Source organism: Rhinichthys klamathensis, unplaced genomic scaffold, assembly GCF_029890125.1.
Source record: "Rhinichthys klamathensis goyatoka isolate OS25496 unplaced genomic scaffold, OSU_Roscu_1.1 h1tg001019l_1, whole genome shotgun sequence".
Taxonomy (NCBI): Eukaryota; Metazoa; Chordata; class Actinopteri; order Cypriniformes; family Leuciscidae; genus Rhinichthys; species Rhinichthys klamathensis.
This window is the reverse complement of record NW_026607307.1, coordinates 1-71,938: the sequence shown is the minus strand read 5'-3', so window position 1 is coordinate 71,938 and position 71,938 is coordinate 1. Positions and strand designations below refer to the sequence as shown.

Below are 71,938 nucleotides of genomic sequence, written 5' to 3'. Positions count from 1 at the left end.
CCTGTTGAACACGCAAAGGCAGCTCTCTCTCAAACCACCTGTTATGTGGAGCTGCAATGTCCAATTTAAGTTTTACCAAAATAATTTGCAAAGAAAAATAAAAACAGCCTGGTACATTTGATTGGTTCAAGGGCAGCTGGAGATCTCTTGCCCTCTGCAGTTGGATGAAGGCAGATGTTGTCAGTGTTCTCATTGAGGTCCTCTGCCAGCACCTGCAGCTGCTCTGTATGCAGAGTGTGCTTTCTTCTTTCCAGAGAAAACAGCTGGTGGCCATGAGGAATATTTCACATTCTCTATCTCCTAACTCGATCAATTAGGAGCAGTTAAGAAAGAGAACGGTGTGATTTGTTTCGTGGATTCTGCAGCTAAACACAGCACTAATCCCCAACATCACAGCAGAGAGATGAGAAGAGAGAGACAGATTGCCTTCTAGACTGCATTCTTTAGAGCTTTACACTAACAACTTAATCTCATTACTTTTAAAGAGTAAGTTAACAAATGCAAAAAGATAAAGGTGGCAATTTCAAGAAGTGTCAGATACCCTGTCTACAATAAATATTTTTACTACTACATAAATACTGCTACAGTGATAAATTACACACAAAAATGCTTTCTCCGCTCATGAAAAAAAAAAAATGCGGACTACCAAAGTTTGGGGTTAGCTTGTTTTTGAAAAAAAGTTTTCCCTGCATTTAAAACTTGCCAAAATTAACACTGATTTAATCAAATACAGTAAACACTGTAATATTGTGAAATATTACAATTCAAAATACCATTTTCTATTCACATATATTTTAAAATGTAATTTCTTCCTGTGACGGCAAAGCTTTTCGGCATCATTACATAGAAAAATAAAAGAAAAACAGCATGTCTCTAAAATGGAACTCTTCTGTAACACATTATAAATGTCTTCTTTACTGTCACTTTTGATCAATGTAATGCATCTATGCTGAATAAAAGTATTAAAGTCTTGATGTTGAACTAGATGATCTTTATAATATGTCAATCCTAACCACGCCATCCAATATTTTTGCATACAATAAATAGTGCCACAGTAATGCAAGTTACACTCGTTCTCCACTGCTTTTATAATCCTCAAAAATACTCACAAACAAAATAAATCTGTCTGGACTGTCACAGTTTCCATAATGTGGCCCACTCACCCAAAGGCAGTGCTGGATTTTCAGCAGGTGTGAGTGCAGACAGACAGCAGCACTGAAAGCGTGGCCAAGCTGGGGGACACATACACACATCCTAACAACTCAACAACAAGCACAACCAGCTTTACCAGACTAAACCTCAATGTGTCCAAAGCCATGAAACACCTAATGAGTTCTAAAGATCCTTGGGAATCTCACTCAGTTATTAAGACCCTCAGCATGCCAGCAACAACACAGCGTGGAGCAGTGCTGAAACAGATCTTTTATGAATTTATGGTCAGTGGTCACTAGGGAATTCAGACTCCAATGTGCCAGGCGCAGCACCCCACTGATCAGTACTGTGGTCTGCATCCATCTAGACATCTCTTCCAGGTTAAATAGAATGTGTTTTGTGCAATAATAACGTGCACAAGAACTACACAAATCATGAGAATTCTGCAGTGTTGTTTGGTTTGGGTAGGAGATCAGGGGTGGTTGGAATCTGAAGTAGCGATTTGACTTGAGTCACTTTCTCTGAGAGAGCTGAAGAGCACCTGACTAAAGTAAAAGACCCCACAGTGAGTCTACAAGTGTGTATGTGTGTGCAGTGAGGGCAGACTTTACAAAGTGAAGAGCACTCAAGCAGGTCCTCCTCATTCCCTCCCTCTTGTCTTGCTGCTGACAGTCCTTTTTGGTTGTTAGATTATCACACGCTCTTTTGTTTCATCTTATATTGTATCGGCAGCCTGCTCTGCAAACTCTGAGCCACCCTACATATTCAACAACCCTTTTCACCATCCATTTCTCACACACATTCCCTCTTTCTTCCTCACGGTCTCTCATGTTCCATGCATGCATAGATCCTATAACATACCACACGGCATATGTTTAAATGGGCACTTTACTGGCAAAATGGGCTTTCAATAAAACTAGGCTGAAAAAAAAATCTAATCAGTGCTACCTGACTAGAGAAAACATAAAAAAGGCTGTAGTATTTCCTTTTGCCAAATCAGTAGGAAACCTTCAGCACCTATAATGCACTGGGCATGTTGCCGTCCAAGGCCATCACACCAGCCCGCTATGTATACGCTTACCAGAGTCAAATATTGCCTTGCTTAGTAGCTTTAGTAGGAAACACTTCTTAGCAAACTTTTAGTTATAATGGTGTCAACTCGTATTGTTCCAGGGTGCAAGTAAACGTCTAGCGAGAGTTACTTTCAGTTTCCAGTGAAGAATCCAGCGCGTTGTGGGCAGTGGCTAAAGGCAGCAAATAATTATACATATGGAGAGAACGCTGCGACGCTGTACTGTCAGTACAACCTCCCAAAGCAAAACGCTGTTGCATACAGGTATGAAAGCTGCAGCCATAGTGTTCCATTTTTACCATAATGCTGTTTAAAGAGTAGACTAAGTACAATAAAAAAAATCCAGTGATAAACCTACCCTTACATTAACTGCTCTGTTAATAACCCTCTGTCGATCCGACTGTCCGTAGGCAGGAATGCAAAAATGTGGATGTAAAACCTGTAGTTTTCACAAAAACCCTGGAGCTGTCAAAAGGCTTTTCCTTACAAAGAAACATGATTTTGTCGGTCCAGATAACATGGAAAATGAGTAAACATTATTAATTTACATATACTACCGACATTGCAATACAATGAGGTTGAAAATCTGCAAAATTACACTTAAACACATTATCAGCACCAAAATGTAATACTAAAAATGTAAATTGTATAAAGTAAAATGTAATTTCTCTGTATACTGGGGGTGCTGCCATTTTAATTACTTATCTGGTTGTATTTGTAATCTCTCTGATCCATGATTTTATACATAAATCAATGCTAAAGGGCAACGAGCCCCCAAGCCTAGCAGGATCAGTTAAACCTTTAAGTTATTTGATGTCCACTGATATTATAACTGCAATATTAAATTATGGGCTGATGATCATTTGGAAACAATAGATATTGTGAAGCAAAGAATGGTTACACCCCTAAAATAGTGGCTGATTCACAGCATATGACAGCAACTATAAAAAAATATATATATATATATAATGGCTTTTGTTGTTGACTGAGCTTTACAATAAAACATACAGTGACAACAAGAATTACAGGAGCCATTTTGATGATTGTATATTCAACAGTACTGTTCATGTCATGTGGAGCTATTCGAATCTGTTTTTAATTGTAACAAGTACAGGTGGTACAATGGAAGGGCCACATGATGAATTAAAGTACATAAAATTGGTCACTCCAGCAACTGTAACAATCCTTAAATAATGCTATAAACAATAAAATACAACATAAAACATGCTAACATAAATAACTGTGACAGAAATAGGAAACTGCCATTTTATTTTTACTATTTGAAAAGTAAAAAGTATGAATTACTTTATTTACATGGGCAAGATGGGGATACCTAAATAAATATGAAAATGTTCAAAGCATAGCATTATTTCTGACAACGCAGGAAATGAAATAGTTTACGTCACAACAGTTGAGATGTCAATGTCATAGACATGATGTAGGTCGGTAAATGTTTTGTTGCTAAGCAGATCATATTTGCTGTTGTGGTCCTGGAACGTTTGTTAACAAGCAGATTCATAACAAAGCCAGCTTTAGCATGGCAGGTGGCCAATAGGTCAGTGATGGGCACGATCTCAGACAAAAAACAACAACAAATTTTTAAAACTAATGATGTTATAACATTTAAAATATATATATTCAGAACACTCCTGCTGTTACACTTGAGTCAACAATATAAACCGGAGTCACCTCACAAAGCTAATCTAACTTGTGAAATTAGCATAGCGTGCGATTTTTCTCTATTCTAACTGTTGCACTGAAAATGTTGACTGTCCGTCTTCGCACCTCAGCCTCACAACGTAGATAATTAACCGCCAGTATCTTACGGTTGCGTTTGCTGTTTTGTTTTGAGCAGTAGCCTACTTTATTTTCTAAGTTTCTGTGAGGCCATAACAAAACATGTCTACAAACATACAAGTGTCCTCGCGTCGTATTCTTGACTTTAATTTATTCAAATATGTTCTCTGCGCGTTTAGTTCATTTAAACGCGACAGACTTTTTTCTCATTCTAATTAGAAGCAAAGCGCTCAGCGTTCCTTCTGAGACAAAATGTATTACAAGGATTCATAAAACTCAGAAGATCGAATAGTAGCCTATATAAACCCAAAAAAGATAGTCAGTGTGTTTTGAGCAGTGCCAAAAATAATAAATATGAGTAAAGGACCGTGTATATAATAAAGGGATAAAGACTAAACATTAACCGCAATAAGGAGTTGCCTTACCTCCTCTGACATCAAAATTGCGTGCCGCAGGGCACTAAAAAAAGAGCGACGTTGATTTTCAAAAAAGATCCTATAAGAAAACAGCGTCTAATCAATTTGAGGCAAAATTCCAGCTTGCAGCTCTGTGACAAGGAAATGTCATTCTCAGTTCTTGCATTACATAACCTCTGCTTAACCGTCCACAAAATGACCTGTCTGCAGCCAATTACATTACGAGCCAAAACTCAGTGATAATTCTGAGTCTTTCTCGTATTTTGCCAATCGATTTGTTCATTTAGACCAAAAAAATTAAATCTGTACTCCCACATGCAGAAAATCCAAATCATCGCTGTTATCCGTTGCTGTTCTTTCCATTTTTTTTTTCCGAGGGTGTCTACTCCTTAAGTTTGTCACGAGAATGCAAACGATTTGTCTGGAAGGGAAATAGAATTCAGTAGTCCGATATGTAGGCTACTACCTCCGTCTGCTGTTTTAACTTCCTAGTCCTCCCTATTTCTAATCGAAACTGGGTTTGTTTCCCAAAGGTACGCAAATCTTCCCAAATCCTTTTCCACTCTGCGCATATATTCCCAAAGAAAAAGAAAAAACCTGTTTCGTCGCGAGGTTTGGTGGAAGGGAGCGAGTTGCATCGCTTTCCTTCAGTTGGATGTTTCTAATTGACCTGCACTCTCAATAATCCACATAAAAAGCTGAGAGTCCTTAATCCCAAACACAATGTGGCGAAAACCATATTTTATTATTATAATATCAACTTCGGTTCCCCCGCAGCGTGATCACAGTGCTCCAGCAGGTGAATTCGCATTGCCTCACGCTCCCTGAATTGCGGAGAAGAACTCCAACTGAGCGACGCGGATGTGAGCGCGCACTGACGCGTCTGACGCTGGCGAGTTCAGAGTCCCTTTCACCTGCGTCTCGAGATGTAGCATGCTCGATGCACACACATGAATGATTTGCTCTCGAGCTGTGTCTAGTGGCAACTCCCCTTTTCTCCAGTGCCATTGCCATGTGTTAAAGAATCTACGGGAGACGGTAAGAGAAAAAATTAGCAGAAAATACAATCACCACAAAACTGTGACGGCGTGCGGGGGATACGCGTTAGACGAATCTTAAAACAAACAGTGAAGTGCTGTGGCATGTCGTTGTGGCATACTTTCGTGTGAGAAGACTATCCTGCGAATGTAGTGTTGAGAGCAGGTGGCTCAAAAAAATAGGTTTATATCCAACATTGTTATTTGTAACGCGTATGAGTCTTTGGAATGAGGAAACCGCTGTGCCTAGTTTGTTAGGCACAATGTGTGCTTTTGCGTTTGGGAAGATAGAATTGCGCAAGTTTACTCGCTAATCGAAATCAACCGGGAAAAAACGATCAACAGTATAATACCCGTTTTGAGGAACATAATTTGGCCATTATGGTTCAAGACAGACTGATATTTTACGCAGTTCACAAACACGTGGATTTATTGTATGGTGAAGGCATCTGTAGGCTACACTGCAAGGCCACGCATCTGCTGCATCTGAAGTGTCTTACGAAAATTAACACAAAAACTGTTTAATGCTAAAAAGCATTTACACATGAATTACGGCAAAATAAGTGTTATACAATTAATGTTTTAGAAATGAGCAAAGATACATGAAATGGACTGAAAATATATCAAATCTATATCATGTAGCCTACACAAAGTTTAAGGCTGCTTGATGCCCATTCAACTTTTAAGTGGTCTTTAGATACAGGACTAAATTGCTTTGTATAAATCTCCCCATCAAAGAAAGTTGCATTTGCCTACTTTGCACAGCTGTTGCGTACTACTTTAGCACCACGGACAGAGAACAAGTTGCGCTGTCCACGGTGCTGCACACATGCAACACATTTCTGACGCCTGAGCACATGATAAACCGCTAGCAGCAGCTAGCAGCTGATGATATGTGGTTGGAAGCTCTTGGCTGTATCTTAACTGCTATGAAATCATGTCAAGCGTTCGGATCAAAGCAATGTCTAAATGAGCATGCAATCCCTATCCTCACTGCAGTAAATAAATCATGCTTTATGATACAAAAATACAATGCTTTGCTAAATTAAAAAGAAGGTCAGCTCCTGATTCTCTTACATTACACAAAGCACAATAGATTTAAGTTAGCTAATCATTCGAGATACGAGAGTTTCCATTCTTTATAAATACATTTTAGAATTACCACACAAGCAAGGAATATCAACAGGAAAGCCAGTGGCAAGCGCTGCAGACTGATTCAAGCAACAAGGCAAGATCTCTCTAGACGACCTTACCTTTGGGACACTAGAAGAAATTTCTGCTAAATCTTGAAAGACGTAATCAACCGTGACCTGGAGGTGCACGCTTGGATTCACACTCCGAAGAGCGCTTACTGGATCTACAGAGAGGACAAAGCATGACCAGGCCTCAGTAGATTCAGAGCTGTACACATGACACCAAACCACACGTAACGTTGCAGGGCAAGCAATTGTTATAGGTCCCGAGCAGTCTGTAAGCTGTTTAAAAGACTTAACGTTAGCAGTAAATGAGAGAGAGAGAGAGAGAGATTTTTAGTGGTTGCTTAAATTATCCTCTTTGTAGTCTTTTGAGTCATTACGACACTTTTAATCACAGTATTATACGTTGAGATAAATAATACATATAGATACTTAAATCAAATCACAATAAATAAGTAAATAAATAAATCAAGATAGAAACCCTAACCATATGTAACTTACAGAAATGATCTAACGTTAACTTAATTCTTCCACACAATTGGACTTCTCCATGACATAAGCATCTTAAAAGTATTAATAAAAATAAATAATCAATTGAAACAAATTATTTGGACATTAAAACATATAAATTACAGTTTGATCTGAATTTTAATGAATTTAACTAACCTTAACAGTAAAAGAGAAAGAAAGACAAGAGATAGTGGTTCATTAAAAGAACCTCTTTGTTGTCTTAGGATGTGCCGCAGTCGTCACGGTAACTTTGCTCTCTCAACTGCCACCCAGAATTCAGAAAATGCAGCTGCACTGTTCAGTGCAAACTCATAATACAATCAATTAAATAAATACAACGTAAACAGAAATAGACATATGTAGGTAAAATAAAATTAAAATACAAATAACTGAATATTTTGTGACCCAACTATGTAGGGTGGTCACAAATTATTGTGCAAAGGTTCTATCAACAACAACAACAACAACAACAACAACAAAAAATTAGAAACAGAACTGCAAAAAATGACTATTCAAGCAGGAGAAATATTAAACAAGAATTGTTTTGTTTTTTTAACCTTTTAATTAAGACTGGTAACATAACTATAGTTTAAATCATTTTAAGACTTAACAGTTCCCTGGAAGTTTACAGAGGCCCCCTAGTGGACCCCTGAGAACCACTGCCTTAAATTATAAATACTAAGAGCAGTTAAATAATTCTGATGGATTTAAATAATGGGAAATAGTGGATATTAGGTTCCCTTGGGGGAAAATAAAGATTAAATTAAGCTGGTTTTGACTGTGGATTGGTATCATTATTGGCTTATTTCAAAAAAGAAAATACACAACTTTCTTTAGTTCCTTCTGTGGCTTTCCAAAAGCCAATCTTTCAAGGTGCACTGGACTTGCAATTCCCTAAAATAGTAAAATAGGTAAAAAGGCTCTGCAGGGTTCTTGTCGTCGTCTAAGCAACCCCCTCCACTAAACAGGGTACCAGGATTAGAGCCAAGCCATAAGCCTTCATAAAATATTCACAGCAAAGGGGCGTCTACAGCTGTTCTCTTTTTGTTGGGAGAACAAACCAAACAATGCAGCTATTTTTGGGTTCTATTCCCACTCTCTGTACTGTCTTTAAGCGTCCATCATCAGAGAGAGTAAACCAGAGCTCACACATCTAAACCCACTATCAAATGGTGCTGAGCATCTCTGCCAAAAGTGCATGTTCAAATGCCACAGTCAGCTGATCCACATCGCCCTAATGCAAAAGAAGAGCAACTATAGTACAGACGCTGTTGCCAAAAAGAGACTGAAGTACTCCTACATCCTTCCTGCTAAAAATGGGGAGTAAATCACATTACACAACTGTAGTCCATGCATATGACGCTAGGTGTTATCCAATATACTGTCATAAGTAATGTTAACACTTTACAACAAAGCTATTCATTATCATCATTATTAGTTAATGCAATAGCTAATATGAAATAACAATGAATTTATTCATTTTTTGTTAACGTTAACTAATATTTTAAAGTTAATGCACATTAAATGGTTATGATCAAATGAACAATATCACTACTATTAAAAATTTGGGGTCAATAAGCCTTCTGCTCACAAAGGCTGCAAAAGTGCAGTAACAGTAATATTATGAAATATTATTACAATTTAATATAGCATTTTAAAGGTTATGGGAAAAAAAAATGCAATTTACTCCTGATGTCAAAGCTGAATTTTTAGCAGCCATCACATTACATTTTCTTTTATTACATTCAGGATTCTTTGAAGAGTAAAATGTTCAAAAGAACAGCATTTATATGAAATAGAAATCTTGACTTTTATAACATTATGAATGTCTTACTCACAGGGATAGATGTAACAATGACAGGTGCATTTGCTGAAATAAGATCCACACACTAATTTATGCAAAAACTTTATTGAAGAACAACGAATAATTGGTTTTGAATAAAGTGGACAATTTGAAGTGACAAAAAAACATTAGGTAACAATTTACTTAAAGCCTTTATATATAATGCATTATAAAAGTATTTTAAATGCATTATATATGCCTTGTAATGCTCCATATAATGCATTGTATGGTCTCATAAATCATTGTAACCAGTTATAATACATTATATTACTTATATATTAATTGAACACGCCTTTAAAAGGTATAATGTATTAAAACACACGACAAACAACCGATTTCAGATGTAACAATGAATCTGCAAATATTGTATGCAGATTGTAATATTTGTAGATAATATTGTAATGCATTTTAACTTTGGTTACAATTATTTATGAAAAGATATGATGCATTATAATGTACATTATGAATACCTTTATAATGTTTCATACATGAAAGCCTTTAAGTAAAGTGCTACCAAACATGTTATTGCATTTCTTTTAGGACTTTAAATTTAGAAGAAAAAAAACTATTTGTTGGGATATCATATTTAGCCAAAAAGAAATGCTGGATGCATAAATTCTAAAAATGCTCTAACAAAAAAAAAAAACTCAGTTTAGGCAGATAATGTTTTTATTTGATAAGAAGACATGCACATAAACTACGATGGAAACACATTAACCACATAAATGTGCCCTTGATGTGCTACAAATAACTCAAGTGACTCTGCCTTAGCATAGCTGGACTCATTGGAATCATTAAAGTCCCTGTAAAGGCAATAAAAAAACAAAAATTCTAAACACATTATAAATGTTAGAAATGTATTGCTAAAACATATTACAAAGACTGTGAACTGTGAAGTACTGAATTGTGGAGCTAGACCGTTAAACAGTTTTTCACCATTGATATTTTACGGATTTTTTGGGCGGGGCTAAAACGGGGCTCGATGACGCACTGGAGCCCCTGAGCTCCTGGACACGCCCCTACTTGATGACGCACTGGAGCCACTGAGGCTGTCCGCTCCCCTAACAATATCTGTTTTGCCACTCAATCTGAGTTACGGTCAGTACTATTAGTTACTACAGCAGCCTACAGATTGCTAGCTAGCTATGCTTTCGTCACAGAAAAGCGTAGGCCTACTACCTGGATGCGATCACCGGATCACATACAAAACAGATCGGTGTCCTTATTTAAATTTCCGAAAAACGATTACATCAAGAAGAAGTGGATTAATTTTGTGAAGAGCCAACCTTGATGGAGAGCTGAGGATCACTGCCAAAACCCGCCTCTGTAAGTGATCATTTTACACGGGATAGTTTTATAAACTTTCGTCGGAGACAACTGAGACATTCACTGATAATCCGTTGTAACTGGTGAATGGGGCCGAACCGACTATCTCCCGCCTCGGCATTCATCCTCCCGTCGCGCCGACAACTGGTGCCATCATCGGCAGTGCGTGCCCACCGTGCGAGCATCTATTCCAGCTGTAGAGTTGAGTGTGGCGACGGCAGCTTTCCCGCGAGTGGGCGTGGTTTCAGCGCAGCCAGCGGACACGCCCCCAGCGTTTGAGAGCAGAGAATACTGCTCATTTTTTCAAGATTTTGATAGCTTATTTTATGTACTTGCTGGCTTTTTTTATCATTCAAATTTGGCAGGGTGGCTAATAACACATTTTTCTGTGGTGTGACAAACTCAGAACACATACAAAATTTTGACTTTACAGGGACTTTAAGGGGTTGTAACATTTAAATGAACTGTTCCAACTATCCCCACCCATAACAGCCATAACTTCGCTACCTGTTTTAGCATGTGGGTTTGAAGTAAGCATGAATGCAAAGCATATGCTAAAGTAGCCGTTTCTCAAGATTAAATTTGATGCAAGTCAAATTATTGTATCTACAATACAATGATTGCTAGGCAAAAAAAAAAAATATCTTGACAAACAAATCCTAAATGCATGCTTAGTGGCATTCTCATTAATTCCTGCAAGTGAATTAAGCAAATTAATACATTAATGCACTCTCCTTTCATTCTACATAAAAGATCTGTCCTCATGAATCTGGCTCTGGAAACATGTCTGCTATACTAAAATCTGGCTATAATCCAGCCTCATTATAAAATGGACCTCATAGCCTGTTGCCGCCTGCAAAAAAGACATTAAAAAAATGATGTGAGGTTCAGCTACAATCGGTCTAATTTTCAAATTCACTAATAATAAGTTAATTATGAAATCAACATGGGATTCATTTTCCTGACATGCTCACCAATGCATGATATTAATCGTCCAATCAGAGTCACTCAAAACTAGATTCAGGGCGCTTTCACACATATAGACCCTTTGTTTTGTTCCGAAACACAATGTTGCATTTTCTTCATGGTTTGGTTTGCTTTCACAAGGCAAACTTTCAAAGCGTACCAAATGTGTTCACACAAGTCACATGCGAGTAATGTCCTCTTATTGGTCAGCATTTCCTCAACGTCATACATCAAGTTGATTGACAAGTTCGCTCCATGAGCTTATTGTGGCTTTATTTGTAACTGTCGAGAAGATACACGCAAACACGACACGAATGTAGCTGTCATTCCCGCTGTTAAATTATATACTACATGTACATTCATATTAATATACTGCAGCAAATTCAAACGCGCTCTCTCTCTGGATCTCCCAGCGCTGTCTAGAGGTTAACTGTGTCAAGTAAGGCTGCAACTAACGATTATTTTGATAATCGATTAATCGGAAGTTTATTATTTTATTTTTTGATTAATCGGATAAATTCAATTTGATTTTTTGTTTATTACAACTAAATAAAACCCTAAATCAGGGTATTTATGTGTAAAAGTGTACTTTAAAAAGTGCAAAAGCCACACATTGAGTTTTACTAATATCAATATTTGCATTGTTTTTAATGATAATTGCTGATGGCAAGTTGACAACCATGATTAATGTAAAAAAAAAAAAAAAAAAAAAAATCCAACATTATGTTTTAACACAATTTTTGTTAAAACAAATTTACACAGACATGTTGTTCAGATGTGAAGATATAAACTAAAACCATCTAAAATATATGATTCATTTAATCTTTATTTAAAGCTGCAGTCCGGAGTTTTTCCTCTTTGTCGCCATCTCTGTTCGAAATCTGCAATTGCAGTCATTCGCGGAATTATCAACTTTACGTGAGTTGTAGTTCGACACGGCACAGCAAAGAACACAATGTTTGAGGAGAGTGTGCGGCTGTCAGTCGCTGCGCCGGTGTGGATACTGGCATTCAGAATCTCAGATTATTCTTTTTGGAAGTATGACCAACATAAGAATTTTCACCGGAAAATGTCATCTGAACAAGTAACATCCACTTTTGTTCTGGTTCTGATCTGAATCGCTTATAAGTTATCATATCACGCAAAACCGTGCAAATTATACTTTGTTCTCAAATTGTTAATGTTAACAACGTCAGCATTGCGTGACACTACATGTAATGTCCTTCCGATATGTAACGTTTTCCTTGTTTTCGCATGGTTCCGGTTGCAGTCTCTTTTTTCTGTAGCCACTCCGAAGTCCGAACGAAGTCTTTTACATTTTACAGCGGGTGAATCTGTTGTCACTGGTGATTGTCGTTTGAACTTTTCTGGATCCGCCATCAAATTGATAAGTTTAATTATATCAAGTGCTGTGAGAAAAGGCTATAAATCTCCACCTCCAGCATCCTCACACGCAATATAGCCTACTAGCCGAGACTCCTTCTTTATGTGTACAGATGTGACGTAATGACGCAAAGACAAGCTCGAATCTCCTGCGGAAATCCACCAGTACCACTGGAATTAAAAACATTATTACAAGCTTACCGCTTTGAATCGAGCTAAGGCAAGCAGAGAGTTTTGAACACTGGCTGGTTATGTATTTGCTCAAATATGTATTTTGGATCATTTTTAACCCAAAAAAAGCTACGGACTGCAGCTTTAACATTAATTAAATTATAAGGATAAATTGATCAAATAAATATAGAAAGACTGAAAACTAGCGTGTGAACGTAGAGCCGCAGCAGATCGCGTTTGAAAAACAATTAACTTAATTGTAGAATGCTATAAAAAGAGAACGGAATGGAGGTACGCAGCAAGCTAACAGGCTTGATTAAAAGGACAGGAAAAATGATGCATTAATGCAGCATTCGCTGAAACCACTGAGTACAGTGACTAAAAAACAATCTTTTACTGCTGCTGTTATTAACTGCCTTTATATTTAGTGCTTCACTTTGTAAACACCATTTTAATTTAACCTATTTCTGCGGTAGCGCTATTTTAATCCATCACTTATGTTGCGAGCGAACTGATTGCGCAACCTGATGCTCGAGACAAAATACAGACATCCAAAGTCTCCCGGAAGTTCCGGGAGTCTCCCGCATATTGATAGCGGCTCCCTGATGCCCGCAAATTAGTTCAAACTCCCGGAATCTAGGGCGGCGGAGGGGGAGAGACGTTGCGTGTGTGTGTGTGTGTGTGTGTGCGCGTGTGTGCCTCATGAAGCGCATGTAAGACAGAGAGCATCATGATTGGCCTGTTTCAACCAATCACCAGTAAACGCTCCCCGTGATGTAAGCAGACCAACTAATCGATAATGGCATTCGTTGACAACGATTTTCATAATCAATTATTATCGATTTTATCGATTAGTTGTTGCAGCCCTAGTGTCAAGACACATGCACACACTATACGAATGTTATAATACAGCTAGAGCAGGAATCAAGGCTTCATCAGGACAGCATTCTCGCACGGAGAAGCGCAATTACACAACATTCTAAGATGAAGAGGTGCTCTTTTGGTTCAACTGTGATAACTAATGTGCTCACTCACAGAATCACTACTGCTATTTATATAGTACATTTCCCGTTACGAATTGGTTCGTTGGTCCGTTGGGTCGGATTCCTTTCACACATTAAGCGAATTTCCTCAGAGTTCGTTTGCAATTAGCCCGAGACCACCTCGTTAAGGCGGTCTCGGAGCAATTGTTTTGGTGCGGATCTGAGCACGATTACCGTGTTCACATATGCCTAAACAAACCGAACCCAGGTTCCGAAACAAATGCTCAGGTGTGAAAGCATCCTCATATGACAAATGACCTTTTCCAGCTCTTGACAGACACAAGCAAACCCAAGAGGAGTAATGTGAAATCTGGCAAGCCACCAACACCACTAGTAGATTTTGTAAACTTTACTACCTCACACAAGTCAGACTAACCCAGTGTGGCGAGCAGGATGAGGACGAGGGCCGTGAGAGAATGGCGCGAGGCCGGTGGCGTGATTACTAATGAGCGACACCTGCGCGACGAACCGGTCTCGTATCTCCACTGTCGTCGCTCCTCCGTGAGAGATACGAGACTGGTGCGTTGCGCAGGTGTCACTCATTAGTAATCACGCCACCGGCCTCGCGCCATTCTCTCACGGCCCTCGGCCTCGTCCTACTCGCCACACCCAGCTTGCCTTTCTCCCCCTGCGGAGATGTTGAGGCGAGCTCTGATTGGTGTTCATTCCTCTAAACAGCACCTCCTGTCATACGACTCCCTTCTCCGCACACATCCCATCAGGATCGGAGGAAAAGTAAACAGAGTAGTTTGTTGTTCCGTAATTCTATTATGGCTATTTGCAGTATTGATTCTCCAGTAGAGTAGAGAGGAACAAGTCACCCAGGCTACAGGAGGGCCACCGAGGAGAGGCGGAATAAAAAGTCAGCCGTCGCTAACCCTAAGTGACACAAATTACTCTGAGTGACATGAGCATTATCTCAACTCAGTGGGGAACGATGATGTGGCATTGATTAGAATTATTTAAATGTCACTCCTGTCTTCTGAAGGGTAGAATGTGAGGTGGCAATGCGATTTTTCACAGCACTTCATCTTTTTGAAGATGAGACAACAAAATTAGCAGCACTCTTCTCTTCCTGTCCAAACCTGCCCTGTAGTCACAGTGTGTTAGGGAAATAAAGCAGGTTGCCAACTTTTTCACTTTCATCCCGGTTGTTCCCAAAACTTGTTTTACAATCAGAATTATAATGACAAAGTGGCAGTTGTAGAGCCACTGTCTTATGCAGTGCAGCGCAGTAGGCAGAGAAAGCAGGAAAGATTGCATTACGCCTTCAGGAAAGGACGGAAAGGTTGTGAGACAGCACTACCTCGGACTGAAGACGAAAAAAGACCCCCATGAGAAGTTTTGAAATGTACTGTACAGTAGGGCTGTCACTTTTGAGAAAAATATCATTCGAACGGATATTAAATATCAATCAATGTATTAAATATTCGCATATCTACGAGCCCCTGGACGTCTGCTAAGACTCCGCTGCATCATTTGGATGGTAACTCGACAGGTGAGTGCGAAGATTGGATGTCAAGGATGCGTAAGTAAACCGTTTTTTGCAAATTCCGCAAACTACCGTATCTTTAACGGTTACTTTACCATCTATGGTGTAGAACCCAAACTATTTCCAGACACTACTTTTTAGATGACTTGGGGTCGTAATTGTCCGCTCAGGCAGGCCGTTCTGTGCGTTATCTTCCATTTTCAAAACAGGGTGGCTGTATTGGCTATTATTTGCTTGATTTGGTCATGGGCCTACGCTACAATACGTTTTGAGCGCCCGCTACTGGATGAGATGGCAAAAAAAAAAAAAAAAAAAAAACGGTCTAATCATAGACTGTAAAAAATGCGCTACACATGGCACTTTAAAAACCGCATAGTTTATTTATAGTTTGATTACGAATATTTCACGTCATGTTCGAATGCATATTCGAATATCGAATAAAAAGTGACAGCCCTACTGTATAGTTACAAACACACTCGCACACACATATAAAACAAAGTCTCTCACATGCACATACACACATTTACACTTTAAAGAGACTTTTCAGCACCTGGGTGGCCTGACAGAGATGATAAGGTGCTTATCAGCTCGAACCCGGTGAGTCAAATGGGACCAGAGCGAGAAAGCGACAAGATGAGAGAAAAAAGAAAGGGAGAGTTAGCAGAAGAAAGTGAGAGACACTGTGTGATAGACAGAAAGGGTGTGTGTGAAAAAAGAGAGTCTGGAGTTACCCACCACTGCTCTCAAGTGTGAGAGTTCCCTTATGCGCACAACTGATAAAATGAAACCTTGACAACAGAGAATTCAGATACATTTGGTGTAAAATACAGTTTTGAAATGTGCCGATTACAAATGTGAAGAGATACCGAGGTCTCCAGTAAAAGTGTGTGTGGACTGAACAATGCTGGAAGGTAAATTACTGCAAATACTGGCAATATACTAGGGCTGCACAATTAATCACAATGAAACCGCACGCGATTTGGCAAAGGCTGCGATTGGTAGTAAATGCTGCTCCATCTGAACGCCAGAGGGCGTATCACGCAGACACGCCAAATATGCCCCACCGCAGAAGAACAATAACACACATAATTCCAAGAAATCCCTATCGGGCATCATCTCACAGAAGGATGAGCTCAACTGTCGTTATTAAATGTTGTCTTTGTTGGACAAGAGGTTCATAAATGCTTCTCATGTTTAGAAAGATGTTTGACACCGTGTTGCTTTTTCAAATGCACGTTATAAGTGACTCAAACTCAGTGCTTTTCAGAACAAGAAAGCGTACATCAATGACAAGCTGCGCATAGCAAATAATCGCAGCCTTTGCGATATCAAAACTGCGATAAGCCAAATCGGTTTAAGTGCGATTACGTGGAAATTGCGATTAATCGTGCAGCCCTACAATATACTAAGTAAGACATGTAAATAAATTGTTTTGAGCTCAACATTTAACCCAAGCAGAATAATATTTTTGCAGGACCTGGGTCTCGACCCAAAAATGGGTTACAGGTTTGCTCTGATAGGGGCAAGGACAGAAGAAAAAAACAATGCTAAATGCACACAAAAAATTAACTAATGATGTAATTAAATAAATTAATAAACTTATTAGTCTTAATAGGGAAGAGAACACACATTCTTTATATCTTTCGTTAATGTTAAAAATCGTGTCTCCAAATACATTATCACAGCTTAAGGTGGACGCCATGACATGTCCTCATCCTCAAATACCAAGCAAAATAAATTATGCAAGCCAAAAGCAAATATGGACAAAACTATGTTAAAGACAAGTTTACTAGCAATAAGAATAAATTTGCTTTGTGTCACCCAGAATGTGTTTTGAGAAGTAAATCGGTGGCTGAGAGCATTAAATTATTTTAAAAGATTTAAAAATCAAAGTTGTTGTTTTTCCTATTCATCATGTCATGGTAATCATTTTGAATATCATTGGATAAAGTTTAATAATTTAATGTAAGGACATTTTGTTTACTTGTATTTGCAACAAACAACTTTGGGACTGTATTTGACCATCACTTAATGTCCTGAAGCAAAGCCAGCTGAGAACCACTGATATATGGAATAAACAATGAGATTAATAATCCATAACCATAGTCAAGCAGAATCACAAGAATATGACTCTCTATTAAAGCCTTTGGATATTTTGAAACAGACTTCATTTGATTGATTCCTATGCTACCTTTCAGTATTTCCAGTACTCAACAGGGAAATGTTAAATTTATGTAAACAATATGAAACCGTTTAAGCTGCTTGTGTAAATATTTTACCGTCTTATCTTAAAGCCAATAAATAGGCTAAGTAAATAACAACACTGGGTTCCATGTAAACATAGTCATTGTGTTTGGATGCTGTTGCAGACTCAGTCACAACCAGGTATTCTCATGAATTGCTCTGCCTTCAGGCAGCTCTCTCTTTCTAAAGCACAAAGCTATTTAAACAGACTTTCATTACCTTTCATTATCTGTCTGGGTCAATGAGCAGCTGTGGTCTGATGCACTGGTTCCCAATAAAAACTGTTACTGAATGAGACCACCAGGACCCCTCCAACTGACTCATGCTGACATATTGTTACATACTGCGTAGACTCCCGATTCCACTATAAATAGAAATTAAAACTAATATTTAATGCCAGACTGAGAGAATTGAATTGCTGTTGTACAAAGATTTACAAACTAAGCTGTGCATTAGAAATACTAAATTTGAGTCTTTGTGTTGTGCATCCGGTGTCTGATGGCCATACCAGAGGAAGCATTTATTCAGACAATGTAAGGTACTTGAGTGCAAGCATAAAGAGCTTTCAAATTAAAAGACATTCAGCTTTAAAAAGACATCCATTATACAATATAAAGCTTTGTTGCATTGGCACGCTCATTTTAACTTACCAGCACTAAATTTGGACTGTAATGGATTAGTTTGAATGCCAGCAGGAGACATTAAATGAGCTTTAGTTGTTGTAGGTCTAATCTCATTGCATATTAATATTAAAGGCTATTGGGATCCTTGGCCAAGCATCCTATAGAGTGGAAATGATTTAATCACAGTCTGCTGTTCTACACAGAGTCTCACGCTGTGGGTATATGAGTGTGACATTGAAAGGGAGAGCAGAAGGGGAATAGTAAGGGCTGGTTTGAGAGAGCTGAAGGTCACATTAGCTCCGTGCACAGCTGCAGGTGAAAGTGAGAGTGGCAGCAGGGAGCATGTCTTTACACATTTAACGCCACCTCAATGGCACCATTAGGGATGAAGGTCAGTGTGGTCAAAAACGCATAAACATGCACATGGAACAGACACACAAATAAACTCCTAGAACGGACACTATATATGCCAAGACATTATTACCACCTGTCTAATATACTGTTGGTTCTCCGTGTGCTGCCAAAACAGCCGACTCTACAAGACCCCGAAAAGTGTCCTGTGATATTTGGCACCAAGACGTTAGCAGTAGATCTTTCAAGTCCTGTAGGTTGTGAGGGGAGCTGCCGTGGATCGAACTTGTTGGTCCAGCACATCAATGCACAATTGGATTGAGATCTGGGGTATTTGGAGGCGAGGGCAACACCTTAAACTCTTCATTATGTCCCTCAAACCATTCCCGAACAATGTGTGCAGTATGGCAGGGTGCATTACCCTGCTGAAAGAGGCCACTTCCACCAGAGAACACCATTGTGATTAAGGGATGTTTCTGGTCTGCTGCTCTGCAATAATGTTTAGGTTGGTGGCAACTGTCAAATTTACATCCACATGATTGGCCGGACTCAGGGTTTGCCAGCAGAACATTGCACAGAGCATCACACTCCCTCCACAGCTTGTCGTCTTCCCACAGTGCATCCTGGTGCCATCTCTTTCCAAGGTGTGGGGGTTGATGGGTGCAATAGTTTACTTGTTTCATCATTAATTTTCTTTTTCACTTATTTACTGTAAGACTGGAAAACTACCATTCTTCGATTGGACGAAGGACCTTGCTGAAAATTAACACTTGAACTCCCCCTCGTGCACTATTGAGACGAAGGTCTCACCTCCCTAATCCTAATCTACATTTCTCCCCCCATCCCCCATGCAAAGATCACCCAAACTCACACAAGAATCTAAATGGTTTAATGTGAATGATTATCATCGAATATTATACATGTTTTGTTATATTTTAAAATCCTCAGTGCTACTGGCACAAATGTCTCATTTCCAAACAAATAAAACAAAAGGTAATAAGGTTTTTAAGAATTTAGAGATAACATACACACAAAGGAGGGTGGATGGTTAAACCCTCCTGCTCTCAGAAGGTGTTAACCCACTGTTAGCAAATGGTTCCATGTAAATCAACTTCTGCCCCCAGTAAGTCTGGGACGGTGTTTAAGGTGAATTTCCACTATGAACTCATGTTTACATATGAAATGGGGTCTGTCTATATAATGAAATGCAGCAAGGGGCTCGGGGCCTTTTCTGTACTTCAGATGAGCCTGTGAGGCTGAGAGCGGCCGAGACTCTCAACTTCATGTATTTCTTAAATGTCGGGTTCGCATTTCTTCTCTTTATTCCACAGCATTTGATGTTTTGTATTGATTATCTTTCAACTGATTATGAAATTGGAATGATAAATTTACCTGACATAATAAATTGTTACATTTTGATTATTCTAACTGACTTTGACATTATTTCATTAGAGTTAAAAGGAATAGTCAAACTTTTGCTTATATTTAATGATGCACAGATATCATTAAAAAACCTTTTCATTTATGGAGTCAGATGAAATAACGAGAGAATACATATGAGAAATGTATTGCATTTAATCAAAAATACTTTGCCACGAGAAAAGACAGTAACACGCAGAGACCTTCACCCGCTGATCGGATGCCTCCATTGGGCCGATCGAGCTGGGCTTTACATTTACTTATTTAATTATTTACTTAATTTTATTATTGAGGGAAATGAGAATCATTTTGCAAGCAAAGATGGAGCTGGCGATGAAGAGAAATGTCACGTCGCATAGAAATATTTCACCCAAAAGGCGAGCCCCTGGATTTCACACAGGCAATTTACAAATTTTGCACAAGAGTTATGCCAGTGAAGGATTCTCTTTTGACATCTGACGCTGCACAGAGCATTAATTCTCTCAGACACAACAAGAGTTGAATCCATCTCTATGCTGATAATGGTATATCAACTATCTTATTTAATTGGCTTGATATTTCTCTTGTGGACCATACATTAATGATAGTGGAAAAAAAAGAGAATAATCAATATGTATTGTTTGAAGCTGCTCGATGTTGCTGCGACGAAGCTGCTAATTTTCATCGATGACTGATTGTTGTGCTGTGTTTAGACCTAAAGACTTATTAGGCCTATGTCATTTTAGCAATAATATTATTACTAATAATAATAATTTGCATTTGTTATTAGTGTTATTAACTAGTGTCATTCAAATTTTTTGTTATTGTGCTATGGAACCAAAACAAAATGCTGACGAACAACGAGCCAATTATTACCTTGATATCGTCAAAGGCATCAGCCATCTGCGATATCTCTGACTATCGTTGATACACGAAACTATAATCTATCGGCACACCCCTAACCCTTGCATGCCCATTGTAGGCTCTTTCAACAGTGGACAGGGGTCATCATATGCACTTTGATTGGTCTGCGGCTGTGCAGCCCCATACGAGGCAGAGTGTGATGCAGTGTGTTGTGACAGATTCCTCCCATAACAATTTCTGACTTGTGCCACAGTAGACATTCTGTTGGCTCAGACCAGACAGGATAGCCTTCATTGCCCTTGTGCATCGATGAACCTTGGGCACCCAACACCCTTACCACTGCTGATCGGGAGCAACCAACAACCCTTGCCGTTTCAAAGATCCTCTGACGCAGTCGCCTTGCACTTGGCTCTTTTCAAAGACGCTCAGATCTTCATTGTGGTCCATGCATACAGTATACACACACACACACACACACACACACACACACACACACAGTGATAAACACATCCTAAATCTACAAAGAGGATTTGCAATCTGAGGGAGACTGATTATCTTTGATATGAGAACATCAACAACTTGTAATAAAAAAAAGATAACTGGTTCACTGAATCATATAACATCACAGTTACATCCTCCTGATCAGGTCAGAAACGTGTATGGATTATCTATTCTCTCTCCCTTGAGTATGGTAAATATGTGGAAGTTCAGCAAAAAAAACAAAAAAAAAACCACCTCAAACACATTCGCATTTTATGCACTCACGAACAGAGGTAGCAAATAATCATGATCCATCATTTTGATGGAGTGGGTTGTAAATTTTCATTTATGCTGTACTTTTTTCTGTCAGTACAATATTGTAATGCTTGCTATTTAGAGTGTCATCATCACAAGAACTGCTGTGACAAGAGCTCTTTTAGTCTTACTGTGTTGTGAGTTTCATAATTTTATAATAGACAAGATACCTTATTTGTTTTATCACTGCGAAAACATTTTTAATTAACAGAAAAAGAATAAAAATGCTACTACAGCACAAACCTGGTAATCGGTGTATGTCACCTTACCATATGATAGATAATGACATACACTACTGTTCAAAAGTGTGGGGTCAGTTAAGATTTTTTGTTGGAGTATTTTCCTTGTAAGAATTTTCTGAAAAGTAATTTTCTGAAAGTTATTTATAATGTTATTTATTCAAATAAATGCCGTTCTTTTGAGCTTACCATTCAAAGAATCCTTAAAAAGGATCACGGTTTACAAAAAAATATTAAGCAGCACACACCTGTTTTCAACATTAATAATAACAAGAAATGTTTTTGAGCACCAAATGAACATATTAGAATGATATCTGAAGGATCATGTGACACTGGAAAATCTTAATTGTCAGCAGCCAGCCATTACTCCATTCGCGGAATTATCAACTTTACGTGAGTTGTACTTCGACACGGCACAGCGCGGATGAACACAATGTTTGAGGAGAGTGTGCGGCTGTCAGTCACCGCGCCGGTGTGGATACTGGCATTTAGAATCACAGATTATTCTTTTTAGAAGTATGACTAACATAAGAATTTTCACCGGAAAATGTCATCTGAACAAGTAAAGGTGATGATACACAGGGCAACATTTTGAGCAATGTTGCTGGGCAATTGCCGTCAACGGGCAACCAGATGAGACACAGAGCCCACGACCGATCTGAATTATCCAGATAGAAATGTATTGCCCATTTTCAATGGGAAAGTGCCCAAGCAACAATCGCTCGGCAAGATTGCCCAGCAACATTGCTCAAAAAGTTGCCCTGTGTATCATCACCTTAAGAAACATCCACTTTTGTTGTGGTTCTGACATTGCAGTAAATCGCGCTGATTAAATCTAAAAATTAGAGCCCGACCGATATGGATTTTTGGGGGCCGATGCCGATACCGATATTAGGGAGTAAAAAAAAGCCCGATACCGATATATCGGCCGATATTACTTATGTGTATATTATAATACAGTAGCAATATTATTTATGTGTATTATAGTACAGTATACCAGTCAAAAGTTTGGACACTTTCCTATTGGTGTGTACAAACTTTTGATGGGTACTTTACACAGTAGCTATAAACAGAATAAATATATTTTATAAACACGTTTTGCAATGATCACTCAAATGTGGTAATCAAACACTTGTGTGACACAGATATGTAATGGAGGCAGGGGGAATGATAGAATGAGAATTATACAGTTGAGCTGTAACCAAACTAGTTTGCATTGCATGTTATATTATATTCTATTATATTCTAAATACTGTTGCATAATCTTCACTAACGACTTTGTCTTTTAATTTAGTCATAACTTGTATCAATAAATATATAAAAAGTGTCACTGACAAAATCTTATTATCTCCTATTTTTACTCTTAATTCCTCTAATCTCTACCAGTGGAGCAAGAACTCAGATCTTTTTACTAAAGTAAAATTAATAATATCCTAATGAAAACGTTTTTAATTACATATGTACAGTACTTTTATACTATTTTAAATAATTAGTAAGCAAAATGTACTAAACGTGAAACTAGGCTACTCTTAATGCAAAATGGCCCTATATAAAGTGTTATAATTATATACATTTTTGGAATATTGCTTGATGATGTAACGTAGCGTTATCAGGCTGAATGAGCTTTAACACTGTGTCTACACCGGACGCGGCCGTTATTGCTCGCGTCGCAACAGCTGTTTACCCTAGACAAAGCAGAATCAGTTTACTGTCGGAGATCGCTCGCGCCACGCATTGTAATCAATGTTTCATCAACCAATTGCCTTAATAAATAAGAAGTAGGCCTAAATATAGCAGACAATATAATCAGGACTTCTGAGCTGCGCGCTTGCAATAGTCACAACTCACAAGCTCACACAATACGTGACAGAGGCTTGTAGCAGAGAAATCAATTCTGTGAATTACACTGCGCAAATCAAAAGCTACTACCCACCGGATGAAGAAGGGTTGGCTCTCAGTCTCCACAGGCTACATAAAATATTCATTTTATTTTATTTTATTTTTCGTGTTCGCATTTATGAGGAAAAAACAATGTTACAGACGCGACAGTTCAGCACTACGGACGTGAGCGCTCTGAAAGCGGCACTAAAATATGCTTTGAAACTTTCACATAGACATCAAACAGAAAGCACAAAACCTTTCGTTTCAAAGTGAATTTCGTTTAGTATTAATTGTATCTTAATTTTAATCAATGTTTCATCAACCAATTGCCTGGATTTAAGAAGTAAATATAGCAGACAATAGATAATCTCGACACGGAGGCGCCTGCGCGTGAACTGGAGCTCGTCTCATGAACCGAAACTCAGCGTATAGACCTGAGAATTGAAATATATCTATATTGAAATGTCTACTTTTAAACAGAACAATTCAAAACGAAAGACAGACAGACTTATGTAATCGTATGAAATGTGCATTTCTCTCTGGCGCGCGCTCACTGAAGATCGCGAGTCAGCATCGTCAACTTCATCTTTGGCTGACACTGACTGAAAACACTTGTTTATTAATAAACAATTAAAATGTCTCCTTGCTATATTTGTTGTATTCATAATCATTACTTTTGCCAGTTTTTTGTGACAGCTTTTAGGTGCTTTATTGGTAGCAACACCCTTACATGAATCACCGCACCGCATTTTTTAAAATATTCATTTATCGGCCATTATAAATGCCGATAGTTAGGAAAATGCCTAATATCGGCCGATAATATCCGCCCGCCGATATATCGGTCGGGCTCTAATCTCCACCTCCAGCATCCTCACACTCAACATAGCCTACTAGCCGAGACTCCTTCTTTATGTGTACAGATGTGACCGACGTAATGTAGGGCTGTCAACGAATATTCTAAATTCGAATATATATTCGAATAGTTTTAAAAAACAGAAATTCGAAGGTGAAAATTAATATTCGAATCATGTGGAAAAACACGCCCGCGGTAGCAAAGGCGCGGCTGTCTGCTTTGCGAGTGGCAAAATTCTGAAGCTTAAAATGTAAAACGCATTTTCCAGCTGCACAGACAGATAGCACAGTGAGTGTCTGGCTCACTCATTGGCTGTGCTGCATCAACTGCACATCCAATGGCACGGGCGCCTCCAACGTGTGGAATTAAAGGAGTCATAACCTAGTATTACCTTGGATACCCACGCTCTATTATAGTCTTTCAGGCCCTTCTAAAAAAGAAAAGTGGAAAAAAAGTAAACACAGAGCTCCTCTGACCCTTATTTCTGAATGCATTATTGTCTCGCGAGATCTGATGCGATATTTTGGCTGTCGTGGACGGTCATTTTAATAATGCAAATGAGGGGCGCGTTGATTGGTGGCAGGAAGGAGGGGGCTTGACACCGCAGGTAACTTCAGCATATCATTCCAAAATTACATCATGGCGCAAGTTGTGAATGAACCCGACCTGGCCGCGACCTACGGAATTCAACCATATATCTTTGAGCCAGACTCTGAACCAGAGCTGGAAACGGAAGATATAGAGTCAATGGAAGGACGTCTACATCAACATGTCTCTGAATGGTAAAGACAATCATTTTGACTGAGACATACATTAACATCAGTAACGAGCTAAAACGTTTGTTGCTATTTTCTCCCACATAAGTTTACCTTTTATTTAATGTAGATTACATTAACGGAGATGTAGTCTACTTTTTTTTTTATCAGCTTACAGTGGTTATAGAGATCAACGTTTGCTATCATGTGTTGTTTTTGCCTTGTTTCACGTTGTGGTTTTTTAGACATTCAATATTTTTCATCTACAGACATGTAACGTGATGATTCCTGTGTAAAATGTTTAGCGCACACCTAACGTTGAGCCAGTTGATAGGGTTGTTGGAACAGCGTCATTAAAAATGAATTTCATCCACTTGTCCCTGGTAGTTTGTTCCGTTTTTGGTAGAGAAAACACATTTGAATGTTGATTCTGGCAGTCAACCACAGAGCAACTCATGTGTGCACTACATTTCTGCATTTTTCTTGACTGAATATGAGTGGGAGAGGGGCGGGGCGGGCTTCCTGCAGCATATGTCTGCGGTGTCCATATATGGTATATCCTGCCCCGTCTTGACGTCAAGTCGGGGGAGAAATTAAAATCTCTATTTGAGTGCACGTGGGCTGGTTTACGAACCCTGGGGTAAACAAACGCTTCACTTTTGAATATCGGCTTCCCGGCCAATGTATAATCGTTAGGCAATCATAACATACATTGATTCTCGTGGAAAAGTGAAAATTACAGGTTATGACTCCTTTAAAAACATTATTACAAGCTCACCGCTTTGAATCGAGCTAAGGCAAGCAGAGTTTTGAACACTGGCTGGTTATGTATTTTCTCAAATATGTATTTTGGAGAATTTTTAACCCAAAAAAAAGCTACGGACTGCAGCTTTAACATATATTAAAAACATTTTTTTTTAAATTTAATAATATAATATTACTGTAATAATATTACTATTTTAGTGTATTTCTGATCAAATAAATTCAGCCTTGGTGAGACTAAAAAACATTTTTTGTTTTAAATTTAAAGATAATATTGTACGTATAATTTGACTCAGAAGAAATGATAAATGTTTTTTAGAAGTCAAACTGAAACGGATAAATAAACATAACTAGTACGGTAATATATGAAGAACATTTATATTACATTTAACAAGGCGATGTATATATATATAAAAAAAAATATTATGCTTTTAGAAGTATGAATTGTCTTAAAATTCTGGAAATTCCTCATTTTTCATCTATTAATAAGTACATTAAGTACATTTTACATAAATGCGTGAGAAAATGACAAAAAGCATTTTGAAATATCAGTCTTTGTTTTTAAAGCCAGAGTGATATAATACACACCAGTCTAATCTACGCTTACACGGTCTCATGTGCTCCTAATTAAAACACTCACCAATAAGCAATACACAGCAGCAACAATCTGATAAACACCAACAAAGCACTGAGCTTCACCAGCCTGATACATAATAACATACAGTATTATAGATACTCAACAGACTCATATACAGCAACACAAAGCAAAGCAGCAGTCCAATACACATTTATCTACAACAAAGCAGCATATAGCGGCTATATTATAGCCTGATACAGCCAGGCAAAAGCATTCCGACTGCAGTTTGTGCATGAGGAACACTGAGGCCCACACGCATATCAATGTGGTCGATCACTCTGGTGCAGAAATCTGAAGTCACGCTGTCTAAATATAGAGCTAGAGTTTATGTAAGTCTAGGTGAATAACTCCTTTCCACAGATTCCTTCTCACACACCCGCCCTCTCTTTTTCACTCTGTACGTCCTCAAAACACATCTCAATAACCTACGGTTGTTAAAAATACAATCAAACAGCCCTGCAAAGAAAGTACGATATAGATTTCAATCATATCTGAATAGTACTTAATATACGAGCGTTGACGTTGTTTTTGTCTTTAATAAACAGATAGTTTTACATCTTCATTTCTAGCTCTTATAGCACACAAACATACACTGACATGCTCACTCCTGTGCTGTGTAATCTCCTCTATATTCAGCGATGTGGGAAATTGCTCTTAGTAAGGGTGGGTGATAGGGTGTAATATCTATAATGACATACTGTGGTAGCACTGCTGTCAAACATATTAACCTGATTACACTCACACTAGCCTCATCAAACAGGAATGGCAAAATCTTTGCCATCTGTTGAATGATAAAGCAGGAGCACATAGCGTTGAAGAGAAGTAGAAGTGCTGCTTGAGTTGAATATTTAAAAAATATTCAGACTTCATTAAATATACCTGTTCATGTGAGATAATAACAGAGACTTTATGTTTATGTTGAACTAAATTACATTTCTGTGTCCTCTGCTCCTTCGTGAAAATGTTTATTTTCCTCTATTTTCCTTGGATATCATTCAATCTATCCAATCTGATTTCAGATTCTGAAATTATGTTTATATGAACCCTAAATGTCGCACTCCGCTTCACAGTTCACATATTTGTTTATACATGCATTACATGTATTCTAAACAAAACTTTGGCACATGCACAAAGATTTCACCAGAGCTACAGTCACATTTTTGCTTTGGTGGCATGTCTAAAACATAAGCTGACATATATGTCAGAAAAGCTTTTTATCAAATATTTAGAAAACATTCAGTCTCCTCCACTGACCTGTTTGTAAGATGTAAATAAACAAGCGCATTTGTAAGAAGTAAATTTCATCATCACAACACTGTGCATGTGTGCAAGGTATTTCTGAATCCGATTGAGAATAGTCTGATTTAAGCGTTTACATTAGGGCTGCCCAATATATAGAAATATCGCAATTGTACATATCGCAATATGCATATCGCAACGGCTTGTAACAGGGCCTAAATTTTGTTTTGGAAAATGGGGGGGAAATCCCCCTTTAGATGATTCTCATGGGGGGGATTTTTTTTGTTTGAGGGGGAGAAAGGGAAAAGCATTTTTTCCAAACAAAATTATTACATTTATCTTGCCTAAATGTTTGCGCTCATTGCATTTTTACAATGGGGTAATATTGTTGTTAAGAATTTACACATCACAAGGAAGCTTGATTTAAATTGTTTAATTAAATTGAAAAAAGTAGCACAAATAAATACAATAGAATAAAGATACAAATAAAGACAATTAAAGAGAAAAGTTTTTCAATGGGTCTAACACTAGTATTCATTAACAGAAACTAAATAAAGTAACCAAATGGAAAATAACACTGGGTAGTATTTTAGTCCTGAATAAATTAAATACATAGGCTATTAATCCTGATTCCTTTAACTTAAAGCTATCTTCTGTTGTTTTGACAACAAAATTAATGACACACACACATATGGCTGCCGTCACTTTAAGAGCTAGTGCACGGATCCTGTGTTCATTATACTGGCATGCGTTTTATGCTTAGGCCTATTAAAGACAAAACCGACTATGTTTAGAGTATAGTATACTCACAAAGACCGAAATTGACAATTTTGCGTGTTAAAGCAATATAATCCGCGAAAAATAGTTACTGGCCAGCTGTTTTTGAGGCGGATTTTCTATGAATGTTCGCATAGAAAATAATCTCAGAGAGCGCGCGAGCACTGATTAGTTTAAAATCGCTTGAATGTTTAAACTGGTAAGACTTAAAAAGACTTCAGTCACGATGCACTGCTGGCCCGATTGTGCAAGTGAATATTCCGTCATGTCCCGACCTTACAGTCTATGGTCCCGAGTCCCGACTCCCAAACGCGAGTGTGTATTATCGCCGCAGCGCTTGATGCCTGCCTTGCACAACACATTATGAGAGAAGAGATAGAAGACGCGCGCGGCACCGCTGAACACTCACGCTGTTTGTAAAATTGCGTCTGGAAGATAGTTGTTAAAAGAATGATTTTATTTTATTATCTGTGTGGATTACGATTGCGGGAATTTCCCGCATTATAAATGGGAGATTTGCGGGAATGATTAGAATTATGCACAATACCCGCGCCGAAATTCGAGCCCTGTTGTAATATCTGAATTATTTTAATAGGCTAATTCAAAACAACACGAAAAGTTAAAGTTTTAGGTCGTCGCATATAGCAGAGAATATATAGCAGACTTGCTTGATGTTAAAGAGTTATTAAGCTGCGGAAAACATCTCACTGTGGTACGCTGTCTGACACACCTGAAGCATGCGCACAGAAAGCCACCTCTCGGACAGCGTGCAATCCAGAAATTCAGTTCTCTTTTGCAGCTTATTGCACTCGAAAGGTCAAAACACATAGTTCTATTTATGTGAAGACTATGCAGTGTTTCATTTTTACATTTGATTATTCAAGTTTCTGTATTGTTTCTTACTTGAATTATTCTGTTAAATATATCTTGTAGGCATACCCGAAAGACTTAAAGCACGTCTTATTTCATTTGTATATCTTTGTTTTATTGTATTTGTCCCAGAGCTCGAGACTAACTCGTCCTATCGTATTGTGTTAAAGGGATACTCCACTTTTTTTGGAAATAGGCTCATTTTACAACTCCCCCAGAGTTAAACAGTTGAGTTTTACCGTTTTTGAATCCATTCAGCCGATCTCCGGGTCTGACGGTACCACTTTTAGCATAGCTTAGCATAGATCATTGAAGTGGACAAGACCATTAGCATCTCTCTCAAAAAAATGACCAAAGAGTTTCAATATTTTTCCTATTTAAAACTTGACTCTTCTGTAGTTACATCGTGCACTAAGACCGACGGAAAATGTAAAGTTGCGATTTTCTAGGCTGATATGGCTAGGAACTATACTCTCATTCCTGCGTAATAATCAAGAAACTTTGCTGCCGTACCATGTCTGCAGCAGGCGTAATGATATGACGCAGTGCCTGAAAATAGTCCCCAACTAGGTTACTTCCTGCGTGACCATATAAGTTTGTGTTTGCTCTGCATAATATCATTGCGCCTGCTGCACTCATGGTACGGCAGCAAAGTTTCTTGATTACTACGCAGGAATGAGAGAATAGTTCCTAGCCATATCAGCCTAGAAAATCGCAACTTTACATTTTCCGTCGGTCTTAGTGCACGATGTACCTACAGAAGAGTCAAGTTTTAAATAGGAAAAATATCTAAACTCTTTGGTCATTTTTTTGAGAGAGATGCTAATGGTCTTGTCCACTTCAATGATCTATGCTAAGCTATGCTAAAAGTGGTACCGTCAGACCCGGAGATCGGCTGAATGGATTCGAAAACGGTAAAACTCACCAGTTTAACTCTGGGGGAGTTGTAAAATGAGCCTATTTCCAAAAAAAGTGGAGTATCCCTTTAAACACCTAAAATGTGTTTAGGACGAACAGAAATATTCTCCAGGACGCCTACAGGACGAAAGACATTTTGGTATGTGTTCATTTATTACTAGCCTATTAGGCTAACTTAGAAAATGCGAAAATTAACCGACCAAGCGCTGACTACAACGGAGCGTGTCTTCTCATGCTGTTACTATAGTTACTATCACTGGCCGGCTACTCACCCGGAGACTTGTTCCGCGGTACATCTATCAAATGGCTTAATCAAATCGCAAATATGTTGCGCTGGTTAAACAACGGTAAGGTAAAACAGATTGAGCACCAAGACGGCCCTGCATCTCCTCCATCGAACCCGAGTAGGCCTACAATCCCCGAGTTTGATGCGAGTACAATTTAAATTGATTATTTTATTTTTATTAGTCATTGGATTGAAACAGTTTGCTAACTGCTTGCTACTAACTTACTAACGTTAGCTAGCTAACGGACGCTACCCCGGCTATGTGTGTGTATATTAGCTAAAGCATACATTTAGATTTCAATATATTTGTGGTCTTTTTTCTTAGACAGTCTAATTTAGGGTGACCACTTTCACGTTTTCTGGGGACAGTCCCTGTTATTGGTGCAGTGTTAATTTCGATGGTAACAACATTTTTTCACAGGCGAAAACGAGACGATAACTAAAACTAGTTTTGAATGACAAAAACTATGACGAAAATCTATTGACATTTTCGTCAACGAATAAAAACTAGACAAAAATGTTAGATAGTGATGATTTGGGAAGCGATCCAGTCAGAACTGGGGCCGGTTTCACAAAGATAGACTTTGACTATGGCTTAGATAAAGTAGATAATCAGACTTCAGATAGACATCTAAATCAGACCGTTGCACAAAGCACTTAAGACTCTGACTATCTTAAAGAGCATATTGCAGGTAAAAAAAAAAAATTCTAAATTAATATATAACCTTGTATGAAAATACCATATGAAAAGTTAATGCAGGATTAAAATGTTTTAAAGGGCACTAATTTAGTAGATAAAGTGAGCGTTTCTTTGACTGCTCGCAGGGGTGGACTGGGACCAAAAAGTGGCCCTGGACTTTCTGGCCCACAGCAGCCCACCACATCTCACATCATAACACATTGGCCCATTAATGTGCAGAATATTTTTTAACACCACTTACAGCATAAAAATATAACACAATACAAAAATAAATGCTATTTAAACATTTACTTTAAGTAACACAACATATAGCCTATTAGCTCATATTTGTAAAACCAAAGGGAAACAAACAGAAGAACATTAAGACACACAACATTATTAATATAAAACTATAAAGACATTCTATCAGCTAGTCAGGGGGAGCTAGAGGCATCAGAGCCTGCTGAACTGCTACTCTTCGCGCCAAATGTATAATCTGTTAATTTGAAGCATTTCACACCTTTAATGCTTTTTTTAACGCATAACTTTTCAGCTCCACCTTTTCTTTTCTTCCCCTTTTCATCCATGGACAATTGTTTGTAATTATCTGCTCAGAGAAGTTCAATGTAAAGGATCAATCTCTCTATCTCTGTAAATTAAGCCTGGAACACACCAAGCCGACGGTCGGCCGTCTGGCAGTTTTTGTGCGTTGGCCGACTTTTCTCGGTGTGTTCCGCACCGTCGGCTGAAATTGGTCCTCATTGGCTTTTTATGGCCGATTCAACATGTCGGTGAAAGAGGGAACTCTGATTGGCTGTTCAGCTTAGTGAATGAGTCAGTGCACTGCACGATAATATTAGCAAAACAGCGAGCAAAGAAGTCAAAACAGCAACGTTGAATTTTTTTTTCAACATCGCGTCATTTTACGTCACGACAGGGAGCCTCACAGCCTCAGCTCAGTGCAGAGTAGGCTGGTATTCGGTAAGAGCGGTCGTGAGTCAGTGTGTTTTCGGTAGGTTTTGTATTTTAATTTTTACTTTTATAAATTTAATAGTATATACCCTAAACATACTCATGCCTGCTGGCCTGATATACACTCACCGGCCACTTTATTAGGTACCCCATGCTAGTAACGGGTTGGACCCCCTTTTGCCTTCAGAACTGCCTCAATTCTTCGTGGCATAGATTCAACAAGGTGCTGGAAGCATTCCTCGGGGAGTTTGGTCCATATTGACATGATGGCATCACACAGTTGCCGCAGATTTGTCGGCTGCACATCCATGATGCGAATCTCCCGTTCCACCACATCCCAAAGATGCTCTATTGGGTTGAGATCTGGTGACTGTGGAGGCCATTTTAGTACAGTGAACTCATTGTCATGTTCAAGAAACCAATTTGAAATGATTAGAGCTTTGTGACATGGTGGAAGTAGCCATCAGAGGATGGGTACATGGTGGCCATAAAGGGATGGACATGGTCAGAAACAATGCTCAGGTAGGCCGTGGCATTTAAACGATGCCCAATTGGCACTAAGGGGCCTAAAGTGTGCCAGGAAAACATCCCCCACACCATTACACCACCACCACCAGCCTGCACAGTGGTAACAAGGCATGATGGTTCCATGTTCTCATTCTGTTTATGCCAAATTCTGACTCTAACATCTGAATGTCTCAACAGAAATCGAGACTCATCAGACCAGGCAACATTTTTCCAGTCTTCAACTGTTCAATTTTGGTGAGCTCTTGCAAATTGTAGCCTCTTTTTCCTATTTGTAGTGGAGATGAGTGGTACCCGGTGGAGTCTTCTGCTGTTGTAGCCCATCCGCCTCAAGGTTGTGCGTGTTGTGGCTTCACAAATGCTTTGCTGCATACCTCGGTTGTAACGAGTGGTTATTTCAGTCACTGTTGCCCTTCTATCAGCTCGAACCAGTCTGGCCATTCTCCTCTGACCTCTGGCATCAACAAGGCATTTCCGCCCACAGAACTGCCGCTCACTGGATGTTTTTTTCTTTTTCGGACCATTCTCTGTAAACCCTAGAGATGGTTGTGCGTGAAAATCCCAGTAGATTAGCAGTTTCTGAAATACTCAGACCAGCCCTTCTGGCACCAACAATCATGCCACGTTCAAAGTCACTCAAATCACCTTTCTTCCCCATACTGATGCTCGGTTTGAACTGCAGGAGATTGTCTTGACCATGTCTACATGCCTAAATGCACTGAGTTGCCGCCATGTGATTGGCTGCTTAGAAATTAAGTGTTAACGAGCAGTTGGACAGGTGTACCTAATAAAGTGGCCGGTGAGTGTACAATGGTAATAATCTGTACAATATTGTGAGCAGTGTATATCGTTAGCAAACGTGTATATATCTATAAGCTAACACTGGTCTCTCTCACCAAGACACCTGCCCTGTTCTCCACTGGTTCTCCTCACACCACAACTCAATTTGTCTCTGACCGTTCTGTCTAACATTATCCTGGCCTGTCCCTGCTCTCTTGGCAGCATAGCAGGCTCATAATTGTATGGCTGTGGTCCGTCATACGAGTAAGTATTTCCTCAGCGTCCGAAATGTCATTACGATCCATTGTTTTCCTGTTGTTTGAATCGACCGCTCTCCCGCCTGTTACGTCACGCCCGTCACGCTCGCCACGCCCATTTTCAGAAGCGAAAGTAAAATTTTCTCACAAAAACGACTCAAGAAGCGTCTGTTGCGTTTTTATAAGTATATTTTAAAGAAAATCTAGTTCCTAGATTATTTTTCTATACATGGACTCGTTGGGTCCTCTAACCTGCAATATGCCCTTTAAGTAGGACTACACTGCAATGCATTCTGGGTAAAATAAGACACTTTTCAAAACAAAAAACATGGCGGATTGAGTAAGCGCATTCAACCGCTCAGTGCAGTTTACCCCAGCGGAAAATATGTGTTTGTTGGAGGAGTATAACAGTTACAAGGACATTTTACTTGGGAAATGTAGTAACAAGAAGAAATGTTTAATTTGGAAAAAGATTGCTACGACAGTTAACAGCGTTAATCCGACCGTTGAGCGGAGCTTTAAAGACGTACAGAAAAGATACAAAAACATGGTACAAGATGCCAAAAAAGAAATATTTACATTTATTCATTTAGCTGACGCTTTTATCCAAAGCGACTTACAATTGCTATATATGTCAGAGTTCGCACGCCTCTGGAGCAACTAGCGGTTAAGTGTCTTGCTCTGGGACACATTGGTGTCTCACAGTGGATTCGAACCCGGGTCTCTCACACCAAAGGCATGTGTCTTATCCACTGCGCCATCACCACCCGGAGGAAATTTAAGAGGAAATATCCAAAAACAGGAGGAGGACCCCAAGAGAAACTTAAAGACACCACTGAAATGGTGATGAATATATATGGTAGACAGTTGCCTATGTTTTCTGTAAGCTGTTTGTTTGTAACTGATTGTTACTGCTGGTTGCCAAGGTAACAGAGTCTTAGACCTAAGTTAGCCTGGGGGTAAGGTGTCTAATTTTTTTGGTCTAAATTAAGTCAGTCTTTATTTTTGTGAAACAGTCTAACTTGCATTAGACTAGTCTATGGGCAAATTTTAGACTTGTCTAACACTATAGACCGGTCTAAAATAGCTTTGTGAAACCGGCCCCTGATGTCCTGCGTTTGTGGTAGATGCGCACATGTGGTAGAAGCATGCAGCCATGCACACTGACACCTATACAGCGCGCGAGTGCTGAATTGAGCTCTCTTTTGTGTGATACACATAAGAACGGACACTGAACTGAAAACAAGCAAGAACTAAATACACATACTAATTAACAGAAACAGGTGGCACAGATGATGACAATGACTAAACACAGGTGATGATGATGACAAGCAGGTGTGTAGACAAGAGGGATGCTGGGAAGAGGCGGAGACAAGACAGACTGTGACAGCAGCACTTTGTTTAACTAAAAAAAGTTGAATTTCATATGATTAAAAGATCAATTAAATTAATGTTTTATGCTTTCATTTGATTGCCAGAAAAATTTAAATACACAACGCAGCTTTTCTGAAAAAACAAAACATTTCATAGAAATGAATTTATTAAATAAATTTTTTTTTTTTTATGAATTCAATTAATTAGACATGCTTTTTGATTATTAAAATGTAATTAAACCATTAAAATGGAATCCAGAAAACTTAAAACAGAAGACACTGAATTTGGTAAACATAAAACGGAATAACAATTTTTTTTACGTGTTTCATAGGGCCCTAAAAAAATGTGTTAATTTTTTTATAAATTGCAGTTCAATTGTATAAGTTTCATGATTTCAATTAATTAGACATGCTTTTTGATTACTAAAATTTTATATAACCATTAAAATGGAGTCAACAAAAATTTTTACGAAAAAATAAACGGAATCTAGAAAAATTCAAATGGAAAAACAGAATTTGAAAAAAAAAAAAAATCAAAACAGATTTCATAGGGTCCTATAAATATCATTTAAATTGATTTCATACACTTAAAGCAATACCACATCGCATATCGCATTATTTAACAAGTTATTGCATATCGAATTTTTCTTATGTAGCCCTGATAAGATTATTTTAGGTTTCAATCCAAAAATTTCATTTGGAAATTTCATTTGGATCAAGTTCAATCAGATCAACTGAGGTATAGCTATACAAGAAGGCTTTTCAGTGCACTTGAGCCATCAATCTAATTATAAATGTAGCTTATGAAAGCATTTGAGTGGTCAGCTTTTAAGAGGTCGAACTGATGAGAATTAAATAACGCTAATCATGTCTTAATGAGAGTGATTAGGCAGGTGGGCTTTTCAGAGCAAAACGCTACGTTAGAAACAACTGCTTCAACTGATGAATTCAATCTTCACTCACTCTTATTGTCACTCTCTTGCTGTCACTCAAGGCATGCACACAGATAAGTAGATAAACACATATCAGAGTGGGGAAGGGGAGGGGGTGAGGACTGGGCCGAGGAAGAGACGAGAAACACGAAGAGAGAGGTCTTGAGACAGGGCTAAAAATATCTGGTTTCTGAACTCAATGCTTTCATGCTTTAATGGAGCTCACACACATACAAAGACAGACAGAGACCCAAACAAAAAAAACAGTTGTCTGTTCTGAAAATGTCTAAGACATATAAAACAAGGTGAGTTACAAACATCTTCATCTCACTGGGGCAACACACACCCACACAATCCCTATACTAGTATACACCTGCACAGAGCTAAACAGAGGAATTTAGCTTGGTTAAGTGAAGCATGGAAGAGAAAAAAGAAAGTAGATATGCACGTCTTGAAAGAAAAAACAGAGCTTTGTAAGGCAGCAATATAAACGTGTTAAAGATGTCTTTAAGTTTTAGCTTTCCTTAGTTATGAAAATGTTGCCCGTCTTGTTTTCGGTCGCCTGTATATGATTTTTATGGAGCCCCTTGAAGGGACATTGTGATGAAAACAAATATGACATGGGAGGAAAATTAATAAGTCAATGCTTTTGCGTTCTCACTCTGTGAAAATTTGTGTTTCCTCGCAAAAGATTAGTTCGTTTTGAGCAAACACAACACAACTCTATCACTCATTGCAGGTGGTTAGAACAAAAACATGGATCTACTTGAAAATATATCTTATTGCTTGTTGCTTTGCTGCATGCTGTCTAGTTAGAGAACAGTGTAAAGGTGTGGTCACATTTAAAATTTTCACAGGTGAAATACAGTCATTTAAATAGGAATCCATGTGACCAGGAATTTCACCTGGGCCAAAAGATTTCCCCATGCAAATAATGCAAGTTCAAGATTAGTCACGTTGAGCCACAGAAAGCTGCTTGTTTTCAAAGTGACTGCTGTGTGAGCTACACTAATCACTACAACATTGACAACAGAAAACTGACCTTTTTTTGCCAGTACCTTAAACTATCTACAAAAGGACTTTGATACACAGGGTTTGTACTAATTTTCAAAATTATGTTTTTCTAGGCCAAGCAACATTTCCACAAGCAAAAGACAAAGGTGCAAACGGCAGGGAGGAGAAAGGCAATGAGTGGGAGAAACACGGGATTTATAGTAAGAGGGAGAATGAGAAAGCAGTGACATGGGTCGTCATGGCATCCAAACCCTGCCCTTCCCCAGGGAGATGACCTCTGACCTTTAGTGAGCTGATTACCATGCACACACCTGAGACACAAAAACAAACACTCCGACTAAGAGCAAGAATATATCCTCCATTGAATCACACACACACACACACCATCTGTCTGTCTCCATCACACTGTTTCTCATGAGTAATCATACACAACACAAAGTAACAGACAGCAGTCGTCTCTCAGTGTATGTGTGTGGCTTCTCTTGAGTTATGAGAAGAGACTGCTGGGACAGAATTTCAAGCTGGAGAAACAAAAATCACATTTATTGCATGCTGGGGACCAGCATCTAAAACACAACATGGCTGTGCTTAATCTGGTCCTTCCAGCAGGGCAAAATAGCGGACCTACAGCTCCCGGAATAAATTCTTAATGCCGTTCAGATCTCAACAAGACATACTGTAGACCTGGTGGAAGCCTACGTACGTCATTGTCAAAGGGGTCAGCATTTCATATAAAGCACAAAAAAGCGTAATGCATTTGCTTAGTTGCAAATGAGTCCTGTTTGTCTTCCCACTCCCTCATTTGTTTGACTTTCACGAGGTTGGATTATCTAACATCAGATTACATGATTACGAGCCAGACACAGATACAGCACATTGGTGGTACTGCAGTAAATTACAGCCACCGAGGTCTAGTGACACAAGAGTAAGAGGATCTGATGAGGCAGAGTCAAGTGCAGCGGGACGTGAAAGACAGACTGCTATAGGGAGATGCAGAGAGGAAGGAGGATGGAACCGGGGGAAAAAAAGGCATAAAAAAAAGAAAGCTTGATCCAAGGTGGAATAGTAAAGAGATTTAAGAGCATACAAAGAGGTTGATGATAACACGAGGAGAGAGGAGAGAACCAGAAAGGCCAGCAGCTCTTAATCACTATGGACACAACCCCTGTATCACTGAAACAAGCAGCTCTTCTTATCAGCCAGCAAAGCAGCATATCAAACTAGGAGCCTTAGGCAGCACCACCCAGGAAACAATTCCTCTCTCCATCCCACCCACTGCACCCTCAGTCCAGCGGCTACAACCACCATGTCAGGTCATGGACTAGCTTCTTTCTGCCTTCCAGCTTTGCACTGAATAAATGAGTCAATTACAGGCTTTTGATCAGAGCCAAGGGCAACAAGGCACTCCCGCTCTATATATACTGTAACACTACAGGCATGTGGATGTCCTCAGAGTCTGACCACTGCTTAAAATAACACTCTCGTGTCATTCGAAAGCCATTAGGCTTTCGTTCATTTACAAAACAAAACTGCACGCTTGAGCCTCTTTTTAACATATACTGTATGAGTGCTCTATGTATGTTTGCTGATCAATGTTTCTGAGAGTAAAAGCCTAAATTAAGTTAAACTAAATTAAATCATATAGTAAGGATGACCATGTCTCTTCAGAAGACTTGGATAGAACCACTTGATTCATATGGATTTCTGGACAGAAATGTATCACATTTCATTAAAAATATCTAAATGATGAACAATAATGAACAAAGTCTTATGGGTTTGACTTCGGGCCTACATGAGGGTGAGTAATTGATGACAGAATTTTCATTTTGGGGTGAACTAACCCTCGCCTTGATAAAGGCGCACTCCTCTCCGATAGACTTGGCTGAGAGGATCTTTGTAGGACTTAGACCTCCCGAGCTTCATTGGGGTATGAACACACAGTCATCCATCTCACTTAGACTCAGCCCCACACCCATGCACTGACGTAACGGATGGGTCCCATTATCGCCTTACTCTCTTACTGCCACTAAACACATTCTCTGTGCTGGTTACTTATTCCATTTATTTTTCCTGTCAGGACTGTCACTCCATCCGTTTAAATGGATAATGCATATGCAGTCTTTTTGCGTGACTCTGGGAGAGAAAAAGAAAGAGGCAGACTCAAATGATTTTTGACCAAGTCAAATTATTTGATATTTGATCAAATAAGATTCAGTGTTCAGATTATGTTGTGTGAGGACATCATTTAGACAGAAACCACAGTGATGATGAGACACGAGACAGGTAAAAGAGAACGTGATTGTACAGATCATAGACTTTTGTAAAGGGCATATAACCATATAAAATTTAAACAGGAATGAAATGAGGTAGTGCGAAGGGATAGAAGACGTACAGTGTGCTCAATGGATTGTACTGTCAACATATCAATAATGAAACACAGTTTTCTAAAATCTTTCAGTAGAAAAATTCCATAAAACAGCTATGAAAATTACATGTAATCTAGGACCTTTAAAGCCTCATCCCTCACAGCCTCATTTTCAGCTGAGTAAAATTCAATATGGCATCTACCCTAACTAAGGCCTATGACGCTGCACAAAAGGTACAGCCTGAGAAATAGGGATGAAAAAAAATACCATATACAAATGGCCAAAAGGAAAAGAACTATGCAAAGACCATTGATGCAAATATTGTAACTTGTTCTTGGTTTCCTAGTGGCATCTAGTGGTTTTTCGAAACTGTATTTTGTGTCAAGAGGTAGACATTTTTATTTTCACAATTAACATCAACAGCATAGGCAATGGAAATAAAAGGAACTGGTGAGGATAGAAAATTCCTCTTTTAATGGGATGTGAGAGAAATTTGTATCACTTCAGCTATAAATAAACTAAAATAAGAAATTCTAAGTACTAAGGCCAGCCCATTCCTCAAGCTGGCTGCCATCTGATTCATCATAGTAGTTAAGAGAGCGTAAAATGAGGAAATCATCGCAATGATTGCCCCATTAACTTGATTTTCTGCTCCTTAATTACAATAATTAGTATAATCTTACAGTATATATGCTTTGATCAACTGGTCAAAATTATATAGTTCATTTTAGAATGACATACACTCCATTGCTTAGACTATATAAAAATAACTATATAAAAAAATTCTTTAGTTCCACAACAAAGACGTTCATTCTTCAAGCGTCACACACCACAGTATCTATTTCACAAGAGTGAGTATTATTTCATTTATGTGATAATAACACATTCAGACAGCTAATCACTTGTCTTGCCCTTTGCCTGTACTACTGTGGTTGGCATTGCAGACGATGATTTAGGGTAAATGCCACCGTCTGACCTCAGTGAATGTTAAAACATGCTAATAACCACTGCACATCTCTGCGCACATGCCCAGGACAGACCGTCCTTCACGATTATGCGTGTCTACTTTCAACACTCAGAATGTCAGCTCTCCATGGAAACCAGACCCCTGAATTGCATCCAGTCAATGACAGAAGACATTCCATGGCAATGAATTAACATCCAGTAGAACAAAGTGATCAAAGGAAATACAAAAACAGAGACAGGGGAGTCCCAGTATTTGTGAATTTTCTATTATGAAACTGTAACAGAATTAATAGGATTCCCCCTTCTATGTAGAGCGCTTTGAGTGCCAAGAAAAGCGCTATATAAATGCTCCTCAACCACCACCAATGTGCAGCATCCACCTGGATGATGGACGGCAACCATATTGCGCCAGAACGCCCAGAACACACCAGCTTATTGGTGGAGAGCAGAGTGATGAAGCCAATCAGTATACCTCAGTATCGGTGCCCGGTTGCATAAAGCACCTTAAGTTTTTCCCTTAAAGGAACACTCCGACTTTTTGGGACTTTAGCCTATTCACCTTATCCCCCAGAGTTAGATAAATCCATACATACCTTTTTCATCTCCGTGCGTGCTATAAGTCTGTTTGACGCACCCACCGCTAGCCTAGCTTAGCACAAAGACTGGATGTAAATGGTTGCAGCTAGCATACTAATCCAAATAAGTGACAAAATAACGCAAACATTTTCCTATTTACATGTTGTGATTTGTATAGTCACATAGTGTACAAAAAACAAAGTCACATGAGACACAGACATATTTTAACAGTATAAATACTGGGAACTATATTCTCTGAAGGCGAAGCACTGCTGCTTGGGCGGAGTGATAACCGCAGCACCTGAGACGCGCTCTCTGCTCCTCACCACGGCTCGTCTCAGGTGCTGCGGTTATCACTCCGCCCAAGCAGCAGTCACTTACAGAAAACAGAAATCACTTACCAGCCAGGGTTATATCGTAGCTTCCTGTTGCTCAATAGCTGTCAGGTATAGCTGATGCTGAAGCTGTGCACTGAGCTCTGTGGATGAATACATAAAACAGCAGAGAAATCTTCTGTCATAGTTCATCAGTACTAAAAACAAAAACAGTGTAGCTGCTATAGTGATACAAACTGTAATGATTATGAAAGCTGCCATTGAACAAAACAAAGCACAAAAAACATACCATAATATCTGAAGTCCAAATATTTGAAAATCATGTACATGAAACTAAAATAATCCAAAACATCTTGTACTATATTAAAGGTTCTCTAAGCGATCCTGGGTGACGTCACTTCTTGTTGACGTTCGAACTATTGTCAAACAAAACGGAGGCTAGCTAGACCCTCCCTCCTCCTCATCCGCACACTAACCCCCAAACCCTTCTTGTCGGTCATTGGCTGGAACAGTTTGTTATGTTTTGGGGAGCGGGTCGCTGCAGTTTGTTTTTGGTGCTGTTTGTGAAGCATGGGCTGTCTACAGAGATCGCGTTTCTTTACAGTGTGTTCAGGGGACAGGCAGCCAGCGGATAGTGAGGAGATGTTTGCTGTATGTGACAAAAAATGTTTTGGCCTAAAAAACACATGACATCGCTTAGAGCACCTTTAACATTAACCGCTAGAATTAGTCATAATTAACCCATTTTATAAAACGGTTATCAGTTCCAGTTCTTGCTTCTGATTGGTCAATAGCTGTGTTTTATTCACGATAAAAAACAGCTATGACAGCTTCACCCAGCGGTTCTGTGCATAGACATAATAAATACATAGACGCCCTGCGATACGTCAACGGGTCCGCCATTTTGCGGAGGGCAAGACTGCGATGTGAACAAATGTAAGTAAACGGGGGAGCTGCGTTTTTCCTGGATAAAAACAAACTGTTTTTACATTTATCAACCGATTTCAGTGGTTTGTATGTGGTGTACAAAAAGTTCCATCTCTAGTTATTTAAAATCTCGATAGTTAGACTTTTAAAATATTTTTTTTTAATAAAGAATGGTCAATTAAGCTCAGGCTTGTCATGTATCTGGCTTTTTATTCTTGGATAAGAATGGTGAAGACCCCCATACTGAGATATAATTTAAGTTTTCTTATTGTGGAAAAAGCATTTTCTGTGACTGACCAGATTTTAGCAATAACAAAGATAACTGATGGATCCTTTATAATAATACGTTATGGTACAACTACAGTGCAATGCAAATAGTAAATATAACATAAAGTGAGAAGTAATAGTAAATAGTTTAGTCAATAAAATAAACAAATAGTATACAGCAAATAAAATAGTAATGATTAGTATAATTATATAATATCATAAGTACAATAATACAATCATAAAAATATTGATAATAGCATAGTTTATTAATAATACTATAATAATAGCAATAGAATAAGAAATATCAATTACAGAATATACACAATAAAAAATAAGTTAAATAGTGACTTTAATATTTAACTCTTTTTGTTCAATTTCAGTTTTATTGATCAGTAAGTAGCTTCAGTCAAACATACAGCAGGATACAACGTTAAAATAGCCTAAATATAAAGTTATGAAACTTCACTTTGCCCTCAGCCAAAACGATTTACCAGGGAACCATTTATAGATTAATGAGACCAAAGATCGCCCGTTAGATATACACAAGACGAATTATATCTCATGTTTAACCACTAGACTACAGACATCCGAGTCAGCGGCAAAACTTCAAAAGCACTGGCCGAGGTACGGCTGTTCCAGGCGGGGTAGACGAGCGCTGAGCGCATCTTACAACTCCGAAAACGTCAGATCAAATTTTTAAATAGGCGCTATCTTTATAAACAAACCACATATTTGAGCTTTAAACAACTACATTGTCGACTGAAAAACTATTTAAACTACATTTCGTGACACAATAACAGTAGTATTTTTAAATGTATCCTCTGAACGTTACTATTACTAAATTAAATCATGACCAAATACAACCAAAAACAAACGTTCAGTCTTGCTTGTGAAAGGTAATTCCTCGAAAGCTGTTTTCAATTGTGTGGCGATGTGTACAGCCCCAAACAGCGCACAAAACATGCATTTTTCTCAATTCCCGGTGTGAGAAGTATGGGAAAGTTGCCATCCCCAACATGGCGGCGCCGTTGACGTACGCTCCAGCGGCCAATAGGGCGTCTATGTATTTATTATGTCTATGGTTCTGTGTATCACCAAAGAACGTATCACTCACTACACAACAACCTTAGCAACCACTCTTAGCAACGTAAACATTTGTTCTCATTGATATAGTTCATTGAGGCTTACTGTATTGTAGAGTAAGTTAGTAGAGTATTGTGTGAGAGAGAGATCGAGTGAGCGAGTGTAGCTATTACCTGCATTTATAGATAGCATTTTCTTTCAGGTCAGTCCCATGTTCATAAAAAAAATCCGTTTGAATGTCCACTACTAAATCTTGTCTTTTTAACAGGTAAGTTAGCTGCTAACGTTAATGTGTTTTCCCGTGCCCTGACACAGCGCTAACTTGGTCTTTTTTCTTTCTTTTTTTGACACGGCGCTAGTCAAAGCGTCTTTCTCCATCTTCAAAACAAGTTTTTAGTCCTTTCAATATAAAAGTCTTCGCTACTGACTGACTCGCTCATAAAAACAGTCTTTGCTGTCATCTAATGGTGTAATAATGTAACTCATGTTGCTGTTCAGGGTCAGGGACTATTTTTTTCAGTGGAAGGAAGACTTTTAGTGATTTTACATCATGAAAATAGCATTGATACATATTTGTTGGCTTTAATATTTGTATTGTGTTGTAACCGTTTTATAAAGCACTTAGGTACTCGAGGCTTAGAGCAGTAGTGCCGTGTACCAGCTGCTTTGACGCAATTAGCTATCAAGTTACTGCTACTGCTAACTGACTCGTACCGTGTGCAATATCTCACGACCTCCCGAGTGTCCGAACTCGCACCGTGTAATATTAGTTAGAACAATTCTTACCACTGAAACACCTCTGCTTCTCTCCATTTTTTTAGCAGCCAATAAACATCCATCGTATTCATATTTCCTTTCATTAACATCCTCTTTAGTAAGATTGCTGTCCTATTACTGTTACTTCAGCCAGAGCCGTTACTGTTTATATTTGAATTGTACTAATCTGCGCGTATTTCTAAAAAAGGGTCATTGGTTCGTTTAATGTTCGCGCGCAGAATTATGGGACAAATAGCAGAGCAGCTGTTTTTTTTTTACAATTTGACGTCACAGTCGTTATCCTGTGGCGATTGGCAGTCGCCCTCTGGTTTTTCGCCTCTCATTTGCCCACCGATTAGTTTATTATTACCATGCTTTTTAAATTAGGCCTATATGTAATTTATTTTTTTATGTATTTAATCATTCGTTTGTTTATTTTGCTTATGTTTACCCACTTGTGTGTAGGCCTATGTATGTTTTTTTCCCTCATATTTGCTACATGTGAACGTTTTTGTTGCTGCTCTCCTGCACTATAAAAAAAAATCCAACTTGCAAAATGTTCTTCTAACAAATGTGAAAAAAAGAAGCTTGAACAAAGATCATTTTGTAGTGATGATCGAGTTAGTTCATCAGAGTGAACTAAACAAGAATAGGCCTAATAACAAAAGTTGTTTTGTTGACCTTATTCTCAAATATTTGTCCAAATGTTGTCCAAACTTTCAAAATTGAGTTATCTGAGCAAAAATTGTACGTTCAACAATGTTGTGTCAGTGCCCAGCATGCATTGCAGCTTGAAAAAAAATATGTGGTAACTATTATTTTAAAATAATCATTGCTTTGCATTTACTGGCTACATTATCCTGCTGCTTTTGTAGCTTTGATATGGTTCATAGTTCATATTTTTACTGAATTAACATGTTGATCATCACCATGTTTGTGGATTGTGTTGTGTTGAGGTATATCACTGCAACTTTTGTGTTCAATTGTCTATCAGGGTAAAATGTTTTCCCCTAGTTTTGAGGCAACTAATGTTCATATCATGTAGTTAGTTTTAAGATAAAAGACCAATGATTGTAGCCCCTTGTGTTGCTAAATTTGTAAGTTCAAAAGACTACCTGTTACTCAATAGATGAACAAAAGTATTTAAGTAGACTTTAACTGGAGTTAATTAGTTGAATTAACTAGTTGAATGTGATGGGTAGATAATTTTTTCTAGTTAGGTCAACTTCTAGTTTTTTTACAATGGGTGCATTATAATTTCTGTTTCTTTAATTAATAAAAAAGACACAAGTTGTATAATTGGGGCATTGAATAAATAATGTACATTCTTGTATAATAGTGGTACATGTGTTTATTTTCTTGACTATAACTACGCTTTTAACTGTGACTACTTTAGCTTTCCTACAGTGTGTTTCATGCAGTCTAAAATGCAAGTGGGAAAAAATACCAGTTGACACTTCAAAGGTTAAAATCAAGGTACTGAACAGTTTACCCTTGGCCAAGACTGAATTTGAGGCATACAAATGTCCAATTTACATAAGAGATTCTGTGAAGGCTATTCATCTCCCAAAGCCAAGAGCTGGGATCTGAAGTGTGTATATTTTAAAAGATTTCTTTAGCAGTACAGGAAATATGCAGGTCATTGGCTTCTTCCTTTTGAAGAGATAGTAAGTATACAATTTCATTGCCATTAAATGGATCGATTGATACTTTTCTCTCCTTTGCAGTTCAGGTTTTCTTTACTTTCTCAAGCCAGGACAAAGCCAAAGTTAATTTCTTTGCATATATGATTTAAAAAAAAAAAAAAATTGAATCTTATGGAAATCATTGATATTCTTTCACGGGTGGAAAAACATTTGAACTTCTATGAAAAACATATTGGAAGTTATAATGATACTCATTTACAATACATTGCACTCATGACTTCACTAACTGTTAGTAATGGTACATTTTAAACCAATACTTAATCACTACCATTGAAATATAGATTTATAAACACTTCACATAAGCAACAGTTTATGTCTTTTTTACTATTCCCCATAAATAGTTTGACGTATCCAAGTATGACTAAACTGAAGACTTTTTAAGAGAATACTGTATGCCATGATTCTGTTGTTTCTAACCACAGAAAAAAAATGCCAACTTCACAAAACCCTTGAATTATGCTGTACAGTTTCTCATGCACTGAATATTTTTTAATTCATGTCATGAATTACTTATTTTAAACTGGCAGTGGGACTTCCTATTTCTGTTTGTATGATAAGCACGTGATGGAATTAAAGCTTTTGATTCACTCTCAATCTTCTCCATCTGCTTGTTTAGCATAACTAAACTTAAACACAACAACGTGAAGAAAAGACATTTCTGCCTGAACACATTAAACAGACAAAAAGACTGAGGCGTAGTTTATTGGTGAAAACAGGATATTATTTTTATTTATATCTGCCAACAGCTATAGATTGTGAATTTGTTTTAGTTAAACTGGATTTAAGAACATTATACTGTATCATATAAAAGCAGTTGATAATCTCTGATAATGGTTTACAAGTAGGCCAACCTCTAAAAGCTCATGGCAATTTACTGTAGTTGCGCTCCCTCTAGTGGTTAAGATAGACAGTGGCACAGCAAAATTAGAATGCTGATCTGGCATAGAAATAATAAGATTGTGATTGAGATTCATATTGAGTAAGTAAAAACTGTGGAATAACAGACCTGGATAAGTGACAAAATAAGGCAAAGAATCATTTAGCATTCAGGATACAACAGTGAGCCTTCTTTTTAATTTGAGTAATCTACTTGATCTCAACCCCATGGATCCTGGCCTCGCCTTCAAAGTGCATGTACTTGTACTTCTCAGCACCATGACGGTTAGGGAAGTGCATTTGAGAGCCATCAGGAAAAGTCATTAGGAAATCCTCATTGGTGAATGTGATTTTTATCTAAAGGAAAAAAAAGAAACAAGAGAGTATGCTTGTTAAAGAGGACCTATTATGCCCTTTTACAAATGCCCTTTTAAAAAAAAAACTATTCTAGTAGAGCCCAAAAACAAAATGTTGACATTGTTGCAGCATCTCTCTTCCAAGTCTGTCAGTAATGTTCTGTTTAGTTCCTGTCTCTATGAAGCACTTTCTCTGAAAGTACAATGTGCTCTGATTGGCCAACCGCTTCAAGTGTGTTATGGAAATGTCACGATCCTTAGCATAATGGCGAGTTTGAACACACTACTAACGCAATTCAACCAGGCCAGCCTTCAATCAGGAATTATTTAAATGAGGAATATTGTGCTTTTTTTCCCCATGCTCAAACAGAAACAGTAGACACTACTAAAGAAAGTTGAAAATTTAACAAAGCATAGATCCTCTTTAAAATTGCTCAATATAAGGGGCCATTACATTTCATCCACAGCTCATTTATTATCATTATCTTTATGTTTATACTCAAACAGCAGTTTCATTAAGATATATATGAAAGTCTTGTGTCTTGCCTGGAAATCCTCATTCAGATTAAATGGAAAGTTGCTCTCTCTTAGCTCCTCGCACCAGCTGCCACCCTGTAATGAATTGCACACTATAGTGCGCTGGTCACCATGGGCATCAAAACGAGGGTTAATGTGTAGAGCGATGTCCTCGGCGCTGTGACCAATGTTAATGGAAAAACTGCAATAGAACAAATGAGAGACATAACTCCTGTTGCTGTTAACATCCTAAATTCGAAAGTTACTTTGGGGAGGCTTACTTTGTAGAATCGGCCTTGGGGACTCCTGTAATTGTCAAAGTCTGTCCCACCTTGAAGGACATATTCTGCACAAGTACACCCTGTTAGACAGAGTGAGAGCTCATGTTACTCTTTATTCTAAGAGTAATTTGATTTTTGTATATCTCACAGACTGTTTTATTTGGGATATACACTATTAGTATAGCAGAACATGTGTATCCACTTAAATTTGACTTGTACAGCTGGGCACGGTGCCTGGTTTTCCCTAGAGACCAAAGAGAGACTGCAGCTGTAATGATGGAGTGCACAGAATCAGCCTCACAAAAGCAATGCAGTCAAATTTTCCAATGCGTTGATAGGAAAAGTCGGGTCCAATGGTAAAAGGCAAAGAGCCAGACTTGAACTTTCAAAAAACTGCAGATGTGGCATGGTTGCTCTATTGGAAAAACCTCTGTGCTACAAGACGGATACAAGAAGAGCTAGATCTTAAAGTTACCCTGAAATTAAAATGGTCAATTCTTACTTCTTTAATTTGTTCTTGTTCAAGAAGCCGTATACGTCACAATAGGGAAGAAAAGACTATTGCAACTTGCGTTTCATGACGACTTTAATCATTCAATCTTTAAAAACTAGTGGCCATGCCATCTCTGTGCAGATCTGGTGTAAGTTGAGAAGCCATGTTGGGTCAGCAGCTGCAAAATCACAAGCTGAATTATACAATGGCTCTATTGTGATTAACAGCTGCCAAGGAAAGTAGATTTTTATAGCTGTAGCTGGCTGAATAGTGGAGAGGAAAGATGGTCAAGAGAGAGACAGGAGGAGGAAAAGAAGGGAAAAAGGCACTTAGACTGAGAATGTGAAAGGACAGATGTGTAACAGAGGTGAATTCTTTCCACATTAGTCGGTGCGAGTAACTGTAAACCAGCTCTCAGACAGAAGCTATACTGCAGAACGACACTCTCAGAGCAGTGCGATAAGCCTCACTCTTTCTTCCTCAAATTTCTAAACTGCTTACTTTAGCTGCAAAAGGGAAGCTGGCATGCTGGAATGCTCAGTCTTAGCATTGCAAAGAATGGCTGAGTCACACTACTTTCTCTGAGCTAAGAGTGAACGTGAGCTAAAGGGTCTCCTTTTCAATGTCCCTGGGTCTGTATGGTTTCAGACCATAGTTGGGTTTGAATTGGCCAGTCTCGCTTCAGAGGATTGAACATGTTAAGGTATGATGAATTACCCTAAAATGCCGAAGGGTTACAGACTACATTGCAAACCCAATAGCCTAAGGCTATGAAGCAAACCTCTGTCCTAAATTCTCTTTCTATTATTTGATTATGGCTGCATTGCTCAATGAAAAGGCTTACATATAAAACTAATTTCAATGACACTAATGACACTAAATCCCCCCCCCCCCCCCAAAAAAAAACCCTGTATGAATTTCTTTCTTCTGCTGAACACAAAGGAAGATATTTTGAAGATTGTCGGTAACCAGACAGTTGATGTACCCCATTGACTTCCCTAGTATTTTTTCCCTACTGTCTGGTGGTTACCGACATTCTTCAAAATATCTTCCTTTGTGTTCAGCAGAAGAAAGAAACTCATACAGGTTTGAAACAACTTGAGGCTGAGTAAATGATGACAGAATTTTCTATTCATTCAACTGAGGCAAGTCAGCTTTTATGAATTGCATTTCCTATTATTTATTAAATAAAAACTTAATGTCACTGACCAGTACAACATTGTGATAGAAATGGATCTGATGATGGAACAAACAATTATGAGCATTTGTTCACACCCATTAACAATGCACGTAACTTCACACACTATGCACCATAGACAACAAACACCAATATACATAATATAGCCTACACCAATATACCTGACTTCAGCTGCTACATACGTTCATACGTAGGCTACTGTATTATTTGATTTAACTTATAATATGGAGAATGCATTCTGACATGCTCTCTTGCCTATAAACAAATACAGACAATTTGACAAAATATAGGCCTATATAAATAGGAATAATGAAGCGACGATGCGTTCTAAGATTACTCACGTCCATTTTGACTTCCTTTGAGACCCACAATGAAGTGAAATGAAGTGTCTGGAGAAAGTTACGTTGTGTGGAGGGCTTCTTATGACCACTTCGAACTAGGAGTGTTCAGATCTTCAGATGACCAATCTTTATTCCGCCCAATTGCAATTCTTTGCCTGCTCTACTTCGACCAATCGCAAAAGAGGCATGTGGAGTTGCAGTCTATTTCTAGGCATACCCTGGTAATACGCTATAAATATACATGTAACTAATTAAAACAAGCGACTTTAACCACAATGAATGCTGGTGTACGTTGCGAGCAGATCCTAATTAATGTAATTATACGCTTGTAGCCCATAGCTAATCTACTTATTAAATCTTTATTAAAATAATTGGCTTCAGTTTCCAAGATGATTAAACACGTAAATTGACAGGCTTATGAAGATATCGAAAAATGTCACACGTTGTAAAATATATTGATCATATAAGGCAATTAGTAGGCTAATGATGAGCTGCTATCATAGGTGATGTATTTGTGGTGTGAGTGCTGGAATACCCGGTATTTTGGAGCTGATGACATAAGGGCGTGGCACGTCATTGCGCTGCTTTGCGAAACTGACGAGCATTTTAACATGTCTGTGTAATTTATTTGCTTATTAATCTAAACTGTACAACCAAGAATTTCAGCACATTAGCAGCAGGTTTGTTTTGAAAGTAAGCCTATGCATTAGTCTAACTGCAAAAACCAAACTAAAACATTAAGGCTCCAGGATGTGTCGAAGTGTCACAAGCTGACCGCAAAATGAGGAAATACATTGGAGAAATGATCGAGACTCCCAAAGGGCTATATGCAATTTGAAAGAAACAATGTCAGCTTACACAATTAATTTTACAGTTTTATTGAGTTTTAAACAGTGGCCCTTTTTTCCCCAATCGAAAACACCGATTAATAGGGTAAAAAAAACTGATGAACAACGGAGAAAATAAAAAATAATAGCCTATCTGATCTCAGGATTTCGGTTTTGTCATCTGGTCAGTCAGAGAATATATTTATAACGTATTATAGGCTACAATTATGCACAAGCACTAAAATGTTTTGGCAGCAACAGATAATTGCATGCATGCCCATCTTAATCATCATCATTATCATGCCAGATGTAGAACACTTTCTAATAAATGCTTCAACATTAATAGGCTTACATAAAAAAACACTTTTAGAAAATCACATAAAACTCTACTTGCTGAGATTCACGTGGGCGAGCCTTTCTGGTCATGTGATTCTGCTGCACAACCAACCCGGCAGGTGACGCTCGAGACACACAATATCTGGACTGATACACACGAAGTAGTAGTTCACCATGGAATTCGAACATGCATCTTCCGTGTACTCTAGTAATATCAGTAGCAAGCATATTTAGGTGTTTTAAAGAGATTAGCAATATAAGAGGAAGGAATGGGCCACAAAACTAGAAAAGACGTCATACATTCCTTTCAAGTGAACTTCTTCGCTATGGGTATTTTAAATACATTTCCATGGGATGTAAGTAACACATTGACTTGCAACACCAGTGTATTAAACATTACTTACGATTGATTTTTTAGGTCTTCTTTTGTTCCATGAATAACACAATATGTTTTTGAAGTCTTTAGACAAAGAACTTACAACTTCAAAACCTTCAGACATCATAATGGACATTCTTCAGAAGGTAAAGAAGCTACTGTGAAAGTAAACGAATGAGTCAATTAATACAATTAAAGTAACTTTTTGTAGACATGTTTGCTTCCCATTTGTCTCAAGAATCCCCCCTCTTTAAAATACAGAAGACGCTTCCTAACAGAAGTGATAAAAAGGGTTGGCTTTGTTTCTTTACAAAACGTATTAAAGTAACTTTTTTTGCAGACATGTTTACATCCCATTTGTCTCAAGAATCCCCCCTCTTTAAAATACAGAAGACGCTTCCTAACAGAATTGATAAAAAGGGTTGGCTTTGTTTCTTTACAAAACTTATAAAACACGTTTTACACTTTTTCTACTGATTTTGAGATAGTACTGCTTGTTTTCATGAAGAATTATTTTTGTAGCATGAGATGATAGCCGCTGAACCTCTGGATGAACTGTATGAAGCGCTAGGAGAGCTCATGTGTGCTCAGGAGGAGGACGTATGCTACAAAACCTACTTTCTGGTAAGTTAGATCATATTAGAACTGGACCTTATTCCTATAACAGAATACGATATCAGAAAGTGTTCGATCTCAAAAGCCAACAGGTGATGCGGTTAGTCTAGCAGAGAACGTGGCCCTCATCGCTCAGGGCACCACAGGTCTGGTTACCTGGGAGGCTGCCCTGTACCTGGCTGAATGGGCTCTGGAAAATACACACATCTTCAAAAGCAAGCAAGTCTGACACTTCACAACTCTCTGGTTGATTACATTTGTTGTTTCTTTATATTATACAATTTTATGTTATACAGTGGATATATATCCAAAAATCTGAGACAACACTGAAAATCTGGGATTACCGCCATTTAACGTTTATGTAATATTTTAGAGTTTTGAGGGGAAAAAAGAAATGTCATAAAATGAATTAGAAATACTATTGCTCTAAGTACAAAAATACTAATAATCTTAAGGCACTTAAATTGATAATATAATTAGTCATTTAAAATTGTATTTAATATGCACTACTGTTCAAAAGGTTTGGGATCAGAATGGATACATTAAATTGATCAAAAGTGACTATTTACATAGCTACTAAATGTATTTACAATGAATGCTGTTCTTTTGAACATTATATTCAAAGAATCTTTAAAAAAATGTATCATGGTGTCCACACAAAAAAACATTAGGCAGCACAACTGTGTTCAACATTGATAGTAAGAAATCAAAACAGCATATTAGAATGATTTCTGAATTATCATGTGACACTGAAGACTGGAGTAATGATGCTGAAAATTCAGCTTTGGTGTCACAGGAATAAATTAAACTATTTTAAAATAGAAAACTGCTATTTTAATTTGTTAATAAGATTTCACAATTAAGCGCATCCTTGGCGAGCACAAGATTTCTTTCAAAAACATTAAAAAAAAAAACCTTACCGACCGCAGAGTTTTGAACAGTAGCGTATGGGAAACAAGAACAGAGTGACAAGCTACAAAGGTCAAAGGTCTGAATAAAGTGAAGTGACTTTCTCTATTTTGTTGATTGTTTAAATTATTACATTTATGCTGCCATAAATTTACATTTGGCCTGTACATGCAGGACAGTGCTAGAGCTGGGCAGTGGAATTGGACTTACGGGCATTGTAGTATGTCGGTCATCCAGCCTAACCAAATATATCTTCAGCGACTGCCATCAAACTGTGCTTCAGAGGCTGAAGGACAATATCACAAACTGCTTAACTAACTCTGACAGCAACAGTGCATCAGCGAGCGTGGAGGAATTGCACTGGGAAAATGTGTCTGATGAACAGCTGCAAAGAATACAGGCCAACACCATCATTGCTGCAGGTAACACAAAACCCAGAAGATATTTTCAAAATTACAGGGCACGCATTATAGTTTCAAATGTGATTTATTCTCATTTAATGATTAGAAGGTCTCTGAATAACACATAATGTCTGAGAAGTCTTCAGTAACATTGCTCTGTTTGTTTGAACCAGATGTGGTGTACGATCCTGAGACAAATGCTTGTTTGGTGAAGCTGCTGAGCAGGCTTCTAAACTGCAAAGTTCAAGAAAACCATCCTGATGTTTACATTGCATCCACTGTACGTAACCCACAGACGTATGACTGTTTCAAGGAAGAATTGGGTAGGTTTCATACTATTAATACTTTTCTATTCCATTACACTATTGGTTTAAAACATTTTCATTATTCCTGATTCTTCATAATAAATGAAACATTTATTTACAGAAAGGGCTGGACTGAGACATGTCATCATGAAGGATTCTGTTGCTCAAGTATTTCCATACAACCGAGCCTCCACTATAGAAATGATCAAAATATATGTATGACAAAAACGATCTCTTTGTAATAAAGTGTTTATTTACATATTATTTACAAGGAAAGTGTGCTTTTTAATCTCATATTCAAGTCTTTCCCAGTAGCATTGCTGCAATCCTGATTGTCCCATTGTGGGGACAGTTAGCTTAAAAATATGTACCCTGTGCAAATACCTGACAGTAACTTTCCATAGAATGGGAGTCAAAGGATTTGAGAGGATGCTACATGAGCCCATCACCTAGATGGTCAATCGCAGTGCTCTTTAATAAGCGGAAGGACGTTTTGGTCCCAATTCTCATTCCAGCGCTGCTGCCCACTTTCCTTTAGATTCTTCCTGAAGATGCCCAGTTTCCCCTGATCACCAGGGAAGTCTGAAAACAGAAGCTACATAGATACCAGAATTAGCCGTGAGCATTTATCACAAGATATTGAAGAGAAAGTCTTGATCTTGAATGTCTTGCCTTTAACTGTTGAGACAGCTCATTGGAGTCTTTGAAAATGAGCCCATTCTCCTCGTGTTTCACCAACTCATGCAAGCTAACAAGAAACAGATAATGAGCAGATGTAATTGTTCCCTGCATGACACCTAACATATGTTAGCATTACAGATCTCACAATCGTACCACTGAAAGTGTATGGCACAGACTGGCAGACAACATCCAAACATGTCAACCACTTTCATCGGAAGGTCAAGACCACTGGAGGATTTGTGCAAGCAGACCCCAAGATCAGCAGAACCTGTGCCGTAAAACATCAGAGAACAGCACGCTTATGTAAATGCGTCTATTTTAAGCCAAAACAACCAGAAGTCAGCAAAATGTGAAAGCCTGGCCTATGAACTTTATATGGTTGTTAATGAGTTCCTCGTACCAAGTAAAACTGGATAATCCTCTGCTTCTAGCCATGGAGTGCAAATCTTGACATGTTGAAATTCTTTAGAGTCAATCAGCTTCTTGTAATACTCCTTCTGAGGACCTTTACCTGTATTGACAAAAAGTGTTTGAAACATACAAACAGGCTGAACATTTATACATATTAGACTCAGTGTTGTGTACCTGTAATCACGCAGACCAATGATGGAAGTTTGTTCTCTTCCTCAACAAACTTCTCGTACTCTATTGGAGATGGAAAGAAATCAGATGTTGGAGATTACATAGTCTAGTAGGTTTTAAAATATAGTAAAAACACTAATATTGTAAAATATTATTTATATTAGAATTTAAAATAACTTCTATTTTAATATATTTTTTTAAATGCAATTGTGGTGGCAAAGCTGAATCTTTCAGTGTCACGTGATCCTGATTTGCTTTTTCTTATTAATGTTGAAAACAGTGCTGCTTAATATTTTTTATTTATTTTTTGTGGAAACTGTAATACACTTTTTTAGATTCTTTGATTAATAGAAAGTTCAAAAGAACACCATTTATTTGGATTTTCTTTTTTCTTTTATTTTATTGCATCCTTGCTGAATAAACATATTAATTAAACATTTTACTAACTTCAAACTTTTGAACAGTAGTGTATATGGAGAGATAAAAAATAATAATAACCTTGAAGGGCTTGTAAAAGAATTGAGAAGTCTTCATCCTCTGTTAGAGAACATAAATAATGAAGAGTTAGGACATTTCAATTAAGCGAACGAAGGACAACAACCCTATAGCTCAGTGTAGACGGCACTGACCCGTCCAGCTGGTGCTGCTGATAAGCAGAGCAGGTCGTCCAGCAGAGCGCGTCACAGCACCTGTTTGAGTGTTTCGCTCTGTGAAGGCTGTCAGTTCCATGTGCTCCTTAGTGACATCAGAACTAAGAAGTTATAAAGAGGAACATGTAAAGCACTAATAAAATGACAAAAACCTAAATGGCAACAGAGCTGACTGGTATTACCTACTATTTGTGCGACTTAATGGAATAAGAGCAAATGGCTCAACATGAAAATACTTACCTAGGCCTAAATGGTGAATAAACACTGCTCATTCTGACAAACAGTTCATGTTGAAGTTTCAGAGGTGTTTCTCTGAATATCGAGGGTGGCTTGTCATATAATGTGGTTGCCCTACAATTGCAAGATTAATACACTGGCTTGTATTGTTAAGAAATTAAAGTTTTAATATTATTATTATTATTACTATTAATATTATTTGATATAATAAAAAATGTATAATAAATAATTTACATTAAACATACTCAATATTCCAGTTCTTCCGAAGATCTTCCCTCATTGCGTTAGTGACACATAAGTTATTATCTGAGAAACATCCAAAGAGTTTCTCATACCTGCCAATAACACAAAGCACAGTTCAACTTCAGACATTTTCCAAATACCACTTAAAACAGTGTCCTTAAGAGATATTTTTCAAGTGTTACTTACCATTTTGCCACCTTAACAATTAGATGATTCTCCCCATGAGTAAGAGCCATTATGGTGTATCCATAGTTGTGCCAGTCTATGATGAACTGGTTTCCCCTGAAACGACTGGCCACCCATGCCACTGCTATAGCTGGCAGTCCTGGAGGGTTCTATGGAATGTACAGATGTGACTTAGAATTTCACTTTAAGACATCATCAGATATCAAAATTACTTTACTTGATAAAAGAGACAAACACCTGCATAAGGATATAGCCTTGGTCCTCAATCTTCATCAATACATAGAACAGCTGAAAAGACTGGAATATAACCTTTGAAACATACCTGAACATTTTGGGGCCAACTGAAAGGAAAATGAAGATTATTCTTTATATCAGAACGACTGTCCGTGGTCTGTTGTGCTTGTAAGTATTCTTTATATTAAGTTTGTATTACCTCTAAGCCCCATTAGTTCTGAAATAGGAAGTATGTCTATCCTATCATCCTCAAGAATGTCTTGATGAGGTTTAGTACCTATGTGAGCAAAATGTCAGTGTTAGAGGTGCTAAAAACTAGCACTGTGACCTGTGTAATGCATATACGTGATTTGTCGTTTATTAGCATGCCTTACAGACATGGGGGCTACATTTATGGGCATTTGGTATCATGCATAAAAGCAAAAAATGATGCAATGAGAAGTTCATGCGTTAAAATGTATACCAAGAAAGCCAATTAGGGTGACACTGTATCCATGTCTGCTGAGAGAGAGCGCATGATACTGCATGCGAGGACTGCGCCCTATATCTCCCAGCACCAACACGCAAACGTTCAAATGTGCAAGTTCATCTCGTCCCCTTAATCCACTGGCTAGTACAAAAATAAGCACCACTACAGCGACCGGTAGAAGAGCCCACGATAAGCTTAACCCCGATAAAAGTCCTAAAAGAACCAATGAAACTGTCACCACAGCTACTGCCGCATTGGCATCCGCCATTGTGTTTTCCTGATTATGACGTGGCTTAAAGTAGGACATGAAATTTAAAGAGACACGAACCACAGCGAATACACCTAGGCTATAATTGCATTAACATCTCTATGATTAACATTCTTAAACAGCATGTCATTCATGTCGTTCGTACATTTTGATGTTAATAATCGCTAAAAGTATACAGTTCCTGACAACAAATGAATTAAGCAAACATTTAATTTGAATAATTTTGAATGTCACAATTCACTGTATACATGCTTTTATTATCATTGCACACGACGCATTGTATAACGAAACTAGTGCAAACCTTTAGATGCTTTACGAGCGACATTATTTACATATGTACAACAGAAAAAAAGGTAAATATTAGACACACTAAACCATTAGTAAACGTGTTTCTAATATTTACTTTTTAAGCTTAAAAAAGGTGTGAAAAAAAGCTTAAAAAATGATTCGTTGAAATTAATAAAAAAAATTATGGTAAGTGGTTGCAATCAATTGATTCTCTACAAGTTGAACTTGAATTTAGTTGAACTTAATCTATTTTATTTAGTTACCTTGGTATAAAAAATGTGTAATTCCACCCCTATTTAATTGTTACTTCTACTTAACACATGTAGTTGAACTTAATACATTTTATTTAGTTACATTAGTAAAACACATTTTATAATTCCACCCCTATTAAATTGTCATTTATTTATAGCCTACCAAAAATAACTGGTCGCAGGTAAAACATAATATTAACTATTATTACTAAAATATTATATGTGCGGCTTGCAATTATTGTTAGCCTATTATTATTCCAGATTTTTTTTGTCAATGTTATCGTCAAGAAAGATGCCTATACAAACAGAGAACCTTAAAACCTTAAAGAAAGAAAGAAAGAAAGAAAGAAAGAAAGAAAGAAAGAAAGAAAGAAAGAAAGAAAGAAAGAAAGAAAGAAAGAAAGAAAGAAAGAAAGAAAGAAGTGTTTTTAAGCAAAAAGCAATTATTCGAGGCACCCCACGGTTTCAGGGGACCTGAGTCACGTGATGGATTTGCTTTGTCAAACAGCTTCGCCTTTGAAATAAGGAAAAAAGCTACTGGATAGAATAGCCTACTCCATTAACGATTTGCCCCGTTTGTTTTTCTATATTCTTAAAGCTCTTAAAATGTGGTTTCCTTTCCTCGTACTTATCCTTCTCTCGTCTACAATTGATTTATCAAACCAGGATGTGATTGATAACATACTTATGAGTTTATCCAAGGGAATCACATACTTTGATATGCAGGGCAGAAACATCAACCTGGACGGTGTTGTTGGATACATAATACTTCAAGGTAAACCATTATGTTACAGTTTGAATCTATTCAAATAGCCTAGGCTGTGTTTTAAAACAAGTTTGTTTGAGTGCCATAATAATTCAACTATTATTATTATTGATTAGCCTGCATAAGTTTGCAATGTGCAGAACAAAAACATTTATCTTTCATGTAGCTTTTCAAGAGTCTTATTTAATGGACAGATTTAGCTAGGCTACTTGACACTGGAATCGGTTGTAAAATTAACTGAGCCCAGTTCGTTTCAGGATTGTCGATGTTTAAGGGAATCTCTATCAGTAATTCGAGTCTGTTGAGGTTATCCTCGTCCTCGCGCAATCAATATTGTCTTTTGGTGCCACTTGCGCTGTTAAGCTATAACCATTATTTATCTTAACGACTTTTTAAACAAAACACTAAAGTTTTTTATGATTAGTTTTATGAATAGTTGTTTACAGATTTATAAAGTAGGCTAAATAAAAAAATCCCACATTTTTAGAGCCTCGGCGGTTTATGTTGACCTCCTTTTGGAGGGTTCAGTGCTTTATTAGAGGGCTCAGACCCCCCATAATCTGATGGTTTTCTGAAGTAAATAATCCATCATTGGTTCACCATTAGGCGTATGTCTGCTTATATAATTCAGCGCAGCTGCGGGAGGCAACACGAACTTGGCCGCATTCGGATTTTCTGAGTCTCTCTCAGCGCGCAGCTGCCGTTTCTATGCTGAAGAGACTGAACAAGAGCCTTTCTACTGCCGTCAACGCTCTTCAGGAGACAGACCCCAATTACTTCAAAGGTAATACTCTTTGAAAAGAAACCCTATTCAAAATCAAGTCTAATAATGACATAGAAAACCTGAACTGTTTCTCCTGAGCAGAGTTTGAGCCCATTTTGCACAGCTCCTTTTGGTCCCTGCCTGCAGAATGGGGCTCCACAGACCCCTCGCTGGTTTATACCTCAGTGAGGTCTATGGAGTGCTATGATGAGCACCTGAGTGACAAGTGCATGACTCTTCTTCTAGGAACATGGTAAGACGATTGTAGAATAGAATAAAAATATAATCAAAAAGGTATAAATATCAGTACGGTAACTGTTATTTTATTGAAAGGAAAGACAATGGAACCCCATGTATTGTGACTAAGTCCTGTAGAGACACAATGACACAGTTTGGATGTCCACACTATTCCCTGTCCCACCAGCTACTGTACTTCATGATAGGAACAATGGTAACCACTCTATTAATCTTTACTATATATAAGCAAATGATTGTTTACCTTTTGTTAATGGCATAGTTCACCCAAAAATAAATATTTACACTCATCCTCAAGTTGTTCCAAACCTGTATGAGTTTCTTTCTTCTGTTGAACACAAAAGATATTTTGAAGAATGTTGGTAAGCAAACATTTGATGGTCCCACATTGACTTCCATATAGGGAAAAAATACTATGGAAGTCATTGGGGACCATCAAATGTTTGCTTACCAACATTCTTTAAAATATCTTCTTTTGTGTAGGGTGAGTAAGTGATGACACATTTGTCATTTTTGGGTGAACGATCCCTTTAAGAACAGAGAAAGTATAACACATTTCTGGTGTACTCTGAAGTAAATCTGTGTACCTTCAGTCTGACACTTGTGTCCTCAGAAAGGGTGCTCCAGAATGCTCAAGGGGGACCTGAGATTGTCTCGTGTCAACATAACTGTGGAACATTATAAGAGAATCTTCTGCACCAACATGATAAAAAGCAACCAGGACATTTTCAAGAATGGTCTTACTGGCCAAATGCAGGACATCTTCATAGAAAACAGTTAGTATATGCAGAGTGAATCAATCAATGGAGAAAAATTCTTATAACATCCACTTAATGCATTTTTTTTTTTTTTTTTTTACAGTTCTTTTATGTGGTTTAGTGGGATTTTCAGACTTCTATAAACTGGACTGGTTACAGTCTATTTTAACATGGCAAGACCAAGAAGTGGGTTGTTTTGGCAAAGAAGGTGAGTTAAATCATGTTAAATATATAATATCCTAATCCTAATGAACGGTTAAAATGACCTTTTAAACTGTCAATTGCGATATTGTTTTTCCCCCTCAGAGGACATCTCCCAGATCTTTGAGGAATTTTTGGATGCACCCCACAAACGGGTGAAAAGAAGGGAAAAAACGCTGACAGGTGTTAGTTTGCTCTTAACGATGCAGTCGTTAATAAAAATGAATTACTTCATTAACATGACACAGTTATACTGTCTGAAACTAACTCGTATATGTTTCTTTTCATAGATGGCTGCTCAAGTCATATGACAGGCGTTGCAGTGAGCACATTAGGAGGTTTTCTCAACTATTACCTTTCAGAGCAGGACATAACGAAGAGACCCTTAATTTAAAGGCCATGCTTAATGAGATAATGGTCCCAGAGCCCGATTTCCTTCTTTATCAGGCTTTAGGTGTATTTGGTATTTATTCTTTCCTCTATGATCACTTCTCTGTGATTGTGTGGTAGATTTAATGCTGTCTAGGTGAAAACAACATGATGCAAAGAAGGCCAAAATAGCCAGGAAAACCTTTACAGGAAAATACTTTTTAATAAAATCAAATTAACAAAATGTATACTTTATAATAAATAAAGAAAATCTACTATGATGCATTTTTTATTCTGAGGAAAAATAACCAAACTGTACAATTTGAATGCCTCCCATGTTAATGCATTGAGCATAAAAGGTTAAATAGAGGCATCATTTTAACATGAACAGAGCTTAGTTTAAATGAAAACAAAAATGCCCTTCTTTGGTTAATATTTTCTCTTTCATGTTTGGAGGGAGTGAACCCCTGTGGGCTCATTATTACAGAGAACGCATACTTAAAAATGGATGTTTGACTTTTAGTCCAGACACAGCATGATCTCTCCAAAGCTGCTTAGAAAGTAGCCATGTTGACATGTCTTATTAGTCAAACCACCATCTATGCCAGTGAGAAAATTGTGGTCTGTGATGAATATTTTCCCAATATCTTGTTCTAATATAGATATCTGATGTGTAAGGATTACTCATTCCATCCTGTGACTTCATAGAAGAGAGCTTTTATCAGGCGAGATTCATATGTGACGGTGTTCTTGCCAATGTGCATGCGGTCCTCCTCCAGAGGCTGCTCTATGATGGCAGGCACATCTTTACCATACACTAGAGGGGAGGGTTAAAAAAGTAATTAGTCCCATGGAGAATCTCATGATTGAAAATTAATTAACGTCTCAGCTTTCAAAAAACAGCATTTCATCCCCACTGATTTAAACAATCAAAACAACAGTGAACTCATAATCACTGGATTAGGTTTTGATGCTTTCCGTATTACAGGAGGATTATAGCTTTGCACTGGCACAGTCCTGCTACATTTGAATACAGAACCTGTTTTAGAGGGACTATCTGTGGGATCAGACCACTTCTTTAGAGGAAATACTTACATTCACAGTGCTCAAGGAACTGAATGCACTCTTGCACCACTGGATCCCTGAGCATGATCATGTGTTTGGCCATGTTTTCCAGTAGTGAGAGAAAACATCTCTTAGCATAGAACCACGTGTCTGTTCCAAGCTAAAAACACAGGACGTCATTGTCATGCCAAGCACAAATAACTATATAATATCACATGGCATCACATCAGTAAAACCAGAAAACATTGGTTGAACTTGAGGCTAAAGAACTTTAGGAAACCCTAGGAAATTCAACATGTTTAGAAAGGATCTAAACAAACATGATTTTTTTGGGGGGGATTTAAATGTACATATTCAGTACCGACTCCTGGGTGACATGAGACCAAAGGCAGAGATGGGGTGCAAAAGGAAGTGCAGTAGCAATCCAGTGTTGTACATCTGCTACAGTGTCATGAGAGCGAGAATGCTGAGGTCTGAGTAACACTGTTTATGCAGCTGGATACAGTCAAGACCTCTTCAATTGATATTTGTGAATACACAAAAATAACATGTTGAGGATGGTAACAGAGCTAGACTGAGAGAAATACAGCAAGTAAGGAATATGAAAGTTTATGTGCTTGTTTGAACACACAAAAAATGGCTTTTATTAAAAACATTAAATTAAATATTGATTACCTTTTTGTTGTATGGCTCAAGACTCTTTATGACACGAGAAATACCAAAGTCATAGTTCCCTTTAGCACAGTACAAAGTCCTGTAAGAAATTATGTATTATAATTATTACAGATAATCATTCTAATATGCTGATTTGCTGCTAATTTCTTATTATTTTTATAAATGTTGATAACAGCTGCTTAATGTTTTTGTGGAAACCGTGATCTTTGTTTAAAAAGTTCAATTTGAAATAGAAATCCTATCTTTTTTAACTGTCTCCTTTGATCAATTTAATGCATCTTTATGTCTAAAGTATTCATTTTCTTTTAAAAAAAAGATACTGACCACAAACTTTTAAACGGTAGTGTAATTTACACAGACTGCTCTCATAATGTCATCTTTTGTTTATAATGAAATTTCATAAAGTAAAAGTAAAGTGAAAAATAGTACCTGTACATACTGGATTAGATACAAAGTGTTATTGTGGGTTGATTTAACACAATTATGTAAAAATATTGTACATACCCGATTACAAGGTTTACAATACACAGATGAAAGACTTTTTTGTCTGGCTCTTCATAAGAGATCTGCTCCTCTTCTTTCTCTATCTTCCTCATCAGTTCCTCTGCCTGTACACACACAGAGGTGGACCAGAAGGTTAAAATTAAATTAAATAAAAAAACACAAAGAGAAAAATATGATGAAACAAGGCTGCTCCAATTAGTATAAATATTTATATTGAAATAAGATTCAAATCTTTACCTCTTCATTTTGGCTGGTCATGATGTATGACACGCACAGGTTAGCAAGAACAATTGCACTAACGTTAAGGATCTACGGGACAAAATGTGAATCAATTTCAAGGATTCTAATAACAGACACTCTTCCACAAAAAAAAAAAAGAAGAAGAAACATCATGCTGCAAACTCCATGCAGTCACACAGCAAAACTCCAGGAGTCACAGATCGTTTTACCGAGGGTTTTGTTTTGCAGGGACACTCTTGAATGTTACACAGTTCCAGCTAGCAAGCAGAGGAGCAAAGAACATGTTTTCATTTGAAATGTTTAGATTTGTTATATAATTGTCTGCTGTGCCAAGTACTTCAACATAGAAATGTGACCCACCATCCAATGTCACCAATGTGACCCACCATCACAGGAAATCGTATACACAATAAATCCATGAGTCATCAAAGATGAACTACATGTCTTCCGATCCCTCTTGAGTTCAGTGTTATTATATTATTTTAATTTGTTTAAAAACACATCTGGATCCCACTGTTTATGCTAAATACTACTGGTTGTTTTTTAATGACCAATCAAAATACAGATATCAGCCAGATATACATGATGAAATGTGACTAATTTTACACAATATTTACCGATTTATATTAAATATATGTATATAAAAAAAGGAACACAACCTATTTTCAAACTAGATTCTTACTAAACTATACTTCTGATTTTCTAAATTATGGTACTACAGAGTGCAGACTTTATGAAGACTGACTTTATTTCGTAAGTTAACATTCTTATTTTCATCTAAAAGAAAAGCGCATTCAGCAACATCATACTTACATTATCATAATGCTTCTTAACGATGGGCTCATAGAAACCAATGGCTTCTTTATATTTGTTATCTTGCATGAAGAGCACATGAGCAACATTAAGTTTCCAAGTATCATGCTCATTGCAGAACTCCAGTGACTTGTGGAAGATCTTTTCCACCATGCTGTAGTTCTCACGGTTCCAGTAGATTTTGGCCTGTGCCATTAGCACAGGAATGTACCTTTTAAAAAAAGTAAAGAAAAACACAGAAACGTATTTATATGCAGTGACCATTTTACATTCATTTACATTAATGAAGTAAGGAACAGAAATCTAAGAATGAAGCTTTAGTAATCTCTTCTTATAAAAGTTGCTTTGGATAAAAGCATCTGCTAAATGCATAAATGTAATGTAAGTTTATGTTAATAAATGTAATGTAATGTAAATGTAAGTTTACCTCTCAAGAACCTCGTCATAGTCTTGGACATGTTTTTTTAAGGATTCGTCATCCCGACTATGCCTTGCTTCCTGCACCTTAAAGGAAAGAGATTTTAGTTTCTAAATTCGAATGAGCCTTTTCAGTGTCAGACACATTGATTTAATGGTGTATTCAGGGAGTAATATTTGACATAAGCAGACATAAATAATGTAAATTCTTATATGGGAAAATGCCAAGCTGTAACCTGTTTTGTAACCTTGCGTAGTTGCTCAGTCAGTTTTCCAGCAATTTCATCAAATTTTCGGAAAGCCTACATCACATACAAAGTTAAATTCATTAAAAAACAAAAAACAAATGCTCACTAGGTACTTGCCAACTCAGAAAACTCTGCAAAAGATCACTTACTTCCTCAGGTGCTGTCTGGCATGTGATCATGGCATCCAAGAACTCATAGAGGTACTATAAAGAGAAAACAAAAATGAGCCCAATTATAGTCTTGATGCAAGTTCAGACCGATACGTCAATATGAATGAGGCAGCTCTGTAATTATCACCTGATGTGTTATTACTTGCAAATGCCTTATGGCCACAGGAATCGATGTAGATGTTATTACTGGAATGACTATCTGGGCTAATAAAAAGTAGAGACTTGTTTCTACATGATTGCATTTTCTAATTCTAAAATTGCTAACTGTGCACATACAACAGAGCTTATGAGAAATAAAATTGCTATGAAATAATATCTGCTTTACCGGTGTGAGAAACGTGTAAGTGAGATGAGCATTTTCAGCCAAGACATCTGCGGCGAGGTCAAAGTACTGCAGATGGAAAAAGCAAAGAAATCTCACTTCTTGAAAGAAAAATACAATACAGTGTCTTTAAAGCTGAGTTGCATAATTTCTATGCCACCAACCAATCGATTTCCTGAACACTCATCAATGAAGTGCGCTCACCTCATATTTACAGTAAAGCAATAATAAGTTGCCAAAAGTGATAGGAGGGAAGGGGTTTTGCTGAAGGAGAAAAGCAAGTTTCTCAAAACCCTCTGTGGGCTTGGTGTCAATGTTCATTAGGGCCTGGTTGTGAAGAGTGACTGGATCCAGCTCCTAAATGTAAAAAAAGAGATATTTACAATGGACATAATCATCATTTCTATGGTTGATAGACTTCCAAAATAAAAACATTTCTAACACATAGAAATAGAAAAAAAGAGCAAAAAAAGGATAACTGCTATTGACATAAATTACTAATGGTAAACCATCACGGTGACATTCTGGTACACTAGAGGGCAGCATATGTTCGCTTGTACATTTCTCTAAAAAGATATGCATGGAGAGTTATTTATCAATAAACTAACAGTGAAATTCCACAGTATTATTGTAAGGTTAATCCAAAATCAGCTAAATAAGACATTTTCTTTCTATTTAGGATCTCTTTCAATGAAATAGCATAACCATGTGAATATTGTATAGCATTTGCGCTGGTGCATTCCTTGCGCTAGTCCTCCTAACTACAGATGCAGTGTTTAAAAATAACTGTCCTGCAGGAAGAAACAGTGTATTTAATGAGTGCTTATGTAAGATGGATCACTGTTTGGATTCATTAACTTTTAGGTGCCAGCACAAAAACATGTCCCTGCAGCCTACCATCATTCCAGCTAGCAGGTGTGGGCTTACCAGCTCTCACAATACAAACCCCTGCTGAAAAGGATTAAACCTGCACCGGAATCACAATAACAGCAAATTCCCAATGCATAACTACAGACATTCTTCTAAGTATTTGGGAAAATTAAACTTATATTGTGCTTTTAAAGTAAAACTGACTTGGTTGTTTTCTTTCTCCTGAAATGGGCGGCACATGGTCTGTCAATATAGGATAAAAGTTCTGCAAGTGTGCATGTGAACTGGCAAGCCTATGACATTGATTCACAAGAAGCTATCCTGCAAGAGTGAGCACGCTCAGATCAAACAGCATAACTAATGAAGAAAATATTCTCTTGACAGGCATCTCATCTTATCCGGCAGCCTTTGTTTTCAGCATTGCTACAGAAATGAGAAGAACTAAATCACATGGAAATATACAGTAATAAAATAGTTATGTGCTATAAATACATTAACAGGTGCTTTTGGTGGTCAGATTACAATCGGACAGCACTTGAATACATTTAAAGTCAAGTGTAAATCAGATTGTGCGTGGATCACTGAAACCACCTTCGGAGAGATGGTTTCTGATTTCAGTTGATGAAGTATAAATGCCACAAGGTATAAATGCAAATGTATTTTGATTAAAGCAATATCTAATGATCACGTTGATTAAATAACATATAATGAGGTGGCGCTACGAATAATAATGATCAATCACTTTGATGGACTAGGTTGTACATTTTTTCATCATGCTCTATTTTTATCAGTCTTTAAAGAGCTTTTGCTTGCAAAATATGAATAAGTCAACAGACACTGAGGTCTTGCAATCTGCTCGCCCAATTTAATGAACAATATCCCATAAATGATTTCACTCGACTACACTTAAAATCTCTAATTTCTCTCCCCAAATCCTTGCTTGCGTTTCCCTCATGATCTGTTTTTTTTTTTTTTGCAGGAGCACTTTAAAATGTACCTTTTTCTTCTGATATAGTCCCTATTAGCATCCTTTACTTTTTAGCGGGACAGCACAATAGACCATATACTTTATGAAAATAATTACTGTTTTACTGTAAACCATTTCTGTTTTAAAAATTCTGTAAATGGCAGAAAACGTATGGTAAATGCAATCTCTGATGCAATATGCAAGTGCTGTTTTCCTAAAGAATGGATAAGTGCGAACAGACACATTTGAATGCAGTTCTGCTAAACAATATCCAGAAACTATCCGGATAGGAAATGCATGCGAATGCCAAGTGTCAATGGGGCAAAGTGTTATCACAGAGGTGACATTTTTAGTACCTCTTCTGATCTGGGGGGCATGTCAGTCAGTGCTTCTTGTGCTGCAGCATCTGCAACAAAGAGTTAGCGATAAGAGGCCAGTATTACTGAATTACATTCACTGAAGTTCAATAGTAACTGCTAGAGTAAGCAGTCAAAACAGAGCATTGTATCACCCTCTGCTAAATTTTGCACAAAGGCACTGAGCAAAACACTGAATCCTGGGAGGCCATAGATTCTTCTAATGGATTTGTGGTTTATTATACGCTATGAATAAATAGAGTGCACATCAAAAAGTATATGATAGGAAGGCGCCAAAGTGAAACATCATGTCGGATGGTTTATCTCTACTTACAGTTCTTCAGCTGGTATTCAATAGCTGCTTTCAGATTAAAGGCTTCAATCAAAGCGGTTTCATGCAGGACAAGGGTGTTGCCGACACTTCTTACATCAATGCCTTCTGTTGTCATTCCAATACTGAGTTCTATAGACATAAGAATCATTCACTGAAATTAACTGTATAACATCACACATCTTAAAAGATTTTCTGTTACACATACCTGGATGCTCTCTGATTCCACGTTCAATAATTTCCGCAATATATTTGAGTGCTGAAGCGTACTGCTTTAAACTGTAGTAACAGAGTGCTATATTGTATGCCAGATCTGTAACAGAAAAAAACAATCAGACATAGTCCAGCACAGCTAGTTTTTGGAAACATCACAGTGTGTCAAAAGGTCTCCATACCGCATTCATTTCCATAAAAATCTAAATTACTACCTTTACGCAGTGTGGTCAACCAGTCAATGTTATGTTTTGTTACTCTCAGCTAAAAAATTACTGGGAGAGACCAGTTTGTGCGTTTGTCTGTTTTGTCTATTAAGCTCCTGCATGCAGACACCACAAACACACACAGTTATAATCAACGGAACCAGTGCTAAAGAAGCTCATGCTCACCTGGCTGGTAGCCCAGTACGTTCATGGCGGACATAAACTTTTTGCAAGCCTCTTCATACTCGCCCTCCTTATAAAGCAAACACCCGAGATCCACATCGTAGTCTGGATCATCCTGAGGCAACTGCTCAACCAGAGTCTGCAGAAGTAAAACCAAATATTCCAACAAAATAAACAGTCGTTCATGTGGTCAGATGGTGATTCATTTTCCACATGGAAGAAGGAGAGGGTTTGGAATGGAATGAGGGTTAAAAAAAATAATGGAAGAAAGAAAGTTGTTACCTTTGCTCCCGAAAAATCTTCCTCTCCATATTTAATGGCAGCTTGCAGTTTGATCATCTGTTTAGAAATAGGATGAATAATGATATTTATTTTTTTAAATACTATTATTTTTAAAGGTATACAATGTGACATGTTATGATCTTCACAGTAAACAAAAACGAACTGTTATTTTGACTGACACTACTGTTTAAAAATGTGGGCTCGGGCGTAAGATTTTTAAAATGTTTTTAAAAATAAGCCCCTTATGCTCACCAAGGCTGCATTTATTAAAAAAAAAATTGGGGTTGCTCCTCTGATCTTTACCAGTCTATGATCTTTACAGATGCTGAACTTCTTTGTGACTTTAGTCACTCATGATGACTCTTCTAACATTTATCATAAAATGCTAAATTTACCATAAAAATCTAGGATACCTTGTAGGAATCCCAGAAATGTGGAGACACATATGTGGAATACTCCTCAAAATAAGGCACCAAAAATAAACAATAAAAATTCTAGCTAGCCAGTTTCGAGATAGATGGTCAGGTCACATCTACAAATTTGATGCCACAAGCAACTCAATAACCTTTCCTGCAAAACAGTTTTAAGGTTCTTTGCAGATGGGACAAAACTTAATAAGTGTGTTACCTTAGTATGACTAGCTGTGCTGTCTAAGAGAAAAGTAGCCTTCATGGCCTCTGGGAATACACACGCTCCATATAGAGACTGGGCGTAGTAAAGTTTGTAGTCTTCCACCTCTGAGTGAAGCTGTGTCAGCTGTTCATAACACTCTGCTGCATTAGTGAAGTCCTGCATGTGATAGTAGCAGTAGCCTAGGAGAGACAGAGCAGCCCTGGACTGGACAAACAAAGAGAGATTGTCAGATCAAATATCAGTATACTATTGATAAAGGAATATATATAATATATATATATATATAAAATTGGTAAGGTTTCTTTAACAAAAGAGAGCACAACTGGAAGCAAAGGACGTTTGATTCAATGTAAAGAATGAGTCCAGTTTGACTCCTGTAACTTACTTTAGTGTGTTTCTGATGTTCTTTGCTCAGAATATGAATTGCGTCTCCATATCGCCCTTCTTTTATCTTATAAAGAAATAAATAAGGATTAGTAAAAAGCCAATCATTTAATAAATCATAAAACGACACACGCTTCGCTAAAAGCAAGCAAACAGCTTAAAAGTACAGTGGTAACTAAGCTAACGTTAGCCTGTTAGCTTGTGCAGCTAATCACTGACCATTTTGTACACGGTGGCCGTGTATTCGCCGTCTTTAATCGTTGTTAGCGGCATTATCGAACACAATCGCTACATGTAGCTGTAAGTTATCCCATAAACAAAAACGTTGAGATTAATAAAGTTAACGTTAAAGATGCAACCTTCTGTGTTTTCAGAGACACACGACGCAACCGTCCTGTCGCTTAGCAACCTTTTCAAAAACGGATGTGACATATTCATTATTATTCTGCAGAGGCTGAAAGACATCTTATTTGTGCTTTAATCTTTTTGTCATAACATACAGTATTGGAATATGCTGTGAATTTCTTCATTTTATATAGCCTATAGGCTATAAACAATTATACACAAACAAAATTTATACACAAACAAAACTCAAATTCCAGACAGACTTGTATTTGTTTGTTTGTTTGTTTTTAACGGCATGCCAGCTTCTGTGGCATTTTTCATGGCGACTATATCAGGTTTTAACAATTTATTTTTGCTAAAAACTCTCAAACTATATTTCCGTACAGACTTTAAAAATGAAAGAGGCTCCCTTTAAAAATATCTACTAAAAAAATAATAGTAATGTGTCAGGCTACAAAAAAAAACAGCAAACAAACATAAATAAGAGCAAAAAAAGGTGCAATACATTTTTCTTTTTGTATTATTTCACACTTAATACAAACTTTCACACGTATATTATTTTATGGCAATTACAGAACACACTCTAAAAGTGCATGCTAACTTTATTGGTTAAGCACAGAAGTCACAAATAAGCAAAACAAATCCTTACAGAACTCTTTGAACCTCAAGGGAGAGTTTTGACATTCAAATCATTGTGGCTTGCTCATACAAGCCAAGTGTTTGGAAAAGATGAGGGAATGTTTTAAAACAGGAGGGAGTGTTTTTCAGTTTTGGAACAGACTGGTGCAGCTACCCAGACACAGAACTGCAGGGGCACTTGAAAAGAGCTCACATCTTCCCAAACTCTCTGACTGGTAAGTAAACATGGGTATTTAGACCTGCACAATTCTATAATTCCAGAATCTAGACTGTTTTAGGCTCTTCGTATCAGTTCAAATTAAATCAAATTTCATATTTAAAACTTTTTAAATGCATTTGATATATTCATATATTGTTTTTAATATATATATATAGTTTATTTCTTTTTTATTCTATTTTTACATGCACATTGTTTTATAAAATGTAGTTTTCTTACAGACCATGAAGAAAATTTCATGCACAGCCATCAAGCAAGTCAGCACAGATTGTGCCCTGAAACCAAATACAGTGTTTATGCACCAATATTATTTTTAGGATTAAGATTAATAGTGAGTTTAGCACAGGTCTTGATTTATCTCTCAGTAAACATACATAATCTGCTTAGAGTAGAGGAAAAGACCGGGGCAGGCATTTC

General features: G+C 37.6%; 5 protein-coding genes across 7 annotated transcripts; 2 read left to right on the top strand and 3 right to left on the bottom strand.

Annotated features, from left to right (window-relative positions):
• Positions 1–47,109: 47,109 nt before the first annotated feature.
• On the bottom strand, positions 47,110–50,594 carry LOC130079369 (beta-galactoside-binding lectin-like). Its single transcript, XM_056244611.1, has 4 exons — positions 50,472–50,594; positions 48,440–48,519; positions 48,189–48,360; positions 47,110–47,643 (listed from the first exon to the last, which is right to left on the bottom strand). Exons 1-4 carry the CDS (start codon positions 50,475–50,477, stop codon positions 47,497–47,499), a joined length of 405 nt encoding a protein of 134 aa, XP_056100586.1. The 5' UTR covers positions 50,478–50,594; the 3' UTR covers positions 47,110–47,496.
• Positions 50,595–51,833: 1,239 nt separating this feature from the next.
• On the top strand, positions 51,834–54,504 carry eef2kmt (eukaryotic elongation factor 2 lysine methyltransferase). Its single transcript, XM_056244606.1, has 8 exons — positions 51,834–51,990; positions 52,094–52,156; positions 52,351–52,431; positions 52,533–52,634; positions 52,711–52,844; positions 53,709–53,956; positions 54,109–54,258; positions 54,362–54,504. Exons 1-8 carry the CDS (start codon positions 51,904–51,906, stop codon positions 54,460–54,462), a joined length of 966 nt encoding a protein of 321 aa, XP_056100581.1. The 5' UTR covers positions 51,834–51,903; the 3' UTR covers positions 54,463–54,504.
• On the bottom strand, positions 54,472–57,827 carry alg1 (ALG1 chitobiosyldiphosphodolichol beta-mannosyltransferase). Its single transcript, XM_056244605.1, has 13 exons — positions 57,517–57,827; positions 57,253–57,330; positions 57,057–57,160; positions 56,820–56,968; positions 56,636–56,725; positions 56,394–56,504; positions 56,133–56,254; positions 56,002–56,040; positions 55,507–55,566; positions 55,322–55,432; positions 55,075–55,189; positions 54,913–54,988; positions 54,472–54,835 (listed from the first exon to the last, which is right to left on the bottom strand). The coding sequence occupies exons 1-13, from the start codon at positions 57,788–57,790 to the stop codon at positions 54,698–54,700; spliced, it is 1,467 nt and encodes a 488-aa protein (XP_056100580.1). The 5' UTR covers positions 57,791–57,827; the 3' UTR covers positions 54,472–54,697.
• A 1,038-nt stretch (positions 57,828–58,865) lies between these two features.
• On the top strand, positions 58,866–61,528 carry cunh16orf89 (chromosome unknown C16orf89 homolog). The gene is made up of 8 exons (XM_056244604.1): positions 58,866–59,104; positions 59,727–59,879; positions 59,961–60,111; positions 60,192–60,309; positions 60,727–60,889; positions 60,975–61,079; positions 61,178–61,255; positions 61,363–61,528. The coding sequence occupies exons 1-8, from the start codon at positions 58,936–58,938 to the stop codon at positions 61,464–61,466; spliced, it is 1,041 nt and encodes a 346-aa protein (XP_056100579.1). The 5' UTR covers positions 58,866–58,935; the 3' UTR covers positions 61,467–61,528.
• A 224-nt stretch (positions 61,529–61,752) lies between these two features.
• Positions 61,753–70,730, bottom strand: ift70 (intraflagellar transport 70). 3 transcript variants are annotated; one of them, XM_056244608.1, is made up of 20 exons: positions 70,540–70,730; positions 70,322–70,387; positions 69,931–70,140; positions 69,304–69,360; positions 69,025–69,160; positions 68,628–68,732; positions 68,423–68,551; positions 68,089–68,138; positions 66,100–66,252; positions 65,899–65,964; positions 65,553–65,606; positions 65,392–65,457; positions 65,166–65,242; positions 64,739–64,949; positions 64,135–64,182; positions 63,923–63,994; positions 63,686–63,789; positions 63,182–63,260; positions 62,537–62,666; positions 61,753–62,258 (listed from the first exon to the last, which is right to left on the bottom strand). In XM_056244608.1, exons 1-20 carry the CDS (start codon positions 70,591–70,593, stop codon positions 62,122–62,124), a joined length of 2,004 nt encoding a protein of 667 aa, XP_056100583.1. In that variant the 5' UTR covers positions 70,594–70,730; the 3' UTR covers positions 61,753–62,121. The 3 variants fall into 3 exon arrangements, with proteins under 3 accessions (XP_056100583.1, XP_056100584.1, XP_056100585.1); XM_056244609.1 differs by having other exon boundaries at positions 65,166–65,236; XM_056244610.1 differs by lacking the exon at positions 64,135–64,182.
• Between the last annotated feature and the right edge of the window lie 1,208 nt (positions 70,731–71,938).

Coding starts and splice junctions, on each gene's coding strand:
- eef2kmt (XM_056244606.1), top strand. CDS start 51,904: ATGGGCCACAAAACTAGAAAAGACGTCATACATTCCTTTCAAGTGAAC. Junction 52,157..52,350: donor TAATGGACATTCTTCAGAAG/GTAAAGAAGCTA, acceptor CTTTTTTTGCAG/ACATGTTTACATCCCATTTG. Junction 53,957..54,108: donor CAACACCATCATTGCTGCAG/GTAACACAAAAC, acceptor TGTTTGAACCAG/ATGTGGTGTACGATCCTGAG.
- cunh16orf89 (XM_056244604.1), top strand. CDS start 58,936: ATGTGGTTTCCTTTCCTCGTACTTATCCTTCTCTCGTCTACAATTGAT. Junction 59,880..59,960: donor AGACCCCAATTACTTCAAAG/GTAATACTCTTT, acceptor TCTCCTGAGCAG/AGTTTGAGCCCATTTTGCAC. Junction 60,890..60,974: donor GGACATCTTCATAGAAAACA/GTTAGTATATGC, acceptor TTTTTTTTACAG/TTCTTTTATGTGGTTTAGTG.
- alg1 (XM_056244605.1), bottom strand. CDS start 57,790: ATGGCGGATGCCAATGCGGCAGTAGCTGTGGTGACAGTTTCATTGGTT. Junction 56,726..56,819: donor ATTGTTAAGGTGGCAAAATG/GTAAGTAACACT, acceptor TGTTATTGGCAG/GTATGAGAAACTCTTTGGAT. Junction 54,836..54,912: donor AGCTGTCTCAACAGTTAAAG/GCAAGACATTCA, acceptor GTATCTATGTAG/CTTCTGTTTTCAGACTTCCC.
- ift70 (XM_056244608.1), bottom strand. CDS start 70,593: ATGCCGCTAACAACGATTAAAGACGGCGAATACACGGCCACCGTGTAC. Junction 68,139..68,422: donor TGAATACCAGCTGAAGAACT/GTAAGTAGAGAT, acceptor TCTTTGTTGCAG/ATGCTGCAGCACAAGAAGCA. Junction 65,965..66,099: donor TGCTTTACTGTAAATATGAG/GTGAGCGCACTT, acceptor TTCCATCTGCAG/TACTTTGACCTCGCCGCAGA.
- LOC130079369 (XM_056244611.1), bottom strand. Junction 48,361..48,439: donor CCCAAGGCCGATTCTACAAA/GTAAGCCTCCCC, acceptor GTTCTATTGCAG/TTTTTCCATTAACATTGGTC. Junction 47,644..48,188: donor ATCTGAATGAGGATTTCCAG/GCAAGACACAAG, acceptor TTTTTCCTTTAG/ATAAAAATCACATTCACCAA.